Below are 72,089 nucleotides of genomic sequence, written 5' to 3' on the forward strand. Positions count from 1 at the left end.
CACACGTGGGCGAAAAACCATCAGGCCTTCGATAAAATTAACCCATACGGTGGGGCATTACAAATCATAATTCAGACTGACAAATTAACTTGTGAATCTTTGTCTGACGTTTTTCCTAAGTCCATGGGTAAGAAGGTCGTCGGAGATGGAAACACCCGGATCCGCCATAGTAAAATTAAAATCTGAGATGACCAGAGAATTCATTTCTGCAACGGGGAGTTCCCAAACGGGAGGCGGTAAGAAATAATTGGTTATTGTTGATGGAAAATGCAGCTATTATAAATCAAACCTGTATCAAACCTGTATAACATGTATGGGGGGCCGACCTCTCTTAAGAGTAGTACCCGCGCAAATTACCCCTGATTGTGTAAAGGAGATAATGACAAAAGATGTAAGCCCAAAATGTATGAAATGGAATAATGTCTACCCAGTTACAACGGCAGCAAAGGACAAGGCTAACTTTTCAACACATGTCGCGTTTAATCATTTTACCTGCTTAGTCCTCACAGGGCACGGTCCGGCACTGGGAGCGATAAATGTGACGTGGTGTGCCCACGTCCTAAAACAGACTGCACCCCTGATTCCACGTTCTGACCTATGGTGGTGGTGGGGTCAAAACAAATTATACGACTCCTGCCAAAATGACAGCAGGACTTTGTGCCTTGGTCTCACTGCTATTACCAGTGTCTGTTTTTCCATCTACAGTAGAGGAGATACAATTGGCTGCACAGAAATCCGGTATGATGGCGGGCCCCTCGCGACGGCGTCGCATGGAGAGAGGGTGATCCGACATACATTGATGCGATTGGCATCCACGAGGATGAGTATAAGTTGGCTAATCAGATCGCAGCAGGTTGAGAGTATATTTTTCTTTTAATTACTCCAAACAAAAATGTTGATTGGATAAATTACCTGCATTACAATGTCCAAAAACTTGGAAATTATACTGAACAGGGATTTGTGGCGATAAAGGAACAACTGGCAGCCACTAGTCTGACGGCGTTCCAGGATCGTGCAGCGGTTGAAATGCTTCTTGAAGGAGCAGAGGGCGTATGCAACGTTTGAAAATGTTGCACTCAACAACACGCCCCCCACTGGGTCCCACACCAGGGCCAACGATGGCCTGCAGACCCTAAACCGCAAGATGAAAAAGCATCCTGGAGTAGAATAATGTCCGCTGACAGATTTGTGGCCTCACTAATAATGATTTGGCCTAATTTGTGGCCCTTTTTGCTACGATTTTGACATTATGTGGGTGTTGTATTATTCACTGCTTAAGATCTTTGATGAGCCGACTTATAACCACTGCGATTGCCCCTACAAATTCCAAATTGCATGAATTATATCTCCTACTGATGAAACGTGCTGACACTAACAGTGAATTCCAGGAGCATGGTAATTACGAGGATGGATTGGACGAAAATGATCTTATTTTCTGCTTTTCAGACCTGCCGAACGAGTAGAGCCTAAGCGGGTAAAATTAAAACAGCCAACGGATATATCCCTGTCTTTTTTGATTTTGTCATAAAATGAATAACAAACATATAGTAAAAGGAGGGAATGTTAGAATTATTATGGAATATTCTATATGTGTTGTAAGCATTTTTCAATAAGTAATAAGGCTATAAACCAATTCATGGAACCATGGACATTCTTCCTCCACATCGTCTCCTCAAGGCCCCACAGCTCGAGGACACATTGTTTTTACACACGCTTTTCGGCAGAACACAACGGGACTGTTTTGACGGGACTCCAGCAGCAGATGGCGATAATCGCATTATTGTTTGAAAATACGGCTTTGCTTACAGTATAATACTGCTTTGTTTACCTTGAAAGCATTCCTCACACTGTTGTTTCTCTAACCAGCGAGGGTGTTATTGTGCTGATTACATAACCATGTTTTTCGAGTGTCGCGATTAAATACAATGATTCAGTTACTGCAATTCAGAATGCACTGGGGACTAAGATGGCGTCACATGGCATTTTCCTTGCAAGTTGTAGGCAGAGTTTGTTGAAAGATGTTTTTCCTTTTTTAATTAAATATTACTAATAATGATTTAAAAGGTTTGAATCATTATTCCAACACATGTGGACAGTGGTTGACAATCTATAGGTCACGTCTTGAGCCTGAAACTCCGGCCACTGGGGGACTGTTGTCTGTATATCACTGGAGGAAATCATTCATTGACTCACTCCGGCCTTACCATCCACCCATGGATGATTTTCATTGTACGTTGTTTTATGACATAGAAGATGATTTAGTCTATCAAGACCGTTTTCAGAAGGTTCTTGGAACACCCTGGCAGTTGAAAGAATCGAAAAAGTGTGATACAAAATGTCGGACACATTTCTTTGGCTCTGTCTCCTGGTCATGAGGCTCGCCAGCTCGGTCCAATGGTCACGACCAGCACCCCTTCACAGATGCGGACACCCCTCAAGCTAAGCACACCCTGTGCAAACAAAAGGAGGGGGGTTCGCCCATACAGCTTACTGCTCCCTTCATACCAAAAAGAAAGGGCAGGAAAGACTACCACAGGAGAGACAGAGAGAGAGTTGACATTTTTGGGATATATTAGTGACAAATTATGGGCCCTCTTATAAACACTGAAATTTATAATTCGGAAATGGCTAAGTGGAAGGTTAGTTTCTCTAAATTTTAATTGTGGTAAGAGTGAGCTACAAAAATGGCTCTTATATTAAATAAACACAAGCTTGGAGCAGAATAGCAATTCAACAAGTGCAATTTAGCTATTTTAGCAAAAAGAGAGTGATTTGCGATTTAGACTTAAGTATTAAGAATACTTCAGAATATTAATAATCTCAAACATGAAGATAAAAATGCAGAAAGGCATTCATCCAAATTATTAATAATATCAAACATGAAGATAACAATGCAGAAAGGCATTCATCCAAATTATTAATGATATCAAACATGAAGAAAGCAATGCAGATATGGCATGGATCCAAATTATTAGGTAAATTGTACCTGACAAGTGTAGATAAAATAATTAATTTAGGATAGGCATGATTTCCCTGAGATGGCATAGACATCATGAGATATCTTCAGTGCACGGATGATATTTCATTGTTTTGCTCATCAACAGATGGAATATGCTTTAGCGTGAGTCATAGTAATGACTATTAGAATATCACAGATTACAGCAAAAGGTGGTTAGCTGCCGCCATCCCCAGACTTGGGATGGCGCTCTCCACTAGCGAAAAATTGCAGACTACTGATGTCTGAAAATGAGTGTGAGGGTGAATGGTTGTTTGTTTGTCTTTTTGTGTTTCTAATTGGCCAACCACCAAGATATATAATCAATCAGATATCAAGGTGGAAAATGATTTAGAAATTTGAAATCAATTTTTGATGAAAATTATGGAAAATCGTTTAGTCCAATGAAATTTTTGGTGAAAATGCAGCAGCAGTACTCCAAAGGTTAAACTTGAAGTGGAGGAACAAATCTGCTATGCGAAATTTGGGAGCACTGAGTAAAAGAAAAAAAAATCAAAGACAGTGTATGATATGAAATTCCAAAGAACCATTGATGTATAGTGATAATGGCATCCAAATTGTGTTAACAGAATAATTGACGGAATTGACAAAAGGTTCCATATTTTGTTATGAAATCATTGCGCCTACATAACGAGGTCAATCGGACAACAAAATATGGAAATCCAATTTAGTGGAATGTACCAAACACCATTATTCACTACACGATTGGAACTGGATGATGAGGCTAATCTGGCTATCTGCATAAAAAAAAACTTTAAAGGAACGCATTGAATTTGGGATAGCAGAAGGAGACTGGACCAACGGCGGTCCCGGGAGCCTGGGTGCTCAACACAAGTGTTCCTGACCAACCAGCAGACATGAAAATAGCCAATCCACCTTGTGCACTGTAAGAAGGTTCTCTCAGTTGAAATGTATGAGGAGACAGGTAAGATAAACTTTTTGACGTAATCAGACGAAATGGCAAGCACTCCAATATTGATTGGAAAGATTATTGCTCGGGGAGCAATGCTGTAAGCCATAAGGAACTTTTTATATTGGTTTTATTGTCTCCATAAAAAAGTGAAAGCGTTTCAATTGAGACTAAACCTTCTTACAGATAGTTAAAGTAAACAATTGAGACTAGATCTTACAGATTTTTAAAGTAAACAATTAGAGAGAAAAGAAACTACAATGGATAGAAATGTAACTAGATTTAAATTTTATGCCTGACTATCGAAAAATATTGATAAAGAAAGTTTTACAGGAGATGATTGGTAAACTCAAAAGACAATAGAATGTTGCATTTGATAAAAATACTACTAGATTGGGATATTTTGAATTTCAAACAACTGAGTTTAATATGCAACGCAATACACATTATTGAAGAAATTGGGACTTGATTAGTATGCATTTTATAAGTAATGAGTTTTAATTGCTCTAAAGGACACAATTATGCTAAAAATATTAACCCTGACAAAAAAGGGGTGATTACAATTTAGTGGGTTCAATTCTATTCAGAATTATAAATGTGTGCATTTTGTTTCTGGAGATTAATTGATGTGAATTTAACTGTTCCAGAGAACGGGAAAGCTGTTTTCCTGAGGAGAAAGCAGCCTGGTTTGCTTTTTGTATTTTTCCTATTTTTAGTATCATTAGTTAATTTGTGTAATTACAGGAAAGAGAAATTGGCAAAATAATGCAAGGCACCAAAATGTCTTGGGTTCAAGCCCTCCCATTGGCTTTACTCTCTATTCGTCAAACCATCAACAAAACCACAAATTTTGCCCCATTTGAATTACTTACAGGCCGGCTGATGCCCGGTCCCAGTTCCTCAATCACCCCATATGAAGATGTTCCATTACCCGATCTCTCACATGTAGCATATTAGTCGACAACTGCATTCTCTTGTATCTAGTATACCCTCACAGATACAGGAGGCGGCTGCAGTTGCACGTGATCACCCACAGGAGGAACCCACGGTCTCAACCCACGTTCTTCTCAAGGTTCTATCCAGGAAGTGGTCGGAGCCCAGGTGGACAGGTGTCCTTTCAGAGTGACTGCTCGTACATCAAAGGCGGTTCAACTTGAACATAAGGGACAGAAGTGGTTTCATTATTCCCAAATTAGAGCCGTTGATCCACGTAACCCATAACCACACACTCCACCACAGGATCCTCCAAAGGCGGCCTTTGATTCTCCCGGGGACAGGTCACGTACATCTAAATATTACACATAGTTCCTGGACATAGTTCCTGGTCTGGACTGGGCTTATCCCAGTCCAAGAGAGGGAAGTGGTGTATAGGATGTTTTGGATTATTGATTATTGTTTTAATTTGTCTCTTGTTATTTTTTGAAGGACCGCTCCACGTGTATGTCATACTCCTGTTTGGCGATCTCCAATCAGACGGATGTGGCTCCAAAGACACCGCAATCTCCAACGAATGAGACACCACTAGTTTCCTAACCCTGTGTGCATGGTCCTCGGATACCGATCCATGCTGGCCAGTGGGGATGTGTAAAAAACCCAGTACTACTCAGGCGAAAACTGGCAAGGTGACTCCGTCAATTGTATCCCCTAAATCGAGTGAAGTCCGCATAATCCATGGCGAACCATCAGTGGACGATTGGTTTAGAATGACTACAGGTATAACGGCAGTATCTAACAATTGACTGTTAATGGCAAAGCTAACTGCCAGTGAAACCCAAGAGGATTGTCTCGTGTGTATGGGTGCTCGACCGAACTCCGCATTGTTTCGGCCCCAGTCGACAATGAATGTATTGTGGACCTTCTAAAAAAACACCAACCCGAAATTTAATTTTTCGAAGTACAATTCAATATTCCCACTTGCCCAAGAAGATAAAGAAAAACCAATTTTTGACAAATCAGTAGCACGCCAAAATTTTACCTGTCTCAAATTAAATAGGACTGGAAAATCATTGGGAAGCATTCCGTCTGATTGGTGTGTATTAAATATGTCTTTTCCGGTACCACACCCCTTATCCCGAGCTGACATCTGGTTATGGTGTGGAGGCGATAAGTTGTATGATAGATTACCCACAAATGTTTCTGGTGTGTGTTCTTCTGTGTCTTTGTTGCTTCAGGTTTCTGTTTCCCCAGTGGATCTCACCACGGAAATACGACTACCTTCAAACCTGAAGGATGTCTTGCATCGCAATGAGAGAGCATCACCCACCTGGATGGGTAACTCAGACCCCACCTATATTGACGCCATAGGCATCCCCCGTGGCGTTCTTAATGAGTATAAGCTTGTTGATCAGGTCTCAGCAGGGTTCGAAAGTATTCTAATTTGGGTAACCCCTAACAAAAATGTTGATCGCATTAACATTCATTACAATGTCCAGCGACTTGGCAATTACACTGTTGAGTCGTTTGAGGCGGTACATGAACAGTTAGCGGCAACATCTCTCATGGCTTTCCAAGATCGTATAGCATTAGACATGTTATTGGCTGAGAAGGGTGGGGTATGTGCAATCTTTGGTGATGGATGTTGCACTTTCATCCCTAATGACACTGCTCCAAATGGACATCTCACCAAAGCCTTAGAAGGCCTCCGAACCCTGACTAATAAGATGGCAGACCATTCAGGTGTGGGCGACTCAATCTGGGACCAATGGATGAATCATTTCGGTACCTGGAAAGGTTTGATGGGAAATGTCTTTATATCTGTTGTTGTTTTCACGACTTTACTTAGTCTTTGTGGATGTTGCATCATCCCCTTGGCTCGTACGCTGGTGGGTCGTTTGATCGATAGAGCAGTGGGACCAGGTCATAAAGGTCAGTATGCTCAGTTGCATCAAACTGATCCCTCTGCACCCCCCGCCGAGCATGTGTTCATGGATACACTAACGTAGTGTTTTTTGTTTCTTTTCTTATACTAACATAGTGCTTCTTAGTTTCGTTTCTTACTAACTTGAGTGTTGTTTGTCGGTGTGGTCTCTTTGGGAGACCAAGAGAGGGAATGAAGAATATGATATATTTTACTCATTCATTTTAGTTTAGCGGTTTCATTTTGCTATGTTACCACTGTGGGATTGGGGCTATTGTTCTTGGCTCGATTGCAATGAACAAAAGGTCTTGGTCTGAGTTTCTGCTTTGAGAAGGGGTTGCATGTTTATAGGAAGACAGATGGTGGAAGCTGAGGGGGCAGTAACGCCAAGGTGCCAAGCAGCGGAGGTGAAACTTCAAAGGAGACGCTGTGGACTCCAGCGGAGAAGGTGACCGGGGACAGACGTGGATTCACGGGACAGCAGTTTCCAGGGGGGGGACCCCTCCAGACCGTCGTGGGACAGTCCACATATCATAAGAATCAGCGAATGAATATTAATTTTTGTATAACTATAACTGGGCAAACGCGGGTGTGGACCATTGTTCTCTTTAATCCTCCACTGATGCACGGCGACGCTCAGCTGGTTTTATATTTGGGAAAGGGACCCGGAGCTCTGTAAGGATCAATATCTGGAATAAATCATCTGTGGAGTAACTCGCAAACCCTGGTCTCTTCCTTCGATGCTGAACACACACAGTTGTTAGACGGGATCAGACTGAGTTAAGGAATTAGGGATAGGTGCTAAAACTGTACGTCTAACAGTGTTTATTCGATTTAGTGCTGAAAATGTTCATTCCCGGTTGTGACGGGCATGCTTGCTTCGGAGTTGTCCAACCTTTCTCAATGATGTCCAGCTTTTTTCATTAAAAGTCCGTCTTGAAAATGGCTTTGGCAAAACCGCTATTAAATCAACACAACAATATATTTGCTTGTGCAGCCCTCTCCAGATACTGTACTGAAAGCGATGACGTATCCCTACGCCTGCGACAAGGCATTGGTGTCGCCAACTCGAAATCTTATTGGTTAAACCAACAGTTTTATCGATGCTTGTTTTATGCAGCAGAGCCTGCAGAACTGATTGTGAAGGGCCCAAGGCAGATTTCTGACCCTGGCAACAAATAATAGCTGAAATTGGATCGGATTGGATTGGATTGGATAACTTTATTCATCCCGTATTCGGGAAATTACGTTGTCACAGTAGCAAGAGGGTGAGGCTGCAGAAACATAAAAAGGCATTTTAGACATAAATAGATAGGTAATAAGTAAGTTAATAAATAAATACATGAATAAATATATAAATAAATAAGTGTGTTGCACATATACATCTACACACGTGTACATACACATACACACATACATCAGTGGCGGGCCGTCAGGGCCTTCAAGGCCTTCTCTGCTGGCCTAAGAAATATCTGAATCATATTATATTTTGTCCATCAATACATACTTATTATTCCAAATGGTCTGTTAGCTTCCTTTCATTGCTTTTCCCCCTGGTTGCACTGCTTCCAGATGTGTGTTTTCATATTGAAGCATTTAACCAATCACATTTCAGCCATTATTTGTTGCCAGATCAGATCTGCCTCAAAACCTGCACAATCAGTTCTTGCGGGCTCTGCTGCATTAAACTAGACTGTTGCTTTTAACCAATCAGATTTTGAGTTGGCAACCCCACAATGATTTTTCATAGGCGTTAGCATTTTGCTGGCTGGGACATGTCATTGCTTTCACAAACTATGATTGGCTAGTAGGCGGGCCAAAGCAGTACCGAGGCAGCCGAGATCGCAAACTCCACCCACTATGGCCGACAGAAGCAAAAACAAATAGATTCTGTTTACTCACAAAGCTATTTTCGAGACGGACTTTTTCAGGAAAAAAATGGACATCATTAAGAAAGGGCGGTCAACTCCGAAGCTAGCAAGCCTGTTACGGCCGGGAAAATGGTGTGTGGGGCACTTTCAGCGCGCTAACTTAGCTCCACAAGCAAATAGTATATTGTTGTGTTGATTTAAAGCTATTTTCAAAACGGACTATGCCGGAAATATGACAGGACAGGCTCGACTTTCATCATTAGCTTCGATGGCGATAGGAAAGAAGGAAGAAAGAAAGGAGGATGGATATTGTGTAAAAAGGATTTTTGGTGAGTAAAATTACAAATATGGCTATGTTCCTAAATAATATTTCAATTGTGGGCCAAGTTCTGATATCTGAAAAGCTCCAGTGTTTGTATTTAAGCTCCAGTGTTTGTATTTAATCACAAAATGCTGCTAGGAAGTGGATTTTACCCCAGTTTTATTTTTGGCGCATGACCATTGACGTCCATCGCTGTCTTTTCCCGGGAAAAATCACCCCCCTGGCCTGGTTGTAATGTCTCAAAAGCTCCAGTATTTGTATTCAATCAATAAATGGTGCTAGGAAGTGGATTTTACCTAATTTTATTGCATTTTTTGTCATTTCACGTATGGACGTATCGACGTTCATCGCTGTCTTTTTACCGGGGAAATGATACTCCGGGCCCGGTTCTGATGTCTAAAAAGCTCCGGTATTTGTATTTAATCAATAAATGCTGTTTTGGGCATTTTACCCCATTTTCGGGCAATATTTGCCCGTACGCCATTGACGTTCATCGCTGTCTTTTCCCAGGAAAATCACCCCCTGGCCTGGTTTTAATGTCTGAAAAGCTCCAGTATTTGTATTTAATCATGAAATGCTGCTAGGAAGTTGATTTTACCCAATTTTTGTGCATTAATTTATTGATTATTTTTTATGTGCCGCAGCTGTAGCTGCAGTAGAGGTTTTATAGCCATAAAATAGTTTTTGAGGGTTGGATTGATACGTTGAAGGCGCTACCAGAAAATGCACCGCCCGCCACTGCATTTCGGGCCATGGAGGGAACAGTGAGAGAGACCCGGAGTCCGGCGGCAGGGAGTGGGCCAATGAACTGAATCAGTTCTTTAACAGATTCAGTCATGCCCCCACTCCCCTGACCCCCCAGACCAGAAGCAAAGCTCCCCTCTCGTTCTCCTCCTCCTCCTCTTCCTCCCCCTCTTCCACCGGTCTCTGCATTACTGTCAATCAGGTGATAAAACAGCTAAAGAAGATCGAGGCAAGGAAGGCTACTGGTCTACAGCTCCAGACTACTGAGAGAGTGTGCGGATCAGCTTGGTAAAGTGATTCTGCATATTTTCAACCTCAGCCTCAGTCTACAGAAGGTCCCCACCTTGTGGAAAACTTCCTGTGTGGTCCCATTTCCTAAGACTGCGTTCCCCAGGGAACCAAACCACTTCAGGCCGGTAGCATTAACCTCTCACCTGATCAAGACATTGGAGAGAGTCATCCTCAGCCTTAGAGAGGCTTGTAATATTCAAAATGGGTAAACCTCAACCATTAGAGACAGAATGTGGGGGAAGATTTCTGGCTCTCAACGAGGTCTAACTTCTTCTAATGAGGTATCCACTCGTTACCTGTATTAATAGCATCTGTTTTAACTCATTATCGGTATAAAAGACACCTGTCCGCAACCTCAGTATCTCACACTCCAAACTCCACTATGGCCAATAAATACCAAAGAACTGTCCAAGGACACCAGAGACAAAATTGTAGACCTGCACCAGGCTGGGAAGACTGAATCTGCAATAGGTAAAACGCTTGGTGTAAAGAAATAAACTGTGGGAGCAATTATTAGAAAATGGAAGACATATAAGACCACTGATAATCTCCCTCGATTTGGGGCTCCAAGCAAGATCTCATCCCGGACGAGGGTGTCGGCGGCGGCGACTCTCCGGGCCCCATGGACGAGGGGTCGGTGTCCCCCGATCAGCCAAGGTAAGGTGGCCGACGATCTTTCTGAAATTCTGGTGTCTGTTCAGGGCAGGGCACTCGGCCATCACTTAAAGAGCCGGCCGGCGCGGACGCCCGCCGGACCGACCACTCCCACTCCTCGTCAAGTTCCGGCTCGGATGCCCACCGGACCGGCCACTCCCACTCCTAATCAAGTGCCTAGTTTATCTGTGCCGGCTGGCCCGCCGGTCATATTTTTTTCCAAGATGGCGCCGTCACGCGGCAGCCGGTGGCAATAGCTCTGTCCACTCACTTATTTGTTTTTCGTGTTTTACAGCCTTTCTATCTTTTTTATTACATTTTGATATTTCTTACTACATCCTTTTTAGACAGATGTATTAAGAAATATTAAAATATAATTAAAAAAGATAGAAGGGCTGTAAAACACGAAAAACATAAGAGTGGACAGAGCTACTTCCACTGGCTTCCGCGTGACGGCGCGATCTTGGAAAAAAAAATTAAATAAATTCCCTTGTATTCCTGTATCCTGTATTCCCTTCAAATTTTCCGAAAATGACGCACACAAATGTCTTCACAATAGGATAACGCACGGCCACTTGCCAATGAGAAGTTGTCTTGAATTAGCGTTCGCTCCGCTAACAGGATCTAACAGGCTAAGGGGGAAAAACACTGAAAAAAGCAATGCTTCGCTCAGTGCTCGCAGAGACGTTACAAAGAGGTAGTTGCGACCAGAGATATCACACGAGGAGTTGCGGGGAGAGAGCCAGTGCCCCTGATGTTCTTATGAGCAGCCAACGAGAAGTAATATATACTGCTCGTATTAACGATCGCTCCGGCATTCACACTGAGTGACGGAAAAAAACACAGAAAAAAATGTAACGCTCCACCCAGTGCTCGTAGATATCTGTTATACACGAAAGAGATGCGACAAAAAAGACAGTGGGCTACAACTATAAACAGCCTCTCATGTCTTGGCTACCTGGCTTTCTCGGACCTCGAAATTTTTCTCGTTTCTAGAGATAATTATTTGCTCAAAATGCTCGAATGTAGGTGTGAAATATAGAATGTATTACTCATGTATTCATTTATGTATATTATGTAGTCACTAGAATAGATTTTTACTGACACCTACAGGTCAAGGCCTGTCATCACTTTGTAAACAGCAACACCTCCCCTTTTGTATTCCCACCTAAAGTTTGTCTCCGCCTACCTCTATTAAAAGCTTTCCCGTCCGATGGCACGGCGTATTTGGGCGGGAGACGTTTCCATTGAATGTGGGTTCTGTTCAAGCTTTTCTACTACAGCACAACCCAAATGGGACTCTGGTGATATCTCATCTCATCTTATCTTCTCCCGCTTTATCCAAAGTCAGGTCGCGGGGGCAGCAGCTTCAGCAGGAAGGCCCAGACTTCCCTCTCCCCAGCCAATACATCCAACTCTTCCGGGAGGATCCAGAGGCGTTCCCAGGCCAGCCGGGAGACAGTCTCCCCAACGTATCGTAGACGAGCCCTGTGGCCTCCCGGTGGGACGTGCCCGAATCACTTCCCAAGGGAGGCGTCCAGGGAGCATCCTTATCAGATGCCCGAGCTAACTCATCTGACTCCTCTCGATCCGGAGGAGCAGCAGCTCTACTCCCTGCCTCTCCTGGATGACCGAGTTTCTCACCTTATCTCTAAAAGAGAATCTGGACATCCTGCGAGAAACCTCATTTGAGGCACTTGTATTTGGATCTTATTCTTTCGGTCATGACCCACAGCTCGTGACCATAGATGTGGATGGGAATGTAGATCGACCGGTAAATAGAAAGTTTCGCCTTTTGGCTCAGCTCCTTCTTCACCACGACGGACCGGTGCAGATTCCGCATCACTGCAGTACTGCACCAATCCGCCTGTCAATCTCTCATTCTATTCTTCCATCACTTGTGAACAAAGACCCCAAGATACCGTATTTTCACACCTAAAAGTCTAAATTTTTCGTCGGTGTGCCTTGTTTGTGCACTAAATTCAGTTTTTGTATGGCCCTGACCGCTTAAGTGACTGGTTTTATTTCTTGCCGGCACGCTACTTATTGCGATCAACCCAACAGACGTTCCCCCTAAAAATAGCCTCCCCGCGCATTCCAAGGATTATGGTAAATATTCCCTAGCTGCTAGCATAACATATGCTAGCGGCTCGCAAAACATAGGTACGCTAGCGGCTAGCATAACATACGCTAGCCTAGTATCCGACGGGGCGCCCTAGGTATTGACAAAAAAATGAAAATACACCCACAACTGAAACTGTGCTCTATCTGACGGTGCATTTTCTACGTGTGAAAATACGGTACTTAAACTCTTCCACCTGAGGAAGGACCTGATCCCTGACCGGCAGAGGGCATGACAACTTTTTCCGGCTGAGGACCATGGTCTTATATTTGGAGGTGATGATTCTCGAGATGCAATATTGAGGCCACCAGACCGTACCCCTCAAGGCCACGGCTCCGCCTAGATATTCTGTCCATAAAAGTGATCAACAGAATTGGTGACATAGGGCAGTTCTGGGGGAGTCCAACCCCCAGTGGAAATGGATCTGACTTAATGCCGCCTGCGAAGACCAGATTCTGACACTGGTTATGAAGGGACCGGAATCAGAATAACAGGGGTTCCAGAACCCTATACTCCGGGTGGCTTCAAGGTAATTTTGGTTCACCACCCGGAAGTCGCTCTCCATGGTCTCACCGAACTCCTCCCATTGGGTCTTTGCCTCGGAGACAACCAGAGCCGTGTGCCGCTTGGCCACCCAGTAGCTGTCAGCTGCCTCCGGAGTCCTGTGGGCCATAAGGGCCCATGGGACTCCTTTTTCAGCCTGATGGCATTCCTTAACACCGGTGTCCACCAGTGGGTTCTGGGGTTGCCGCCACGACAGCCACAGCTCTAGTCAGCTACCTCAGCAATAGAAGCGCTGAACAAGGTCCACTTGGACTCAATGTCCCTCACCTTGTCCCTGACATGAGAGAAACACTGTTGGAGGTGGTTATTGAAACTCCTACTGACAGGCGTTCCCAGCAGACCCTCACAAAATGTTTGGGTCTACCGTGCCGCACGGGCATCTGCCCCCACATTCGGAGCCAATCACCACCAGATCGTAATTGGTTTACAACTCCACTCCTCTATTTACCCAAGTGTCCAAGACATGTGGCCGCAGATCCAATGACATGACCACAAAGTCGATCATTGAACTGCGGCTGAGGGTGTCCTGGTGCCAAGTGCACATATAGACGCCCTTATGCTTTAACATGGCGTTCATTATTGTCAATCCACGGCGAGCGCAAAAATCCAACAATAGAACACCACTTTGGTTCCAATCAGGGGGCTGTTTTTCCCAATCATTTGCTTCCAGGTCTCACAGTCATTGCCCACGTAATCATTGAAGTCCCCCAGCAGAATGTGGGAGTCCCCCGAAGGAGCACTCTCCAGGCCCCTTCCAAGGACTCCAAAAAAGATGGGTGGGTATTCTGAACTACTGTTTGGTGCATGCGCACAAACAACACTCAGGTTCCATCCCCCCACCCAAAGACAGAGGGATGCTACCCTCGATTCCACCAGGGTAAACCCCAACATACATGCACCGAGCCAGGGGGCAATAAGTATATCCACACCCGCTCAGTACCTCTCTCCGTGAGCAACTCCAGAGTGGAAGAGTGTCCAACCTCCCTCTAGAGCAGTGGTACCAGAACCCAAGCTGTGCATAGAGATGAGCCCGACTACGTCGAGCCAAAATTTCTCAACCTCACGCACTAGCTCGGCTCTTTCCCCAGCCAGAGAGGTGACATTGCACGTCCCAAGAGCCAGTTTCTGCAGCCGGGGATCGGACCACCAAGGATACGTCCTTTGGCTGCCTCCCAACGGTCGATGCACCCAACCTCTTTGGCCCCTGTCACAGGTGTTGAGCACATGTGAAGGGGAATCCACGTCGTCTCTTTGGGCTCAACCCAGCCAGGCCCCATGGGTGTAGGCCCGGCCACCAGGCGCTCACAAGAATGTAATCATTTTACTTCGACAGAAATATTTACATGACAGGGAAATATCAATAATCTGACATAGATGTACAACAAAAATTATTCATCCATTCATTTTTAAAAATATTTATCCTCAAAAGGGCTGCAGGGGGTGCTGAAGGCTATCCCAGCCAACTACGGGCAACAGGTGTAAGTGTGTGAATGGTTGTCCGTCTCCTTGTGCCCTGGCTAGCCACTGATTCAGTGTCCCCTGCCTCTGGCCGGAAGTCAGCTGGGATGGGCTCCAGCACCCCCCGTGACCCTTGTGAGGATAAAGTGGTTCAGAAAATGAATGAATAATTTCAATTTAAAATCCACCACAAGGCGGCCCGGTGGCGCGAGTGGTTAGTGCGTCGGCCTCACAGCTCTGGGTTCCTGGGTTCAAGTGGAGGTCAGTCCACCTGTGTGGAGTTTGCATGTTCTCCCCGGGCCTGCGTGGGTTTCCTCCGGGTACTATGGTTTCCTCCCACATTCCAAAAAATGCATGATAGGCTGATTGCCCCTAGGTGTGAGTGTGCATGGTTGTCCGTCTGCTTGTGCGATCGGCTGGCCACCAATTCATGGTGTCCCCTGCCTTTGGCCCGGAGACAGCTGGGATATGCTGCAGCATCCCGCGCCACCCTAATGATGATAAAGCGGTTCAGAAAATGAGATGAGATGAGATGAGAAACCCACCACAGATTAGCTGATTAGATAGGCCTTTAATTGATTAATGTCGCTTCACTTTTACTAATTCATAAACAAGTCCATACAATAAAGGTTGGAATTCTTCAGATAATGCTCTTTCACAAATACTGGGCATAGTACTATATATACCTGGGGTGTCCAAACTATTCCACAAAGAATTGTTGTGGGTCTAAGTTTTTGTTTAAACTCGTAAAGAATTTGTAGAGAATTTTAAGTACCTGGGTGTTCACCTAAACAACAAACTAGACTGGTCCACAAACATAGATGCCCTGTACAAAAGGGGCCAGAGCCGCCTCTACCTACTGAGGAGTCTACAGTCCTTTGGAGTGTGCAGGACACTGCTGAGGACTTTCTACGACACTGTGGTGGCATCTACAGTGTTTTATGCAGTGCTCTGTTGGGGATGCGGGAGCACGGAGAGGGACAGGAACAGGCTGAATAAGCTGGTTGGGAGGGCCAGCTCTGTTCTGGGCTGTCCTGTGGACTCGGTGGAGGAAGTGGGAGAGCGGAGAATGCTGACCACGAGGATGTCCATCATGGACAGCACCTCCCACCCCCTGCATGAGTCTTTGGAGTCCCTCCGAAGCTCTTTTAGCAGTAGACTGCAGCACCCTCATTGCAGGAAGAAAAAGAAGAAAACTGCAATCGTCATTGGATAGCTTCTTTCGGCCAGTTTCTAGTAAATCTCTCTCTCTCTAATGTATATACACAGTACTGTATGTATATAACTATTATATATATATATATATATATATATATATATATATATATATATATATATATATATATATATATATATATATATATACTTCAGAGACACGCTTATTTATTTATATATTTATTCATGTATTTATTTATTAACTTACTTATTACCTATCTATTTATAATAATAATAATAATAATAATCGGACACAGGCCCTGTCGTCATTATCAACAACACAAGTCTAAAATGCCTTTCCTATTCCTGCATCCTCACCCTCTTGCTACTGTGACAATGAAATTTCCCGAATACGGGATGAATAAAGTTATCCAATCCAATCCATCACAGGTTATCCCATGAGGTTTCTTTTGAAACAAATAGCACCCAACTTCAATTAACTGGTTAAACTTTTTAAGGCAACAGATTGGTTGGACCAGCACCTATTGTGTCCCTTGAAAACTGGTTCGGTCACTTATGATATATAATGCACTAAAATGTAACATTTTGTAATGTAAAGTTCTTTGTTTTTGTCTAGTTTTTTTCTTTGTAATATTATTCTGGGCCACCTTGTGGTGTAGATGTTCAGTCGCTTGACTTCGGTGCGAGCAGGCTCGATTCCTGCTGGTGGCGGTGTGATTGGCAGTGCCCATGGTCGTTTGTCTCTCCGTGTGCCCTACGACTGAGTGGTGACCAGTTTAGGGCGTATCCTGTCTTTCGCCCAAAGATTGCTTGGTTAGGCTCTGGCACCCTCGCTACCTGTTCGAGGATGGGTGGTATGGAAGATGAATTATTGAATGAATATCATTACTTTTATGAATACTGGCGGCCCGGCGACTGAGTGGTTAGCACGTTGGTGGAGGACCTGAGTTTGAATCCAGGTCGGTCCACCTGTGTGGAGTTTGCATGTTCTCCTCGGGCTTGCAGGGGTTTTCTCCAGGAACTCCAGTTTCCTCTGACATTCCAAAGACATGTATGGTAGGCTAATTGGACCCTCTAAATTGCCCCTAGGTATGAGTGTAAGCATGAATGGTTTTCCGTCTCGTCATGCCCTGCGATCGGCTGGCCACCGATTCAGTATGTCTCCCGCCGTGGCCCAAAATCAGCTGGGAAAGGCTCCAGCACCCCTCATGACCCTAATGAGGATAAAGCGGTTGAGAAAATGAGATTATGAATACTATCTGTGTAAATTGTTGGTCCTCCTCGTCTGGCAATCATTGCAGCAATGACTACACTTGTCAGGAGTGGGCTGTTTGTCCCTCCTGACGTGCCGTCAGAGAGCAGCTGCAGTCAATCTGCTGATTGCTTCCTGTTTTGTTATTTAAAGAGCAATGAGTCATAGGACCATTGCCGGATCGTTTCTTCTGTACATGCATGCGCGCAGCATGCTGCCGTTTGTTTCCATGCCATTGTTGATTTATAGATCCCTGTTGATTTATTAAAGGATGACGTTTGAAGCCAACTGCGTCGATTCACTCCCGTTTCCCGCGGACGCGTCCTAATATATTCCCGATCGCGCCGCGACGACGCGGTGAGATCGTAACAGAACGATCCGGCCATAATGGACCCAGCGGGAGGCCACCCACGCTCGCGCGGACGCTCTCGTCGACGCAAGCCACCCTTTTCGAAGCCCCGCGACCACATGGATTCACTGAGATGCCCCAGAAAGTCTTTTAGGGAGTTTATAATGGACACTTGGTGTGGGCACCTCAGAGACGTTCTGGCAGCAGAGGAGTCCCGACTAGGAGGTAGTTCTGAGCCTCCATCCACCTTTAAACCCACCCTCCGCTCAACGTGTCGCACTGGGCTGCCAGCACAGCTAAGTCATAATACCAAGGCTCCGACACCCCCAGTTCATCGCCCCAGTTATTTGAATTCAGACTCTAGCGAGTTTTTTTCTCAATGGAGGGAGAATCCCCAGCCTCCCTCGGCCCGATTGGAACGCCAAATCTTTGTCGGTTGGGACTCTGACTTTTCTGAAGGTGAGGACGATCGGGAGCTAATAGATTTGTATGCTGGAGATTAGGACTCGGACCGTGATTTTCTTAGCCGATTTGGACTCCGATACGCTCCACCGGAGGACGTTGACCAATACTCCTCCGATTACTCCGACCTGGATTACCCCGACCAGCATCTGCCAGGTCCACGGGCCATCTACAAGGGACCACCACGAACACCGCCCGTCTTGTTTTTTTGGGGAGGCGCAGCAGCGAGGTCTTTCACCTTGTCGGCTGGCCATCTACGATGGGCCACCACGTGGCGGCCGGTGTGCTGTGCCGCCCTCCCGGAGGAGGCGGTGAGCGCCGCAGGGAGAAGCGGAAGGAGGGCCTGGACGCTCGAGCCCCTGACCAAGCTTCTTGCCCGACCACGCCGCTCCAAGCTTCTCGCCCGACCACGCCGCTCAAAGCTTCTCGCCCGACCACGCCACTCCAAGCTTCTCAAATACCCGTGCCCAAGCCACGCAAGTTACTCCCTTTGCCACCTGGGCCGCCAGTCGCACCCGTGCCGAGGCCACGAACCAGGCTTCTGGTGCCGGCTGGCCCGTCCAGTTCCAGTCTGCCAAGTTCCAGTCTGCCAAGTTCCAGGCTGCCAAGTTCCTGTTTGCCAAGTTCCTGTTTGCCAAGTTCCTGTTTGCCCGGTTCCTGTTTGCCCGGTTCCTGTTTGCCCGGTTCCTGTTTGCCCGGTTCCTGTTTGCCCGGTTCCTGTTTGCCCGGTTCTTGGTCGCCCGGTTCCTGTTTGCCCGGTTCCTGGTCGCCCGGTTCCTGGTCGCCCGGTTCCTGGTCGCCCGGTTCCTGGTCGCCCGGTTCCTGGTCGCCCAGTTCCGGTCTCCCAGCTCTTGCCCGCCCAGCTCTTGCCCGCCCAGTTCCGGTCTGCCCAGCTCTTGCCCGCCCAGCTCTTGCCCGCCCGGAAGCAGCGGCGATGCGCCGGGGCCCCTGGACGAGGGGGCCGGCGATGGCGAGAGCGACTCCGGCGCCTCTGGACGAGGGGGCCGGCGACGGCGAGAGCAACTCTCCGGCGCCTCTGCACGAGGGGGCCGGTGATGGTGGCGAGAGTGACCCTCCGGCGCCCCTGGACGAGGGGGCCGGCGACGGCGGCAGAGACCCTCTGACGCCCTTGGACAAGGGGGCCGGCGACGGCGGCGAGAGCGACTCTCCGACACCCCTGGACGAGGGGGCCGGTGACGGTGGCGAGAGCGACTCGCCGGCGCCCCTGGACGAGGGGGCCGGCGACGGCGAGAGCAACTCTCCGGCATCCCCGGACGAGGGGGTGGGCGGCGGCGGCAAGAGCGACTCTCCGGCCCTCCTGGCCGAGGGGGCAGGCGGCCCCACGAGCAGCCAGGGTAAGGTGCCCGACGACCGTTTTAAGGATCCTGGTGTCTGTTAAGGGCAGGGGGCTTGGCCAGCACCTTAAGAACCAGCAGGGAGGCCCGCCGGACCGGCTACTCCCATTCCTCTCCAAGGGCCGATGTGAATGCCCGCCGGATAGGCCCCTACTACGCCTCGTCACCGGCCGGCGCGGACGCCCGCCGGGCCGGCCACTCCCACGCCTCGTCACCCGCCGGTGCGGACGCCCGCCGGACCGGCCCCTCCCTCGTCTCTTCACGGGCTGGCGGGGACGCCCCCGGACGATGAGAACGGAGGTCAGCCGCCCTCCCTCCCTGCCTGATTTTTGTCTTTCGCTTTTCATGGACATTCGGCATTAGGACGTCTAGGATCCGTCCATTAGAGGGGACGTACTGTCAGGAGCGGCCTGTTTGTCCCTCCTGACGTGCCGTCAGAGAGCAGCTGCAGTCAATCTGCTGATTGCTTCCTGTTTTGTTTTTTAAAGAGCAATTAGTCATAGGACCATTGCCGGATCGTTTCTTCTGTTCATGCATGCGCGCAGCATGCTGCCGTTTGTTTCCATGCCATTGTTGATTTATAGATCCCTGTTGATTTATTAAAGGATGACGTTTGAAGCCAAATGCGTCGATTCACTCCCGTTTCCCGCGGATGGGTCCTAATATATTCCCGATCGCGCCGCGACGACGCGGCGAGATCGTAACAACACTTCACAAAGTGCTCACAAGATATCAGGCTATGCTTTTGTTTTTGCTTCTCGGTCTGCCTGAATCTTATTTTTCTGGTAGTCATAGGGAATGCGACACAAAAAATGAAGTTATCTTGCTTGCAGATTTAAATATTAACTGTCTCAATAAATCAAAATGGAGACAGTTGAAATCACTGTTAACTCAATTCAACTTTAGCCAACTAATCAAAAGTCCTTCTAGACTAACTGCTTCTTCCGAAACATGCTATATCTTCTCTTTTCCAATAAGCATGAGAGGATCCAAAAGATGTTCAATATGATTACAGTTCTATCAGACCATAACTTCATGCTATTCTCAAGAAAGCTTCCTAAAAATAGATACTCATGTGCTCAAAAAACATATCAGAGCAGATGAGAGTACCAAAAAGGGACATCTGAAATCTGACGCAGGCGTTAATAATATAATCAATTGGTACGATTATCTCTACCATAACCATACACTAATGACAGCTGCAATACTTTGATGACCATTATCCAGGACACAGTGTTTACATTCACAAGAAAAAAATAAAACAAAACCATCCAAAGAGTCACCTTCCATGGTTAAATGAAGACATACAGGCATTAATGAAAAGACGAGATCATGCTCTCAAAATATCACTTAAATAAAAAAGTATTAATTAGAGATAGACATGTACTTCTCTAAGAAACAAAGTAATATGAGAAGTTCAAACTGCAAAATCAAATGTCTTAATAAAACATAATAAGCACCTGTGTCTTTGCTTGCTACTGCTACAAACTGAATTTCTCCTCTCCTCTCCTCCTCCTCCTTCTGGATCACATTAACAGCAGTCCATACACCCTTAAGAGGCTGCAATTCGGCCTGAGAAAACATCATTTTACCGAAACGGCAGTTTGCTTCTTTCTAGAAAACATAAAAACTAAACTAAATAAAGGTGGGGGCATTTGTGCAGTCTTCATTGATCTCAAAAAGGCATTTGACACCATCAACCACCAGATACTGCAGACTAAACTGTCTAATTTTAGTTTCTCACCAAGGCCGCTAAATTGGATTGAATCATTCTTATCTGAAAAATCACAGTGTGTTAGGATACAAAACACAAAATCTACTTTGAAGAATAACAGTCTTGGACTACCGCAAGGGTCAGTGCTAGGCCCACTGCTCTTCAGTCTTTACATAAATGATCTGCCAAGCTGTTGTCCTTCAACTGTCATATGTCAAATGTATGCCGATGATGCCATTCTATCTGTCCACAGAAAGACAAAAACATGCTGCACAGTAACTCAAAGAGGCAATGAAAAGCGTGAATAACTGGCATGAAAAATCCCAACTACATTTAAACATATCTAAGACTGTCTGCATGTACTTCTCAAAAAGAGCAACAAATAACAGTCACCCCAATGTTTTTGTCCGAGGAAAAACAATCAATGTAGTCCAAAAATTCAAATACCTAGGAATCATTCTTGACGCTCAACTTACCTTTAAACGACAGATTAAAAAAAAAATCTGAATAAAATTAATTTCAATGTGTCCAATTTTAGGTTCATTAGAAACAATCTAACGCCTGAGTCACCAAATCTGTATTTTGACACAATGATCATATCACACATGACTTCCTGCCTAAAAAGTTGTTCATCCACTTGCAAAACAACACTAAAACCAATTGAAACCATTGATAAGCAAGCTCTGAACGTATTGGACCACTGTCAGATTTTTTTTTTAAAGACGCCTGAACTGGAACAATACTGTTAAATATGCAGCTGCCACCTTAGTTTGCAAAATCTTCCAACACATAGCTCATCCTCCACTGCAAGATTTTGTACAAAAAAAATTCCAACATATTAACAAGGGCTGGCTCTAGAAGTGACGGTGTAGTTCCCTTCAAAAAGAGTGCTTTCAGCCAAAGCACCCTCTCTGTCCATGGCGCACATACCTGGAACTCAATACCAATTAACATACGTAAACTCCCGTCTGGCTATTAGACGAACAAAATTGCGATCACAACGCTGTCTAAAACTCGGCTCCAATCTTACATATTTACATATGTTCATTAACATGTGGTGTCCCTTATTAAATAAATCAAACTCAAACTCATTTAACTCGTACCCTTGATTCAGTCATAATTTTTTTAGTTACAATATGGCGTAAATGCGAGATAATACGGTAATGATCTAAATTTATCATCTTCATAATCATCACATCACATTGTGAATCTGCTTGGAAATTGTTTGGATCCCAATAACTGGAACATAATCCAGCAATGGTTGAAAATACTGGAAAGTGCGTCTGAATATATCTACCCAGATTCAGACAGCTACATTTGTCATCAAAAGCAAGGACATATGGTACTGAACAAATGGTTAAAGAAATCTCCCTCTGATAATATTTAATAAATGTTATTTTGTTAAATTTATGTTAGTTGTTTCCATGTTCAAGTTGAAAATGAATGCAGAGAGCTTAGACACTATAACTCCCAATGAAATATTTGTGTTATCTGCAAGTGGCCATCAAAAATTACTTTATCTTTGTAGATGCGACATAGCAGACTGGGGAGTGTTAGTTAAACAAATTGTAGGGGCATGGGGGAAGGAGGCTTCTGGTGAGGCTTTTGTTGGCCATGAGAAACCGACAATGGATGCTCTGAATAATAGAAGGGAGGCCAAAGAGGTGGACATGTCGTGAATACAAACTACATGTCTGCATGAGATAATTAGATTTTTTTTGTCAATGCCTTGATTATCAAATTGTGAATGAGATGGATTTTTCCACATTTAACCTTGTCATGACCTTTTCTCTACTTCTTAGTTTTTTTGTATTCTGAAGTTAGTGTCAGGCGGCCTGGTGGACGAACGGTTACGGCATCAGCCTCACAGTTCTGGGGTCGAGGATTCGACCCCAGGTCGCTCCTCACAGTGTGGAGTTTGTATGTTCTCCTCGGGCTTGTGTGAGTTTGCGCCAGGTACTCCAGTTTCCTCACAGATCCTATAAACACTTAGGAGGACCTAATCAAAACTAGAATGTCTTATCTTGTACTTGCACTTAAACTCCGTAGGCTGCTAACCTCTTTTTGTTCCTACTTACTTATCTCATCTCATTTTCTGAACCGCTTCATCCTCATTAGGGTCACGGTGGGTGCTGGAGCCTATCTCAGCTGACTCCGGGCGAGAGGCGGGGGACACTCTGAATCGGTGGCCAGCCGATCGCAGGGCACAAGGAGACAGAAAGCCATGCAGACTCACTCCCATACCTGGGGGCAAATTAGAGTGTCCAATCAGCCTACCATGCATGTTTCTGGAATGTGGGAGGAAACCGGAGTACCCTGAGGAAACCCACGCAGGCCCGGGGAGAACATGCAAACTCCAGATGGACGTGACCTGGATTTGAACCCAGGACCCCAGAGCTGTGAGGCCGACACGCTAAGCACTTGTTCCACCGGGCCACCCCCTACTTATTTATGTGACCACTTATTCATGTTGACTACTTATCTATGTTGACTACTTATATATGTTGACTACTTATCTATGTTGAATACTTATCTCTGTTGACTATTTATCTACGTTGACTATTTATCTATGTTGACTGCTTATCTATGTTGACTGCTTATCTATGTTGACTGCTTATCTATGTTGACTACTTATCTATGTTGACTACTTATCTATGTTGACTACTTATCTATGTTGACTACTTATCTATGTTGACTGCTTATCTATGTTGACTACTTATCTATGTTGACTACTTATCTATGTTGACTACTTATCTATGTTGACTACTTAGCAGAGCGCGAAAGCCATCGGGTCCGTGGAAAAGAGGCTGTCAAGCGGCTCATGTCTCTCCACCAAGGGATACAAAGTGCCGCCAAATTTTCTGTGGAATTCCGGATGTTAGCAGTTGTTATGTACTCATAATATATCCTCACCAGCCTAAAACCCTTTTGACATTACTCAAACTAATCATGTATTCTGTTTGTATTATTACTCAAGTCTTGTGTGTTCACAAAAATCAGGAGTGTCAAACTGATTCTGCAGAAGGCCACAGTGGGTTCTGGTCTTTGTTCCAACCGATCAAGTGCCAACAGTTTAACCAATGAGTTGTCTTCTAAAATAAGTAGCACCTGACTTTAATCAACTGCAATTGTCCGTCTCATTCCAACAGCGCTTTGGCACAACTACACTTCATTTTAACTGTAGCTATTAATGTTTTCTTTCACTTTTCAGGGTCCCCATGAAAGACAATTCTATATCGAAATATTCCAGAAACTGATATTGTGTGCTACTTTGTTTTGGTATCCTACTGACGCTTTGGCTTGATTGAATTGAACTGCTGAATTGCTTCTCATATCATATCTGTACATTTTGCTTGATTGATTTGAAGTGCTGAACTTCTTTAGCATACCTGTACATAATTGTATACACGTTTGCTGTGCTATGCGTGTAACTGGAATTTTCTTTCTCATCTAACCCATTTTTCAAAAGAGATTTTTTTATAGCGCAACAACTGTCGTTTGGTTCTAAACAAGCTTGTCTAAATTAAGTAGCACCTGACTTTAATCAACTGATTGCTCTTGCAAAAGGTATCCTCTTGTTCAGTTGGAATGAAAACCTGCACCCACTGTGCCCCTTTGAGGACTGGTTTCACACCCCTGGCATAGATGCTTATTTGTCCTACACTTTCCACACTTATCTCAAGACCCATAATTCCTTCTCTGTTAAAACCTGGCTGTCTAAGAAGGTATTATACTATTTTTCAATTCTAGCCTGAAAGATACTGCCAGTATTTTCAAGGCTTAAGTGCTAAATTAAGTTATTTATCAGACAGGTTAACCATAGAAATATCCTTATATGGAATTCTTTTTTTAACTGAAACCCACCCACTAATATTCAAATTAACATCCACTTTTGCCTGTTGGAAAATAATTTATAAACGGGAGTCAGATTATCAGAGATTTTCTTTTCTCTTGCAGATAAAGAATGCTGGCGGGAGAACTGAACATGAAGGCCCTTAAGTGTCTGTGTGTGTGTGTGTGTGTGTGTGTGTGTGTGTGTGTGTGTGTCCATGTCTCTACAAATAAGAAACCCTCCAGAACATGAATATGAACACTAATGCAGTGAGCCACTTTAATGGTGAGGTATCGGAGGAAATGTTTGCTCGTGCCCTGAGATCTTCCCTCCAAGACGAGCTGGCCATTGACAAATAATTGACTTCTCTGAATTGGCTCGTAGATTTGGTCATTTGCATTGATAATGGATGGACAGATGGACAGACCGGTTCCTCGTTCCACCGTTGCACACTCACCCACGCTTCTCCTTTCGATGACGCATTCCTCACTCGCTCCTCGAACTGCGCTGTCTGTTGATGGGACCGAACCAATGCAGTTGGGCCGCACCAAGCTTACTGAGGAGGAACACACGCCCAGGTTTCGGGCCCAATCATGCATGTACTGTGGGCAAGGGGGCACTTTGTATGCAGTTGTCCCATCCTGCAGGAAAACTATTAGGCTCACCTGTAGAGGAGGGTAAGGTAGTAGGTAGTAAGAGGTAGTAATCCTTCGCCCCACCTCCAGCTCCCTGCTACGTTCTCCTGTAGGGGAATATCTTGCACCGTCAAAGCCCGGATTGATTCTGGGTCAGAAGAAAACCCTTATTGATGGCAAGTTCGCCGTCCATTTGTGTTTGACAACGCGCCCACTTCCTGTGCCACTGAAAATTGGCCGGAAAGGTGTTGTTTCATGTGACTCAACAGCCCAACGCCCTATCTCCTCCTGTCTGGCAAAAAATGTGAGGTCCTCGCCAATGTTCCCTCTAATTTTTCGTTGGTCTGAGCAGAAAGTCAACCTCCCTGAGCGCACTGAGTACCAGTGTGAGCGACATCATCGGTACTCGGATGATTCGCCTAAAGACGTTTCGCCGACGGACGTTTGACAGACGGGCAGGTCGCCGAACGGAGGTTTCGCCGAAACGGGATTCGCGCGCTCGCCCCGCCCCCGGATCGTGTGTGTACAATTTTTTCAACCTCGGCCCGCGGGCCATATACGGCCCGTTAGGATTTTTAATCCGGCCCGCCGCCGGTGTTGTCCAAATTATAGTAAAAATCAATGTTAGTCTACCATCAATGGCAGCCCGGGAATAAGCACTCTTGGGCGGGCAGATGTAGCAGAACCGAGCCGTAAAATGACAGCAATCGGGTCAAATCCATCCTAAAACAGCATTTAATGATGAAATACAAATACTGGAGCTCTTTGGACATTGGAACCGAGCCCAGGGAAGTGAATTCCTCGGTAAAATGTCGTGATGATATCGCGATGGAGGCAAAAAAACGTCTATATACGTCCCTTCGCCAAACGGCTCAAAATGCTCTCAAATTCGGTCAAATCCAGCCAAAAACAGCGTTTAATGATTAAATACAAATACTGGAGCTCCTTGGACATTAGAACCGAGCCCAGGGAAGTGAATTCCTCGGTAAAATGTCGCGATGATGTCGCGATGGAGGCAAAAAAACGTCTATATACGTCCATTCGCCAAACGGCTCAAAATGCTCTCAAATTCGGTCAAATCCAGCCAAAAACAGCGTTTAATGATTAAATACAAATACTGGAGCTCTTTGGACATTAGAACCGAGCCCAGGGAAGTGAATTCCTCGGTAAAATGTCGCGATGATGTCGCGATGGAGGCAAAAAAATGTCCATATACGTCCATTCGCCAAACGGCTCAAAATGCTCTCAAATTCGGTCAAATCCAGCTGAAAACAGCGTTTAATGATTAAATACAAATACTAGTATTTGTATTTAATCATTAAACGCTGTTTGAACGAACGTTCATTCGGAGACCTGTCCGTCTGTCAAACGTCCGTCGGCGAAACGTCTTTAGGCGTTTAATGATTAAATACAAATACTAGTATTTGTATTAAATCATTAAACGCTGTTTGAACGAACGTTCATTCGGAGACCTGTCCGTCTGTCAAACGTCCGTCGGCGAAACGTCTTTAGGCGAATCATCCGGTCACGACATCATCATTGCTCGCTATGGGCACACCAGTATCACACCTGCCACAAGCAGGTGCATGTCAATGTTCCCTCTAATTTTTCATGTAAAACATGCTGTAAAACACGAAAAACATAAGTGGACAGAGCTACTGCCACTGGCTGCCGCTTAAACGGCGCCATCATGAAGAAAGGGGTAAAAAAAAAAAAAAAAAAAAAAAAAATTAATAAATAAATAAAAAAATAAAAAAATAAAAAAATCCGTTTTTTTTTTTACTGCGTGCCATAGGATTGCTGCTGCGCAGAGAAGACGAGAGTAGTGTGCAATTGCGCACGCGCGCAGCTTAGAGGGAACAGTAGTCCTCGCACATCCGTCCATATACTGTACTATCCCCAAAATAACTGCCTTGTCCCATTAACTGCCTTAAATCTGCTCTAGTTCGGAAGAAGCCAGATTGGTTAGTGGTCTGTCATGACCTCGGCCAGGTCTAAAGTAATGATGTTGCCGTTTCACTTTTGTATTAAATGAAAATTGTTTGTTCATATTAATTACTATGAAAACCTATTTTAATACAAAATGTAGATTATATTTAAAGATCTATGTTTGGTAATGGACAGCCAGGTGACGAGTGGTTAGCTAGTTAGCCTCACAGTTCTGGGGTCAAGGTTTCGATTCCAGGTGGGTCCTTACTGTGTGGAATTTGCATCTTCTCCCCAGGCTTGCATTGGTTTTCTCCGGGCATTACAGTTTACTCACACATCCCCAAACCATTTGAAATTGCGATTGGTTGGCCAACAATTGAGGGTGTCCCCCGCCTTGTGCCAAAGTCAGCTGGGGTAGGCTCCAGTACCCCCTGCAACCCTTGTGAGGATAAGCAGTAGAGAAACTGAATGAATGTATCAAATGCCTTCTACCTGAAGCATACATTTTTGTGGTACACGGTCGATTGGTCGCCGGTCTCTTGGTCGCCGAGCTTTTGGTCGCCGGTCTTTTGGTCGCCTGGAAGGTTATTGATAATTACCATTTAAATCGTTGCTCAAATTCCCTAAATACAAACAGCGAATTACTATTTAGTCATACTTAATGCCCTAGTAATTATTAGGCTAAAGAAAAGCTCAAAATTTCCCGGACTTTTATTGTTTTTTTTGGAGAACTTGTTAAGACCCTGACTGACGTAGCTTCTTAAAGGGACACCGCATGTACATACAAACTCTTATACACTCACACGTCGGCTCAGTGAAACTGCTCATGGCCATTGTTGGCTTTAATTGATGCGTAGACCGTGTTGGTTTACCTTCTTTTGTCGCCGGTCTTTTGGTCGTCGGTCTTTTGGTCGTCGGTCTTTTGGTCGCCGATCTTTTGGTCGCCCGTTGTCGCGGTCCGGGCCACCAAAAGACCGCGACCAAAAGACCGGCGACCAAAAGACGGCGACCAAAAGACCGGCGACCAAGCGACCGCACACGCATTTTCGTGATAAGTGGCATTTGTGATTAATTCTATTGCCTCTATTTATGCAAAATATTTTTATCTAGTACTTGACCTCAATCATATTGGTTTTCTGAAAGATTGTTGTACGGTAATCCCTCAAATATCGCGGTTAATGTAGACCACAGATGGCCGCAATAATAAAAAAATCGCGAAGTAGGATCACCCCTATTATAAGTACCTTTTGTTTCCCCTTCAGTGCTGAGTCGTAGTAGCAAGCGGAAGACAGGGGAGTGGCATATACAGTTGTGGTCAAAAGTGTACATACACTTGTGAAGATCATAATGTCATGACTCTCTTGAGTTTCCAGTTATTTCTACAACTCAGATTTTTCTCTGATAGAGTGATTGGAACAGATACTTCTTTGTCACAAAAAACATTCATCAAGTTTGGTTCTTTTATGACTTTATTATGGGTTAACAGAAAAAGTGATCAAATCTGCTGGGTCAAAAATATACATACAGCAACACGAATTAGCAATTTTGGTGACTTAGAAAGTTGTGTCAGTGAAATGAGCTTCATAGCATGGCCTCTCAACTTCTTGTGATTATGAGTGATTACAGATGGTGACTCCTCTGAGGCCATTTAAATAGGGCTCATTGGATGCAAACGCCCACAAACGCTACAATGGGAAAGTCAAAGGAGCTCAGCATGGATCTGATAAAATGAATCCTTGACTTGAACAAGTCAGGAAAGATACTTGGAGCCATTTCAAAGCAGCTGCAGGACCCAAGAGCAACAGTGCAAACAATTCTTTGTAAGTATAAAGTGCATGGCACTGCTTTGTCACTGGCACGATCAGGAAGAAAACACAAGCTATCACCTGCTGCTGAAAGAAAATTTGTCAGGAGGGTGAAGATTCAACCGAGAATCACCAAAAAGCAGATCTGCCAAGAATTAGAAGCTGCTGGAACACAGGTGTCAGTGTCCACAGTCAAGCGTGTCTTGCATCTCCATGGACTGAGAGGAAGCCCTTGCTCCAAAAGCGGCACCTTAAGGCACGACTGAAGTTTGCTGCTGATCACATGGACAAAGATGAAACCTTCTGGAGGAAAGTTCTGTGGTCAGATGAAGCAAAAATCAAGCTGTTTGGCCACAATGCCCAGCAATATGTTTGGAGGAGAAAAGGTGAGCCCTTTTACCCCAAGTACACCATGCCTACCGTCAAGCACGGTGGTGGTAGTATTATGCTGTAGGGGTGTTTTCCTGCCAATGGAACTGTTGCTTTACAGAGAGTAAATGGGATAAAGAAGAAAGGGTATTACCTTCAAATTCTTCAAGTTAAACTAAAGTCATCAGCCCGAAGATTGGGTCTTGGGCGCAGTTGGGTGTTCCAACAGGACAATGACCCCAAACACACATCAAAAGTGGTAATGGAATGGCTAAATCAGGCTAGAATTAAGGTTTTCGAATGGCCTTCTCAAAGTCCTGATTTAAACCCCATTGAGAACTTGTGGACAATGCTGAAGAAACAAGTCCATGTCAGAAAGCCATCAAATTTAACTGAACTGCACCAATTCTATCAAGAGGAGTGGTCAAAGATTCAACCAGAAGCTTGCCAGAAGCTTGTGGATGGCTATCAAAAGCGCCTAATTTAAGTGAAAATGGCCAAGGGACATGTTACCAAATATTAGCGCTGCTGTATGTATATTTTTGACCCAGCAGATTTGATCACTTCTTTCTGTTCACCCATAATAAAGTCATAAAAGAACCAAACCTCATGAATGTTTTTTTTGTCAAAGAAGTATCTGTTCCAATCACTCTATCAGAGAAAAATCAGAGCTTTAGAAATAACTGGAAACTCAACAGAGCTATGACATTATGGTCTTCACAAGTGTATGTAAACCTTTGACCACAACTGTGTATATATATATATATATATATATATATATATATATATATATATATATATATGGGATGAATAAAGTTATCCAATCCAACATATATATATATATATATATATACATATATATATATATATATATATATATATATATATATATATATATATATATATATATATATATATACATATATATATATATATATATATATATATATATATATACATATATATATATATATATATATATATATGTTGGATTGGATAACTTTATTCATCCCATATTCGGGAAATTTCATTGTGACAGTAGCAAGGAAAGGCATAGTTATAAGTTACAGTCGCAAAGCCCGCATAACAACAAAGCAAAAGCAAAAGCAAAAAGTACAAAGCAAATCAAAGTAAATGGAAACTGGAAATGGAAACAAAAACTGGAACCACACACAGGAAGTCTTCCACAAGATGGGGAACTTCTGCAGACTGTGACCGAGGTAGAGAATATGCAGAGTCACTCTTCCACGTGACCAGATGATTCGCCTAAAGATGTTTAGCCGACGGACGTTTGACAGACGGACAGGTCGCCGAATGAACGTTCGGCCGAACGGAGGTTTCGCCGAAACAGAATTCGCGCGCTCGCCCCGCCTCCGGATCGTGTGTGTACAAGTTTTTCAACCTCGGCCCGCGGGACATATACGGCCCGTTAGGATTTTTAATCCGGCCCGCCGCCGGCATTGTCCAAATTATAGTAAAATCAATGATTCATTTCCCTTTGCCGCTCATCACTCTCAATTTATTAGTCTACCGTCAATGGCAGCCCAGGAATAAGCACTCTTGGGCGGACACATGTAGCAGAACCGAGCCGTGAAATGACAGCAATCGAGTCAAATCCATCCTAAAACAGCATTTAATGATTAAATACAAATACTGGAGCTCTTTGGACATTAGAACTGAGCCCAGGGAAGTGAATTCCTCGATAAAATGTCACGATGATGTCGCGATAAGGCAAAAAAACGTCTATATACGTCCATTCGAATTTGAAAGCATTTTGAGCTGTTTGGCGAATGGACGTATATAGACGTTTTTTTTTGCCTTATTGCGACATCATCGCGACATTTTACCGAGCAATTCAATTCCCTGGGCTCGGTTCTAATGTCCAAAGAGCTCCAGTATTTGTATTTAATCATTAAATGCTGTTTTAGGATGGATTTGACCCGATTGCTGTCATTTCACGGCTTGGTTCTGCTACATCTGCCCGCCCAAGAGTGCTTATTCCCGGGCTGACATGTCGCCCACCAAGAGTGCTTATTCCCGGGCTGCCATGCCCGCCCAAGAGTGCTTATTCCCGGGCTGCCATTGATGGTAGACTAATAAATTGAGAGTGATGACCAATGTTCCCTCTAATTTTTAGTTGGTCTGGGCAGAACGCCAACCTCCCTGAGCGCACTGAGTACCAGTGTGAGCGACATCATCGGTACTCGGATGATTCGCCTAAAGACATTTCATCGACGGACGTTTGACAGACGGGCAGGTCGCCGAATGAACGTTCGGCCGAATGAACGTTCAGCCGAACGGAGGTTTCGCCGAAACGGGATTCGCGCGCTCGCCCCGCCCCCGGATCGTGTGTGTACAAGTTTTTCAACCTCGGCCCGTGGGCCATATACGGCCCGTTAGGATTTTTAATCCGGCCCGCCGCCGGCATTGTCCAAATTATAGTAAAAATCAATGTTAATCCATCAATGGCAGCCCGGGAATAAGCACTCTTGGGCGGGCAGATGTAGCAGAACCGAGCTGTAAAATGACAGCAATCGGGTCAAATCCATCCTAGAACACCATTTAATGATTAAATACAAATACTGGAGCTCTTTGGACATTAGAACCGAGCCCAGGGAAGTGAATTCCTCGGTAAAATATCGCGATGGAGGCAAAAAAACGTCTATATGCGTCCATTCGCCAAACGGCTCAAAATGCTCTCAAATTCGGTCAAATCCAGCCGAAAACAGTGTTTAATGATTAAATACAAATACTGGAGCTCTTTGGACATTAGAACCGAGCCCAGGGAAGTGAATTCCTTGGTAAAATGTCGCGATGGAGGCAAAAAAACGTCCATATACGTCCATTCGCCAAACGGCTCAAAATGCTCTCAAATTCGGTCAAATCCAGCTGAAAACAGCATTTCATGATTAAATACAAATACTAGTATTTGTATTTAATCATTAAACTAACAAATACTAGTATTTGTATTTAATCATTAAACTAACAAATACTAGTATTTGTATTTAATCATTAGACGCTGTTTGAACGAACGTTCATTCGGCGACCTGTCCGTCTGTCAAACGTCCATCGGCAAAACGTCTTTAGGCGAATCATCCGAGTACCACTCTTCCAAGCTTATCCGCACAGTTCCTCAGTAGTCTGGAGCTGAAGACAACAGTAGCAGAGTCGGGCACCTCAACTCCGTTGCTGGTAAGTGCCGACAGCTCTTCCATCTTATCCCACGATGTAATGGTTGATCAGAAGCGTTGCCTCTTCTCCCAGGACACTTTCGTCCAGCTACGAATCCCCGGCGGGACCGAGGTGTTGCTCCTTCCGCTGCGTATTGTAACAGCTAGTCCCATGTGTGTGATAGCGTAGGCATGGCTGAATGGTTCCAAAAAAGAAGTAGCCGAAAGAAGCCAGGCTAACAGAACAAGGAAAGTTGTAAAAACATTAAAGTAAAAAGTATAAAGTACAAAGTGAAGTAAAAAGGAATGTAATAAGAAATATTAAAATTTAAGAGAGGGAGAGAGGGAGAGATGGATGGATGGATATGTGTATAATATACACAATCACTGTATATATATATATATATATATATATATATATATATATATATATATATATATATGTGTATATATGTATATTTATTTTTTTCTTTTTAAAAAAATCATTAATAGCTGAAAAAATCACGAAGAAGCGAATTCGCGATAATCGAGGGAAGACTGTACTTCCCTTTAAAAAAAAGTTTCATTTTCAGTATTTTTGATAATTGAGGCAAACAAGAGACTGGTCTGTAGTGTACAGTGTCTTGTGAAAGTAATCAACATCCTTGAACTTTTCAACTTTTCGCCCACATTTCAGGCTTCAAACATAATGATATAAAATTAAAATGTTTTGCCAAGAATCAACAACGAGTGGAACACAGTCATGATGGTGAACAAAGATTGGATTCAGGGCTCGACTTTGACCTGGCGATTCTAACACCTGATGACGCCCTCCACCGACTCCAAGACAGCTTTGAACAGAAACAGTGAGAAACTCTCCACTATAAGGACCACATTCACAGATATAGTACTGTCTACGGTCACTGTGGAAAAGACCATGCAGGTGCACCCAAACCGAAAGCTGTGGACCAGCCAGGTCTGATCATGATGCAGCCAACAGTTCCTTTGACAAGGCACTTTACAGCGCAGCTCGCGCCAACCTGAGGAGAGGCATCAAGGCTACCAAAGCGGATTACAAGGGGATGTTACGATCATGCGGCATCGTCGTGGCACGATTGGGAATGTATTAGGACGCAGGCGCGGGAAGCAGGAGGGGAACGAGGCAGTTAGATTCAAAACAACATCTTTAATAAATCAACAGGGATCTACAAATCAACAAAGGCTTGGAACCAAAACGGGAGCATGCAGGACGCATGCAGGAGTTGCAGGAACGATCCGACAATGAGCCATCCTTTGTGTGGTGATTAAATACCCACACCAGGAGGCAATCAAGGATTGTCTGCAGCTGCTCTGATCTGACGGCAAGGCAGGAGTGAAAAATGAGCCACTCCTGACAGGGGAAGATAGAAGGGCAACTCGGCAACCCCCGTACGATGTGGCAGAGCATAAGGTCCCTCAACAACTACAAGGGCTGAGTTGCGACTACTGCAGACTCAGATGTGACACTGGAAGAGGGGCTAAACACCTTTTTTGCCGGCTTCGAGTCCCAAGCCCAGCACCCATTCACAACACCTCAACCTCCAATAGCTCAGGTAAAAGTTTCACCCACTCTGGGACATGAGACGTGTGCTCCGTGCAGTCAACCCCAGGAAGGCCACAGGACCAGATGGAATACCAGGTAAGCTCTTGAGCCCGAACCCAAATCCGACCCAGCCCGAAATTCAGGCCTGAAATGTCAATCATTACCTCAGGTTTGGGTCGGGCCAGGCTTCTCTTTCGCTGAAAAAAAGTATATTAAAACTGTGTGGTCTCCCTCGCTAACTTTAAAAGAAAAAAAATGTTTATAAAAATGGATACTCAAACGATGTGTGCACACTAAACAAAGGAATACTTCTTAAGACTTCTCAAATAATTTGGAATTTTGGATAAAACAGAGAAGGCGCTGTAATGTAATTGCAATTGGAGGCAGAGCCGCAGAGCCAGAGCACGCTCTGTGCACGTCACGTGAATGCCGCAAGAAGTTAAGGATAAATTAAACACACTGGTACGGTTAAGAGTGAATTTTTGAAAAACTTCAAATTAAAACTTGCTTTGCATTCGTCAGTTATTGCCATCAATTGTTGAATATGCTAGAGAAAGTTGAGATGGCTCCTCTGAACGTAGTCAATATGGCGCTTTTCTCTCGTATGAGAGCAAAATGACTGGCACCTCGACGCTGACCAGGCATTTAAACAGTTGAAATTGTGAAAACATCTATATTATCATATAAAAGATGTAAATGTTTATAGTCTTGTTTAACTTAGATTTCATTACAAAAGACAGGCTTTAATCTGTTATCATAAATCACCACTCTTCCTCCGGACTCGGGTCGGGAGTCCCTACAAATAAATATGAAATTTCGGGTTTACTTCGGGCTCGGGCCAGCAAATCAAATTAATTGCTCGGCCCGGGCCGAACATTAAAACCCAGGGGCCCGGTCGGGTCAATTTTTTTTTGCCCGATCTTACCTCTAATTCCAGGCAAAGTACTTAAGGCATGTGCTGGGCAACTAGCATTCTCACACCAATTATCACAAAGTGCTTTGAAAAATTGGTACTGAAACACATCAAAGCCTGTCTTCCCCTCATCCACGACCCGCATCAGTTTGGCCGAATAGATCCACTGAAAATGCAATAACCACCGCCCTCCACGGTGCACTGAGCCACCTTGAGAAAAGAGGGAGATATGTCAGAATGCTCTTCATCGACTACTGTTCAGCCTTTAACATCCCTAAATTGGCCAACCATGGGCTCCCACCTTCCACCCACTCCTGGACTAAGGACTTTCTGGTCAAATGATCCCAGCAGGTGAAGCTGGGTCACCACTTCTCATCCGCCTGAACACTCAGCACGCAACCTTGCTGTGTCCACTACTCCACTCGCTCTACACACAGGAATGCAGACCCACCATTGTGAAATTTGTAGACGATACAACGGTGGTAGGGATGATCACAGGGGAAAATGAGACGTCCTATAGGGATGAAGTCCTTAGACTCAGCGAGTGGTGCACTCAACAACTTGGGACTGAACATCTCCAAAACCAGATAACTCATCCTGGACTTCCGACGGAACCTTAAGGAACAAATCCCAAATGCGGCCTTCACCGAAGTCCGACACTCGAAAGCAGCTGCCTCTGGATTCCGACGCCCGAAAGCGGGCACCGGAATTAAGCACGGGAGAGTGGAGAGCTGGCTCAGGAGTTTGGTCGTCAAATATCTAACTGCTCCTCCTCCCCTGCCGGGGCACATGCCGCCGACATCAGGCAAGCAGCATGGTTCGGCCCTCCTGCTCAGCGTCATGGCGAGGACCAGCCGGCTAGACACAACCCCCACCCGGCCCCCCCGCAGACCACCACTCAGAGGACCATGGTATATCGTAAACGCGAACCCCAATAGGGATTCGCCGACACGTTGTTCAGGGAAGCGCCTGAGGGAGTCCAAAATGGGCCAACACCAAGGCGTAGTCCGGAGGAAAAAAAAGGAATCTGAGAGCTTCCCGATGGGTTCATATTTGATGGGAGTATTCTGTCATGAACTGCCGTCGGCTGAAGATGAACCTAGGAGCTGGAAGCTGAAAACAAGAGGGAAGTGCTGGTGCACAAATAAGTTTAAAAAATAAACAGGGGAGACGCGCACCGAAGGAACAGGGAAAACATTACTCACAGACACAGGAAACACGAAGCAATACTCCCACAAAAACATACCACAAAATACCAGGGTTTAAATACACGGACAAGGGTTGATGAAAAAATACATACAACTGGGCCACACAAGAGAAGGGGAGCCAGGAAGGACACAACAGGCCAACGCATACAAATCACGCAGAGATGGCACACAAGGAATACACACCTATCCACCAACCCCAAAAACGTGACACATTCCATTCATTCATTGAAGGTGCGCCTTGTGCTCCGGTGCTCAAAAAGATGAAACAAACTTCAATTTACAAAGGACATTCATTTTAATGCATCAGAGTAAAATGCCTACTTGTCCTTTTTACATTTGATTACCTGTTTTAATTCATTAGCTGCCAATACCAGTGATAGAGATCCATATCATTTTGACTGGGAGGAAAAATTGCTGCCGACCTCTCCTGGAAAAGTGAATTTGATATCTAACTCCATCAATGGTTGTTTTCAATGCATACATTTAATTATTGGTAACATTCACTTAATGAATACTACACTGCTAGTCAATGAATTAATAAGACCATAAATTACCACCATTACATTGTGAAGTTTATCCACATCAGTCAAAGCTCTTGCAGTCAAAGATGTAATACTTCAATTTCAAGGATTTGTTTTTTTAGGCAAAGCTCAGACGTGCCCTTGTGAGTTCCACTTGTGTTTCCAAAAATTGAAATGAAGATGAGCACATGTGTAAATGTGTGTCAGGCATAGAAAATGGTTGGTGAAAACATTGAGGGAGAGGGTGAGAACTGCGTGATTCATCGTGGTCCTGGGAGTGATCACATGAAGCTTCACCTCTCCTGAATACAATAAGGTCTACACAAGCAGGTTTGGGCAAACATAAATCAGAAGTGACCCTCTGCCTCAGAGGGCCCCTTACTCCCAACACATCTTTCAGACAGAGGTGTGGGATCACCCCACTCTTAGCACACTCACACTGGGAAAACAATGGCTCTCTTTGCGCCTCATTACGGTGCACTACTGAAGGGAAAGTCTTAGCCCAAATATTTTCTCAACGTGGTACTAACTGTTGTGGGCTCAACATTGAAGAATCTGGAAGACTGTGGAAGAAATCCCCTTTTTTATTGGTAGAAAAAAAACTTAAAGGGTGCTGGGTGTATCATATCCTACATTACAAGTAACCAGGTACAAACCACTGGTAATATTCCATTCAAATCCCTATTTCCATTCCATTGACGATTATATGATGCCTGCAAGCTCCAAAGCACGTGGTTATTTTTATCCTTCTGCTATCAATGAATTTGTTGGTCACAAATATACTAATTCCAATGAATTTCAGACATTGTGTTAAACAAAAATCAAAATTAATATTATTTGCTAAAACTAAACTAATTTAATATATGTTTAAATTTATAGTCTTGTTAGGAATTGGTTTTGTTGTGATTTTTCCCCTGCGTGACCTGTCCCTGTGGTTCCCCATTAAGTTCCCTGTCATTTCCCCGCCCCTGGTGCATCTCCAGCTTGCTCCCTCTTGTGTGACCCAGGTGTTTCTAATTGTTTCATCAACCAATGTGTGTCTATTTAAACCCTGTGTGTTTGTCAATCATTGTCGGATCGTCTGCGTTTGCCATGCTCATGTCCAAGTCTCATCATGCGCCTTGTGTTTCACCTGGTAAGTTTAGTTTTGCTTGTAGTTACAGTCAGACCTTGAGGTACGAGCTTATTGCTTTCCGGGACCTAGCTCGTATGTCAATTTACTCATATATCAAATCAACGTTTCCCATAGAAATGAACTAAATATAAATTAATTCTTTCCCACCCTCTGAAAAAAAACACCAAAAAACATCCACGGCAACGCACTCGTAACCGAACAAACAAATCTACTTGGATTAATATATACAGACACACTCAAACATACGTTTAATGTAACTTTACACAAAACTGAATTCTATTTTTTTTTTTTTTTTAATTTCTTCGTTCTGCGGGTTAGCTGTTTGCCACGCCTCTACCCTCACGTTCACTATCGATGGGCTGTTTGCTGTTGTATTCCCTTCAAAATATTCCAAAAATGATGCAATAGGATAACGCACGACCACTTGCCAACGAGAAGTAGTCTTGAATGAGCGATCGCGGGAGCTAACAGGCTAAGGAAGGAAAAGCAGGAAATGCAACAGCTCAGCCTACCCACGTTTTGATTGTGGGTAATGAAGTTTTATTCTGAGAAAGGGTGGCTATCAGTGTTGTGTGCACGAGTATTCTTCATTACCTCAAAAGCCCTCTTTTTGCCCGCGCATGCGCGTTGTGCGTTTTCTGGTCCATGTGTAGGAGAAACTCGTTTGAAGAAATTGTTCAGTGCTCGTATATATCTGTTATACACGAAAGAGATGCGGCAAAAAAGACAGTGCGCTACAATGATAAACAGCCTCATGTCATGGCCACCTGGCTTTCTCGCATCTCGAATTTTTTCTCGTATCTAGAGCCAATAATTTGCTCGAAATTTTCCTCTTATCTCGAGCATCTTGTAGGTAGAGCTGCTCATATGTAGAGGTACCATTGTACAACTCAAAGTGCGCAGAGAGAGAAAGAGAGACTTGACGGATGCACTCGTAACATAACTTAAACTTTAAATTTAACTTACCGTATTTTCACACTAATAGGGCGCACTCAAAAGTCTAAATGTTTCTCTAAAATGGTCGATGCACCCAATCGGTCGGTGCGCCTTGTTTTTGCCCTAAATTCAAATTGTTGTATGACCCTGACCGCTTGAGTGACTGGTTTTATTTCTTGCCAGCACGCTAGTTATTGCGATCAACCCAGTGGACGTTCACCCTAAAAATAGCCTCCCCGTGTGTCCCAAGCGTTACGGTAAATCCATTCAGAACATCCTAGGCGAGTGGCAAGGCATTTGACTTCCGTGTGCAGCACTTTAGAACTATACAGAGGAAATGCTTGGCGTGAATGACAACAGAATGCGGGTGTGAACGCTTGGAAAATGGGCTGAAGCCATGGATCAAACACAATTTAACAGCGAGGAGGAACAGGAAGTTACGTGACGATTTGGAATGGATTGTCGATGCCTGGGCAAAAGTGCCGGCGAGCACTGTAGTTTGAGCTTTCGTCAAAGCTGGAATTACGAACACGCTGACCCGGATAATGTTATGGAACCCAGCTTCCACCACAGCTTTCGAGGCGAAATGCTTGCTTCTCCATACGTATTGGCGAGCCAGCTCAGTCACGTGTACACTACTCATGTTTTCCGATTATTTCGTGCTGAATATCGATTATCATCATATGCCATTTCTTCGCACTACACTTGCTTTGGACCCATTGTTTTTCCCGTAAATCAGCACTTAATGACGCAAAAAACACGGAAAAAATGCAACGCTCCGCCCAATGCTCAGAGAGATCTTTACACCCGGGAGATGCGGCGAGAAATGATAAGCAGTCTCTCACGTCTCGGCCACCTTGCTCTCGTATGCTCGTATCTCAAAATTTGTCTCATATCTCAAGGTAAATATTTGCTCGGAATTTCTCAAATTCCTCGTATGTCGGGGCACTTGTATGTCAAGGTATGACTGTACTTTGTTACTTTTTCCTGAGCTTGGTTATTTTAGTGAAGTTTTTGATAATAAAAAAAATTAAGTCCGCACTTTAACTTCACTGCAATTGCGTCCTTCCATGCCCGACCCCCAAACTTAACAAGTCTTTTAACTACCATATTTTCTCGCATATAAGCCACCAACGTGTATAAGCCGCACCCTTAAAATTGCCTGAAAATTGTTGAATTTTACAATTTATCGCGTATAAGACGCCCCTGATTCCCAATTTTCACCTCCATATTCATGGTTTTAATAGGGAGTACAAAGGTGTTACCTTGAAAGGAAAATCTTAAGAAAAATCATCGCAAGTGGTATTTCTGAGATACTGTATGAATCCAAAGGATCGCCTGCTGGATTGCACTTTATTTGGTTCAATAGTGATAGGTTTATTAATAGATATACTTTAATAAAAACAGAGAGACATCGTTGACATATTCCAGCGTTGAAACTTGCAAGTGAGAATCGTCCTGGCTCGTCCTCGCCACCGTGACATTCTGAAGAAACGGCATCCTCCTCTGTCCATTTAGTCGCGCATAATCAAAACACTTAAGGTAATCTGATTCAAACTATTGCATAAGCTAACCGAATAACACCATTAAGGTAAAAAAAACTGCCACAACAATTTCATATCAGGTCGGAAACCAAAAACACCTGCGTAAGAATTTGTACAAGTAAGCATACAAGGTGACCTGAGCGGATCGGAAACCAAAACAACTGCGTAAGAATTTGCACAAGTAAGCATAATAATTCCATATAAGGTAAAAACGGAGCGACAGTATTTTTAAACAATATGCGAGTATTTTCAGAAGTTGATTCGATTATAGCCATCTGCCGGAATCCAAGTCAAAGCAATTTAAGAGTCCTTCGTAGATCTTCATTGCGAACTCAGATCAACAGTCCTCACCCTGGAACATTGTGTCCTGTCCGAGTCAATAGTCCTGAAAACAATTAAATGTCCTCGAAGCCAGCTGCCTCGAGCTTGCTCGGTCCCAAATTCAAATAAAGCTCCTATACATATTAATGATTTAAAATGCACATGTAATAAAATTCACGAATAACCCCAACAAATAGCATAAGGAAGTTAAAATGCTTGTCTTTGTAAATGCGAAATATCAAATTATTCAATTTGAAAAAAGAAACAAGTCTATCTTGATGAGAACCTGATGCTTTTCAATGACAGACATAAAAATTCTCTTACCAGGAGTTCAAGATGTTGTGGCGGTCATATTGGTTTCTAATGTCAAAATATCTTGATTCTTTCGATGGTTCAATAGTTGTCACTTTCGAACTAGAAATAAAAAGAAGAAAAATCAAAGCAGAATTTTTATTTATTTCAAAAAAGAATTTACAGAAGCAGTACATCCAGGAAGTGTGTCCGGAGCGGTCTGCTTTTCACCAAATCTGTGGGTGCAATAATATCATGTGATACACATTACGCAGTTATCAAGGCTGAGATGTTAACAATCGACTGCAAGACCTTCGATCAGCCTTAACAACTATTAGGATCTGCTGACATGGTCAACACTATACACCTCTCAAGGCTACTCGGGTCTGCCCAGTCAGAGCACGTTTAACTACGGTAAGATGGCGACGCCCTGAGCGAGTAGTGACAAGCACAAATGAGTTTTTTCACGTTTTATGCATGATACAGTTTAATTTTTTCTTGAATTTCATTCATAGACGTCAAGATAAATTTTGTTTAGTGTTTTATCCATTTATCTTTTTTGTATTTTTAAATAAATGACAGTGTCGGCCGCATTGTCTCGCATTCTGGCGTGTCGTCTTGGTCAACTTGCATGCCAAGTTTAAATTATGCGCATATAAGCCATACCCTGGATTGAGTCATTATTTGTTTGAGTGACAAATACAGCCTATGTGCGAGGAAATAAATAAAATGTCCATGTAATATTATTCATTCATTCATTATTGGTAATATACACACACCTGCTTATGGCAGGTGTGATACTTCTGTGTGCACATAGAGCACTTATCCTGTTGCTCACACTGAACTGAAGACCGCAAAGTAGGATCACACCCATTATATCTACCACATTTTTTTCCAAGATGGCGCCTTCACGCGGCAGCCAGTGGCAGTAGCTATGTCGACTCTTATTTGTTTTTCATGTTTTACAGCCTTTCTATCTTTTTTTTAATTAATTTTTAATATTTCTTAATACATTCCTTTTTACTTTTACTTTGTACTTTATACTTTATACTTTTTACTTTAATGTTTTTACAACTTTCTTTGTTCTGTTAGCCTGGCTTCTTTCTGCTACTTCTTTTTTGGAACCATTCAGCCATGCCTACGCTGTTATGCACATGGGACTAGCTGTTACAATACGCAGCAGAAGGAGCAACACCTCAATGCCGCTGGAAATTCGGAGCTGGGCAAAAGTGCCGGGAGAAGAAGCAACGTTTCAGACCAACCATTCCATCATGGGATAAGATGGAAGAGCTGTCGGCACTTACCAGGCCGGAAACGGAGTCCAGGGGTTCTACTCTGCTACTGTTGTCTTCAGCTCCAGACTATTGAGGAACTGTGTGGATAAGCTTGGAAGAGTGACCCTGCATATTCTCTACCTCGATCCCAGTCTGCAGAAGTTCCCCATCTTGTGGAAGACTTCCTGTGTGTGGTTCCAGTTTTATCCAACTCTACAACGTCTTTTTCTTGAGTCTGTATCCGTTTTTGCTACTGCAAAGAAGATGGCGCCGTTCAAGTGGCAGCCGGTAGCGGTAGCTCCGTCCCCTCTTGCTCGTTTTGTGTTTTTGCTGCTTTTCTGTCTTAAGGATTTGATTTAATGATTCTTAATGATCCCATATACTTTGCTTTGGTATGTGCTTTTTCCTTTGTTGTTCTGCGGCCTTTGCGACTGTATTGTCTAACTTGTAACTATGTGTAACTATGCCTTTCCTGTATCTGCATTCTCACCCTCTTGCTACTGTGACAATGAAATTTCCCAAATACGGAATGAATAAAGTTATTCAATCCAATCTAATACATGTTTTCGCGCCTATACAGAAATACGCAAGTACAATGATCAAAAAGTGTACAGTGGTACCTCGACATACGAGTGGCCCGACATACGAGCAATTCGAGATACGAGTAAAATTTTGGGCAAATATTTATCTTGAGATACCAGACAAATTTTGATATGCGAGCAGATAGCGGACGCTAGATGCTGCTCATAAGAACATCATGGGCACTGTCTCTCTACCTCATGTAATGTCTCTGGTCGCAACTCCCTCTTTGTAATGTCTCTGTTAGCACTGGGTGGGGCATTGCATTTTTTTCAGTGTTTTTTTCCCGTAATTCATTGCGAATGGCGTATATACTACTTCTCGTTGGCAAGTGGTCATGCGTTATCCCATTGTGAGGGCATTTGTGTGCATCATTTTGGGAATATTTTGAAGGGAATACAATCTCAAACAACCCTCGATATTGACTGAAAGTCAGTGTGGAGGCGGGGCAATAAGAGCCAACCCGGGAGAAGAAAGGTATCAAAATGTCAAACAAAATTAGAATTAAGTTTAGTGTTAGGTTCGATTAAATTTATTTTTTGAGTGTGTCTGCATTGTAATTCGAGTTCATCTAAATTTGTTTATGTTATGTTACGATAGCGTTGCCGTGCAATAAGCCCCCTCCTCTCCCCCCTCTCTGTCCGTCTCTCTCTCTCTCTCCCCCCTTCGAAATCCGTATAATTTTAGTACTATTAAACACATTTTAGTAATATTAAACCACTAGTTATGTGTTACTTTGTTAATAGACGGCGAATTAGAACAAAACATTTTTTCCAATCCAATATCCTGTCTTTGGTGTTTTTTCAGAGGGTTGGAACGAATGAATTTGTTTTTAGTTCATTTCAATGGGAAACGTTCGTTTGATTTACAAGAAAATCGACATACGAGCTCAGTCCAGGAACGAATTAAGCTCGAGGTACAACTGTATATTGATTACATAAACGCTGCGGGCAAGGGCCGTCGAATCGTCGGCCGACGGGCCGGGAAATTAAACTTCCACCATAGCGTCCATCGTAACGTTGCCTGGGGCTCGCATTTCTAAAAAAAAACCACCTTAGCTGATGCTCTCTGCCGTCCAATTTCCCGGGCAAGTTTTATTTTCAAATAAGTGCTATGGTGCTACACGGGGCTCGCATTTCTGATAAAAATCCACCCTCACAGCAGCTCCCGGCCATGCAGAAAGCTCTATTTTCGGATATAAATGATAGCCACGGCCCTCTGCCCACCATTCTTTTTTCTTTAGTGCTGAGTCCTCTGTCTTCCGCCATTTTCCTTGTGGCAAACGGAAGACAGGGAAGTTGCTTCCATTTGTGAGTTTCAGCATGGATTTTCACATTCTTATGAACTTTATTTTCTCCTTTTTTCCTGAAAATAATCTCCGATGTAATGAATCCGCAAAAAATGAAGATATCTACAGTGGGGAAAATAAGTATTTAGTCAACCACCAATTGTGTAAGTTCTCCTACTTGAAAAGATTAGAGAGGCCTGGAATTATCAATATGGGTAAACCTCAACCATGAGAGACAGAATGTGGGAAGAAAAACTGAAAAAAACATTGTTTGATTTTTAAAGAATTTATTTCCAAATTTGAGTGGAAAATAAGTATTTGGTCACCTACAAACAAGCAAGATTTCTGGCTGTCAAAGAGGTGTAACTTCTAATGAGGTCTTCACTCGTTACCTGTATTAATAGCATCTGCTTTAACTCATTATCGGTATAAAAGACACCTGTCCACAACCTCAGTCTCTCAAACTCCAAACTCCACTATGGCCAAGACCAAAGAGTTGTCGAAGGACACCAGAGACAAAATTGTAGACCTGCACCTGGCTGGGAAGACTGAATCTGCAATAGTTAAAACGCTTGGTGTAAAGAAATCAAACGTTGGGAGCAAGTATTAAAAAATGGAAGACATACAAGATCACTGATAATCTCCCTCGATCTGGGGCTCCATGCAAAATCTCACCCCCGATAACAAGAGCAGTGCGCAAAAATCTCATAACCACACGGAGGGAGGGGGTGGGGGGGGTGGGGGGGGTTGACCTAGTGAAATGACCTACAGAGAGCTGGGACAACAGTAAAATAGGCTCCTATTAGTAACACAATGCGCCGAGTAGGAGCCTGGCTGGTCATCCACGGTTTCTGGTTTAGGGTATACTTGGATGGTCTTCTCCACAGTGACCGTAGCCATGCAATACTTAATGTAAGACAGTACTGTCTGTGAATGTTCCCAGGTCCTCATGGTGGAAAGTTTCCCACTGTGTCTGTTCTAAGCAGTCAGGGGTGAGTCGGGGGAGGGCATCGTCAGGCCATGTGATAATGGTTCATCTTTGTGGCTTTGATTGTCGGCTAAGGGGAGTGTAAGTTGGGGTCATGAAAAAAGAGGCGTGATCTGACTGTCTCAAGTGTCTGCATGGTATGCCTCTGTATGCTCCTTTGATGTTCGAGTAAACATGGTCCAGTTTTATCCTGTCTTGTTGGACACTTCATGTGTTAGTAAATTTTCGGCAGAACATTGTGTTCATTAGTAGGAAGAGAGCGGTACTTACTAGCGTCCAGTGGGATGCAGACAGCAGTGATGATAACAGCAGCTATCTCTCTGGGCAGAAAGAAGTGTCTGCATCTCACCGTCATGAATTCTATATTGGATTGGATAACTTTATTTATCCCGTATTCGGGAAATTTCATTGTGGCAGTAGCAAGAGGGTGATTAGACAGAACAACAAAGCAAAAGCACAAAGTACAAAGCAAATTAAAGTAAATGGGATCATTAAGAATCACCAAATCAAATCATTAAGACAGAAAAGCAGCAAGAACACAAAACGAGCGAGAGTGGACGGAGCTACCACCACCGGCTGCCACTTGAATGGCGCCATCTTGTTTGCAGTAGCAAAAACGGATACAGACTCAAGAAAAAGACGTTGTAGAGTTGGATAAAACTGGAACCACACACAGGAAGTCTTCCACAAGATGGGGAACTTCTGCAGACTGGGATCGAGGTAGAGAATATGCAGGGTCACTCTTCCAAGCTTATCCACACAGTTCCTCAATAGTCTGGAGCTGAAGACAACAGTAGCAGAGTAGAACCCCTGGACTCCGTTTCCGGCCTGGTAAGTGCCGACAGCTCTTCCATCTTATCCCATAATGTATTAAGAAATATTAAAATGTAATTAAAAAAGATAGAAGGGCTGTAAAACACGAAAAACAAATAAGAGTGGACAGAGCTACTGCCACTGGCTTCCGCATGACGGCGCCATCTTGGAATTATCTGGGGAACAGTGTCTAACGAGAACAGTGCTATTGTTACACCTTCCCTCATTCATATAAATGCAAAGCCCACCACCTCTTTTTTTTCCTGAGTCGAATTTCCAGTCTGATCTGAGTAGCATGCGTCCTGCTAGCTGCACTTTAGTGTTGTGTATTTGTGGGTGAAGCCACGTATCTGTGATTATTAGCATTGAGTATTCGCGAACGTAGCGATTACCAGCGAGCTCCAATTCCAAATCGTCCATTTTGTTTACAATGGATTTGACGTTGGAGAGAGATATGCTTGGGAGTGGAGGTTTGAGTGATTGTCTTCTGAGCTTACACAACACGCCCGCTCGACAGCCTCGCTTTTGTTTTCTTTCCCGACGCTTTCTCTTTCGCCGACCAGTCCCGATAACAAACCTAGTGTCAAGATCGCCTCCGGTATGCTATGCTAGAAATCTTATTTCGCTGGTCGTATCCTATGTTTAATAAGTGTAGTTATAGCTGAATTTATAGTCCGGTTTTGACGAACAACTCTCAACAAGACACTCAAAACACATGAAAAGAGTGCACAAGTAGAGAGAGCCTCTGACCGCTGCTTGCGCAGGCGCCACCATCTTGGTGGGAAAAAAAACTCTTGTTGATGGGATTTCAATGACACTACTATATACATATGGATACTCATAGATAAAAACTGCAACCACATTCCAGTCCAAAGAAATTGAATACATCAGGCTTGGATTCAGTGGATTTTTGTCAATCGTTTTAAAGGAGCCCTTAAAGCCTGCCTTTATTAAGATGTTTATTTCCTCTTTGAGAGAGGTACATGCTGTTGAACACAAGGGAAAACTTGTGATAAAATTACAAAAGAAAAAAATGGCTCAACATGTGTAAGATAAGAATCTTTTCATGGCACTTTGTCAGATGTGTTTTACTAAAACAAGTCAATTTTACATTTTTATCATTCCCCTGAGCATACTCTTGCCTCCAGGAGCACAAAATGTCTTCCCAATATGTCTATCTCAAAGTGCTTTTACATGGACTATGGTACTTTTTAGACCCAGTGGAAGATGCCCAGTTGGAGACATAGTTGAGCAACCTCGCAAGAGAACTTTCCATTCCATTTGACCTTTGGATTTGAAGTAGCCTCTATTGTCCCTCTCATACAGCTCATAGGGTATGACATGATCAGCATTTGAGAAAAGTTGACATGAGCACATAGGAAAGAAAGAGAACACAAATACCCCTATGTTTTATTTTCCAAAATGAGCAGTCAACCAATGCTTCTCTTGTTGGATGGATAATTGATTATGTAGTTATATAGGCAATCAATGCAATGCCTGTGAAACAAAGAGCTTTTTGAAAAAGGGAAAAAAGGCAGAAAAAAAATCCCTTGTGCAAGCTCTGCAGTCATCAAGAGCCATCACATGATACATATTGGGATATCCCAACTCGCCATTGGTGCTGGGATTAATAATAACACTGAATATTAGAATGCAGCCCGGTAGATATTAAAAGGCGGCCCTGTGGGGCGAGTGGTTAGCGCGTCTGCCTCACAGCTTTGGGGTCCTGGGTTCAAATCCAGGTGCATGTTCTGGGTGGGTTTCCTTTGGGTACTCTGGTTTCCTCCCACATTCCAAAGACATGCATGGTAGGCTGATTGGACACTCTAAATTGCCCATAGGTATGGGTGTGAGTGTGCATGGTTGTCCGTCTAATTGTGCCCTGCCATCGGCTTGCCACTGATTCAGGGTGTCCCCCGCCTCTCGCCCAGAGTCAGCTGGGATAGGCTCCAGCACCCCCCACAACCCTAATGAGGATAAAGCGGTTCAGAAAATGAGATGAAAATATTAGAATAAAAGCTCACAAATTCTCACAGTTTATTCTTTCATTTTTAATGTTGCTTATCCTCATGAGGGTTACAGAAGTGCTGGAGCCTATCCCAGGGTAATATACATGTTACACCCTGATTTGGTTGCCAGCTAATCAGAGGGCACAGTCAGAGAAACTATCATTTGCACACACACTCATACCTACTGAGTGAAATTTGAAGTGTTCGATCAGTGTACCAGACATGTCTTGGATGTAGGAGGAAACCGAAGTACCTGGAGAGAACATGCAAACTCCACACAGAGTGCTCAGACCCCGAGATTGAACCCTTGATGTCAGAACTATGAGCCGGACATGCCATTCATTCGTCCACCATGGCGCCAATTCTCGCAGTGCTTCATCTTAATACTGGGTTACACCCGTGCAAATCATTCACAACGCTTGCACAATCACATTGCCTTGTCATTGTTATAATCTTGCCTGCCTTCCGTCTTGCTGTCCTAACAGCTATAGTCATAATTTATTACTTTGTAACACTATTTATAGCTCGGTAGCATATTCAGGCAAACTACAAGTTGTTGTAAAAGTTCTTTTTCTCACAGACAACAGCAACAAAAACCCAATAAATAGGTTTATAGCGTGTTGGCCTCACAGTTCTGGTGCCGAGGGTTTGATCGCAGGTTGGTTCTTGACTCTGGGGTGTTTGCATGTTTGCCATGGGCTTGTGTGGGTTTTTTCCAGGTAGCACGGTTTACTTCCACGTTCCAAAAATTGTAGGTATGAGTCTAAGCCTGAACAAGTAAAATAAAACGGGTAAAAGAATTAAATACGGAAAAAAAATCATAAAACAGAAAAACATTAATTAGAAAAATACTACTATTTAATGCTGTTATTTTGAATTTATAATTTAACGTTTGTGTGAGCATGTGTTCATGTGCTTTGTCAGTTACATGACGTTAACTTCTTTACACTTATGCACCAGCATGAATAGAAAATATTTTTCCATGTTTATTATTCATTTTTTACATTGTTAAATCATTTTATTTTTATTTTGTATCATTTTTGTGTTTCTCATATCATCTAAATTTGTTACATTTTAATCAAGGGTTTAGTTGTTATTTTTTTAGATATGATGAATTTGAGATTTTACATATAAAAATCCAAGTTACGAAGCAAATTCTAGAACCAAATAATTATATGAGTACTGTCATCCTTCACCATTTTGGTTACTTCAGTACATTGCATTATTTTTATATTAAGTATCCAAATCAAAAATGCTCAAAAACTCACGCTGAAACTTGCAACCGGAAGACAGGGGCTGAATAAAGACGGAAGTTCTTCGGCGTTGAGTCCCACCCAATTCCACGCTATTTCAGCGTAAAAGAAGAAAGATGCACCGAATAATATAAAAGGCCGAGAAAGAATTCCTATTACCTTTTCCTGTTTTGTTCCGATTGAATTTCGCATTGCGCACATAAACTCATGGAGAAAAAATACGCCAAGACTATTCCAGCTTTATTTGGAAGTCTCCCAAGTGCCCTGGGCCATCCAAAGTATCCAATGAGCCCAACAAAAAATGAGACATAACCGAAAAAAGTGATGTTGCTAGATAGGCTAAAGGTGTAGCACACCATTGTGGCATAAATGAATCTACCGTGCATTATACCAAGAAAGAAGAAGCAAACATTCATAAAACGGCAACAATACCCTTTTCCAGGTACACAGCATTATGAGGTATTTATGCCATAGATACGGCTTTGAAGCTGGCATGACGAGAGGGTGTCAACACACTGCTCAAGAGCCACTCACCCATCCCCCAATAACTGATGAGCATCTCGTTGAAATGATGCCATCAGGGAGTGAGGAAGAAGAGGCAGCAGACAACAAAGAGTATGAGGATGAAGAACGTGGTCTTACTTTAAGAAATCTGCAGGAGATCTTCAATATGGCACAGTTTGCAACAACTGCTCCAGGAGATTGATGACAAGGTTGGAGCCATTGAATTTCGCAATCGTCTTGACAGTGTCGTCTAAAACATATTTGTACAAAAGAAGAAACAGCGCTCACAACCAATGTTCCCTCTAATTTTTTGTTTGTCTGGGCAGAAAGACAACCTCCCTGAGCACAGAGTACCAGTGTGAGCAACAACATCATTGCTCGCTATGGGCACACACCAGTATCACACCTGCCATAAGCAGGTGCATGTCTACTACACATAAATGATTTAGTAATAATAAAATGTAATGATTAATATCTATGAATGAGCGGCCCGGCGGATGAGTGGTTCGCACGTCAGCCTCACAGCTCTGGGGTCCTGGGTTCAAATCCAGGTCGGTCAACCTGTGTTGAATTTGCATATTCTCCCTGGGCCTGCGTAGGTTTTCTCTGAGTACTCCGTTTTCCTCCCACATCCCAAAAAGATCCATTGTAGGCTGATTGGACACTCTCATATTGCCCCTAGGTATGGGTCTGAGTGTGCATGGCTGTCCGTCTCCTTGTGCCTGTCAGGCCCCAGACTAGACTGGTGGCTGGTTGCGCCTGTCACCCTATCACAGGTCCAGCCCTTAATGACTCGAGTGCTGCCTGGTGTGAGTCATTAGCCTACAAGGAGCATTTAAAGCCGCCAGGAACATGACCATGCTGCTGGATCATCTAAACCAGGGGTCGGGAACCTTTTTGAAAGAGAGAGCCATAAACAATTCATATTTTCAAATATTATTCCTTGAGAGCCATAATCACAATTTAAAAGTCAAAACACATAAAAATGTGCACTTTTTTTGTCATTTTACAACTTTTAAACTACAAAAAGTCCCTTCATTATTTTGATAACATTGTTAAGCTCTTGCTAATCAATGAATGTCAATGAGTTCAATGAGTATCAATGAGAGAATGAATGCAGAAGACTAATGAAAAAAAAATCAATGTCACAATGCCGACGTGACGTTCCTATTGGTGCGTTCAAGACTCTTTTCTCTCACCACCGGTTTCCATATTTTAGCTCAGAGCCATATGCACCCATCAAAAGAGCCACATGTGGCTCCCGAGCCATAGGTTCCCTACCCCTGGTCTAAACAGTCGATCCTTCAAGTGTCAAGGAATTTGTCTCATATCTGTAGGCAAATTTTTGTTCTGAATTTTCCTCGTACCTCAAATTTTTCATATGTTGGGACACTCGTGTGTCAAGGTATTACTGTACTATTTACAAAATCTACCCTGGTTGACACGGAGGGGAACAAGAGGAAACTAACGGCAGGCAACACAGAGAGAGCACAAACACGAACACATGAACACACACATCTAATAAACACAGCATTAAGAATTCAAACAACAACATTAACAACATTAATCAACAACAAACATTAAAGTTTTATGATTTCTTTGGAATGTAATTTTATTAGTTGCTACTGGTTCTTACCTGCTTGGATTTAACTTCGTCTTCTGAAGGTGTTCACGGACATTTTGAAAAAAAATATCCAAAGATGATTGCCTTTGATGACTTTTAATACTCTTTCTATAAGGCAACAAAGCAACGTTCACGCCTGCTTCCCTGCGATTGGGTCCTAATTCCTCGCTTCCTCACCTCGACGTCTTGCCAAAGACGTAACAATATTGCCTTCCAATTTCATGCCACCTTCATATTTTTTCTTTTTTCTACACATTCAATTTTTCTTCTATCAATATTAGGGCGTGCTTCTTTTCAATCGCGCTCAACATTTTCTTGGGAGGCATGATGATTTTAAAAAAGCTGCTTTCTCCACACTCGAAAAACTCGACAAAAACAGTCCGAACTCCATGATGACAAACAGCAGTCAAAAGTACAGTAGAGAATCTTGAATCATAGATAGTGGTTGTTATGAGACAGCCAATCAGAGCCCAGTGGAATGAAACAAGATTGTAATGTGAGAATCAATGCATCTGCCATAATTTCAGATTAAATAACGGATACAGGAAATGCATTTAATTTGGGGGGGATTTCATAAATTGGATCTTTTTCATATCTCGGGGCACTCATTTGCTTTCGTAACCTGATAATTATGTACCTAGAGACATTCGTAAGTAAAAGTATGACTGTAGTTGTTTTGAGTTTTGACTTAAACTAATGGATTCATTTTCCAGTATCTATTGAGATAAAAATATATATATTCTCTTCCCAGGGGTTTTTGAATATATTTATTCATTTTTCATACCGCTTAACAACCATTCATGCTCACACTGATAGCCATGGGGAGAATGTAGGAGGAAAGAGAAGTAGCCCCAGAAAACCCACACAAGCCCAGGGAGAACATGAAAACTCCTCACAGTGAGGACCAACCTGGGATAAAACCCTTGACCCCAGAACTGTGCGGCTGACACGCTAACTACTGCTTCACAGGGCCGCCATAAATTATGCTTTTCATGTGAAAATCAAACTAATCTAGCTTCTTGGATCAGATGTATTATTAACAACTTTACGTGAGGAATGTCCAAAATTCTGTGAAGTTTTTGCCCAGAAAACGAATAGTGTTAAAATAAAGAATAAATAAAATATGATTGGCTTTTTGATTGTTTGAATGAGAACATTTTTCCGCAATTTTAAACCCTGGTCCAATTTTGAAGCTGCCTTTTAAGTACATATTTTTCAACATTCGAATTTTGTGGAGTTGTTACCAATACCGTCTTTGAGAAAATTATTTTCACTTGTGGAGAACCTATTCTCTTTTTCCAAAGCCACAAAACACATGCTAAAAGTTTGACTTTGTGTGACTGATAAGACATCCTGCCTGCTCTCAACTTGCTGACAATCTCACAATACGTTTTGCGTCCATGTGTAACAGTATAAACACATCACACCCTTCTTACTGATTCCATCCTGACTCACCTCTTTAGCTCATTGTGACAGTCTAGAGAGGTATTGATCCCACTTGTTCTGGATCACTTGTGGCGAGAAATCCCTGTTCTGGTCAAGGAAGGGATCTCCCTTATCACCCGAGAAAGCAAATAACATGTCCCCCCTCAAGTTTTGGGACTGGGTGTTACGTCCACGGGGAGACATCGAGGCGAGGTACGAGGAATTAGGACCCAATCGCGGGGAAGCTGGCGAGGACGAGGGAAATAGTGCTCATAACAAAACTTTAATACTTAGGCGGGATCTTAGAAAATAACAAAGACTTGGGAATCTAAACACAAAACCAAACCGGACTAGGGAAACCACGGGGAATCGAGGAATGAGGTAACGTGGATACATGGCAAGGGAATTAAGGCAGGCGATCCGACAATGACATTATAATCAGTGGGGTTTAAATAGATACAACAGGAACTAATTTTGAATCACGCGCAGCTGCGCGAGTCCAACGGCAAGGCAGGAGGGACAAACAAGAGTGGGGAAAAGGCAAAGGGAAAAACAATAACAAGCTACTCCTAACACTGGGGTTGTTTATAAACCTGTCCCGGCTGTAGGTGTCCTATTTCCTCACCAGCTCATATCAAGGTTTGAAGCATTCCAGAGTGCTCTTAAATCGGCTCTCTTAATAGCGGAGCAGTAAGGCCGAAGATCGTCAGAGGTTTACGGGTGGCCTATAAATACACTGCTGTGCTTCGAAGGAATTCAAGCCCATCTCCCCTCACAGCAACAGTTTTCACTCAGTCAGTCCTCGCAGATGAGAGAAGACCACATAAACCTTGTTTCCCCCGACACCATGTATGCATTCATATCTTGTGTTATCTTGAGCCAAGTTACATTCTTCAGCTTGACTCCAGTCTATTAGTGGAGCGCACATCTCTGGCTTTTTCACAACAAAGATGTCGTTGCAGTTTAACTTGTGCTCTGGTGTGTTTTTATCACATTATATTGCAGTCTATAAAAATATCATTTGACTGATAAGATTTTTAAACAGCATGTGTTCATTCATCACAAAACGCTTTAATATATTGTGGTGTATTTTTTTTTCATTCATTCATTTTCTGAACCGCTTTATCCTCACAAGGGTTGCGGGAGGTGCTGGAGCCTATCCCAGCTGACTTTGGGCCAGAGGCGGGGGACACCCTGAATCTGTGGAAAGCCAATCGCAGGGCACAAGGAGACAGACAATCAATCACACTTAAACCTAGGGGCAATTTAGAGTGTCCAACCAGCCTACTGTGCATGATTTTGGAATGTGAGAGGAAACCTTATTACCCGGAGAAAACCCATGTAGGCCTGGGGAGAACATGCGTACTCCACACAGGTGGACTGACCTGGACCCCAGAAGTGTGAGGCCGACACCTATTGTATAGTATTTCTTGCTCATAACAATCATATTTATCATACAGAGTTGAAAGTTCTTTTTTTGATTTTTCTTTTCTTGTTTTACCCGACCACTTGCAAATGAGTGGGAAAAATGTTGCATTTATTGCTTTTTGATGTTGATGGATGGGTAGATACACTGCACAGCAGATTTCCCACAAGAATATGTGTAGGAGTGGGAATTGTACCAAGGAAGAAGCTCTACAGTTTTGGTTTAAAAAAAAACAAGATACTCTGTGGTTATAAGAACTACTGTTAGCATCTTGTCTGCCCATCCCATTATCATTTTGCATGAAGCAGTAAGAACAGATTATAAATGTCAAATAATCTTAAGTAAAAAAAATGTTTCAATACGTCTCATAGCTTTCATCCATGTTACAGCCTTCAATCTGTGTCACAGCCTTCATCAGTGTCACAGCCCTGCTGCATCTTTGTCATAGAGAATTTTTATGTCCTTTGTCATAGAGAATTTCTATGTCCTTTGTCATAGAGAATTTGTATGTCCTTTGTCATAGAGAATTTGTATGTCCTTTGTCATAGAGAATTTGTATGTCCTTTGTCATAGAGAATTTGGATGTCCTTTGTTATAGAGAATTTGTATGTCACGCAATCTTGCCCTAATTAAACAGTTAATGCAGAAGGACAGTCGTTGGAGATTGGAGAACGGAAACAGTCGAAGATTGACCGGAGTCGTACGCAGAGTAACTCTGTCTGTTCTTCCTCAGTGCTCTCCTTCTGCAGAAGCTTCAAAATCTCACTCATCTGTCTTGGAGTGCTTACTTGTGTTCGACCTTGTGAATGTTCATCGTGGACCGGACAATAAATTAAATAAAAACCCTCCACAATTTTTACTTTTTTGGGGGTGATCTTTTTTTGAGAAACATTGGAATATTTAATTCCAAATTAAAGTTAGCAAATTATAGGTTTTACTCATTTATTCATTGTGTGTTTTGCTTATCCTCATAAGCGTCACACGGTTATTGCTTCAAATAAAATATTTTTGTTTCTGGCCACATTGTAGTGAAGGCTTCATGCAAATCCATGTAAATACAGTTGTAACTGCATTTTCAGAACTAATCGACTGAGTCACTGTATCTCCTGCAATTTCTTCTTCCTCTTTACAAATGATTAAAAGTCTCTCCATCTTGCCGTTCAGTACAGAGAAACCGAGGAGTCGTTGCTTTTAATGCTTCTTTCTGCTTCAATATCGGAGTTATGATAGCGTGTTTATGGGTTGCATTGTAACATCAGTCAAGATGTCAGTTTCTTATTTATTTAACAACTGTTTTTTTCCGATGGATAACAGGGCCTGCTTATTAATTCCATTCACGCCAATAATTTTAAATAGAAAACAAAGTTGGTTTAACCACACTCGAAAAACTACAATAAAGCACAGTGATGACGAACGGCGGTCTAAGGAGAATTGTTGTTGTGAGACAGCCAATGGGAAACAAGTGGAGATTGTCAAGCAGAATGCAATACTACAATTTCAAAATAAAATAATGGATAATGTATTAGCATTTTGGGGGATTTCGTAACTTGGATCTTGTTTTCATATATTGGAACATCTCATCTCATTTTCTGAATCGCTTTATCCTCATTAGGGTCGCGGGGGGTGCTGGAGCCTATCCCAGCTGACTCCAGGCCAGAGGCGGGGTACACCCCGAAACGGTGGCCCGCTGATCGCAGGACACAAGGAGACGGACAACCATTTACACACACCCATACCTAGGGGCAATTTAGAGTGTCCACTCAGCCTACCATGCAACTTTTTGGAATGTGGGAGGAAACTGCAGTACCCAGAGGAAACCCGCACATGCCTGGGGAGAACATGCAAACTCCACAGAGATGGACGTGTCCTGGATTTGAACCCAGAGCTGTGAGGCCGACGCGCTAACCACTCGGGCCACCGTGTTGCCCATATTGGAACATTCATTCATTTATTCATCTTCCATACTGCGTATCCTCACAAAGGTTGCAGGGGTTGCTGGAGGTTATCCTTGCAGATTTTGGCAAAAGGCAGGCTATGCACCCTAGACTGGTCGCCAGTTGGCCATAGGTCTCACAGAGAGACAACTATTTGCACGTACAATCATCCCAACAACAAGCAGGAATCATTAACACATGGCCTGACAACACCCTCCCCCAACTCCAAGACTGCTTTGAAAAGACAGTGGAAAACTCTCCACCATGACGACCTGGGCACATTCAGAGACACAGTACTGTCTTACATGAAGTACTGCATGGTTACGGTAACTGTGGAGAAGACCATTCAGGTGTACCCAAACCCGAAACCGTGAATGACCCGCCAGGTCCGATTACTCCTGTGATGCAGACTTCAGATCCGGCGACAGGGCACTCACCGTGAACTTGGGTCACCACCTCTCATCCGGCCGAATGCTCAGCATCAGCTCGCCCCAAGACTGTATGCTGAGTGCACTCACTACTCTACTCGGTCTACACACACGACTGCAGACCCACGCACCATGAGAACATAATTGTGAAATTTGCGGATGATACAACGGTGGTTGGGATGATCACAGAGGCGAATGAGATGGCCTACAGAGACAAGGTCCTTATATTCAGCGAGGGGTGCACTCTCAACAACTTGGCGCTGAACGTCTCCAAAAGCAGAGAACTCATTCTGGACTTCCAACGTAACAAGGCCCCTCTGTCCCCCTGTATATCAATAGCGAATGTCTGGAGCGAGTGAAGACTTTCAAATTCCTGGGGGTGCATATCTCTGCTGATCTCACTTGGACTGCAAACAGCACCGCACTCATCAAGAAGGTGCAGCAGAGGCTACTTTTCCTGAGGGTATTCAGGAAGGAGCAACTAAACATCAACCTGCAGAGGGGGATCAACACAGCCCAAAAGATCATCAACTGCCCCCTACCTCACTGTCCACCATCTACGAATCCCCATGCCTAGTGAGGGCAAAGAGCATCATAAAAGACAATACACATCCCGGCTTCCACCTCTTCAACCTGCTGCCCTATGGAATGTGCTACAGGACCGTAACACCCAAGACAAACAGACTCAAAGGCAGTTTTTTTCCAAGAGCCGTCACCATACTCAACTCGAGTTCTGCACTTAAGAGGACCTAGTGACCTCTACACCACGAGGCAGGTTTATTTATTTATTATTTATTTATTATTTATTTTTCTGTTTGTTTGTTGTTATTTGTGCGCTTCATGTTGAAGCTGTAAATCTCATTATATACTTACATAATCACAATAAAAGCATTCAATTCAATTCTGGCCAATGAGTCTTGAGTTGTACATTTGTGACTTAGATCAATAAAGTTCCCCTTTTCTCTGTAATTGTTTGTATTTTCTGCCTGATATAGCCACAGAAAGTGTATTTTCACATGATGTATGAAATGTTATGTATTTTAACAATTTCTGAGGTTTTCAGGTAACATTTTATGGAGATTGACCTTTTCTCAGTCATAATGTCCATCAAAACATATCACATCCCTGTTTTCTTTACCTCTTTACCCATGTTACCACAAATTGGATGTGACCATTTCAAATGTGGTCAGGGTCCACGTTTAAGACAGCAGCTGGGGTCAGTGGCACAGGTTTACAAGTTATGGTTTCCATGACAAATGGCAAAGTTCAAACTAAATCGACATGTCTTCTATATATAATCCTTATAAAGCGTGATTTATGGGTGTGTGAGTGTGTGTGTATGTTAAGATTCTCTCGCTACATTTGTCCAAACCTTGCAACATAGAGAGTTGATATTTTTATGGTGGCCAGAAACGGCTGTCGGATCCTAATAGTTGAGTGATTGAATTTCTTCACCTTCTCTAAGTGTGTAAACTCAAGTTTTATTTGTTTCAGCTGAAAGCAGAGTTGATGTATGAATCGTTGTTTATACATGATGTGTCCTAAATGCACCGCGTGACTGATTGGTCCGCCAACGAGTTTCTAGGTGCTCCCCAGAACACTTTTTTTTCTGACATGATGGGAATTATAAAACATTCACCCATTCATAAATCACGTTTTATCCTTTCTCTAATCCTTATAAAGCGTGATGTACGGATGGAAGTGTGTGTGTGTGCACCTGGAAACTCGTTAGCGGAAATTCTCCCCAAAATGACGTGGAAAGGCATCTTTGGTCAGCGCATCCCGCACCATCATGTCTCGCCGTGTCTTTCCGTCACAACAGTGAAAAAGTGTTTCAGGGAGCAGGAATAGATAAAGCGTGATTTATGGATGGGTGGATCTTTTATGTTAACATTCTCACGCTACTTTTGTCCAAACCCTGCATCGTAGAGAGTTGACATTATGGTGGCCAGAAATGGCTGTCGAATCCTAATAGACGAGTGATTGAATTTCTTTACCTTCTCTAAGTGTGTAAACTCAAATCTTGAGCATTTGCAATTATTATTGATGAGTAGGCCTGGCCAGAAATATATTAGCTTGCTCCTCTCTGGTGGTGGTTTTAAGCAATACACTGTGACGATTCCAAAATCCATACTTTCTTCAGTGCACACTGGAGTGCTTCCGCTTAGTAATTTCCGCTTGAAGATAGTTGCATGAACTACGCAACAGCACCGCTATTGTGTGAGTATTTATTTTCGTCATATTTTCACATTGGTTTACAATGTTTTACCAAAAATAACACCCAAACATTGCTTAAATAGGTAAAATTTGTCAGCCTTTCTTTTGAAATTGCCCATAAGTTTTCCTTACTTTTTCCTGTAAGGCATACTCTTGCTTCGATATATATTATACATTCCTTTTTTGCATTTTTACATACGTTTGCACCGTCATTTTCACCAATTATGCCAAAAAGAGGAGTTCTCATTTTGTATCGAGTTGGGAAAGACGTAAACAATTGAAGCGCATACTTCTGCATTCCAAAGTGGTGGCAAGGCTTCCACCTCGGCGGGAGCTCATGATTCTGCATCTATATCATGGTTACATAGCCCATGCTCAGATGCCTATTACTGAGAGTGTGGACTTAGCAGAGGCAATATCAGCTTTGGCACCTGCATGCATGTAACTGAAATTTTCTCTGGTGGGTTATTAGGTATCGATTAAACCACGAGTATTTTATGTAGTGGTGGCCAAGTGTGTGTGAACATTCCAAAAATGGCATGTGGAACACATTTGGGAAGAAACTAGTATTTACTTTCAGATTACAAAATGACTTTAAACTATTGCTGAGGCAATACCTTGCGAAGTGTGCGATTCTGATACCAGGATTGTGGTTGTGAGCACAGCGATATCGGTATGCGGTACTGAGCCTGCGATATTGGTATGCATTACTGAGTCTGCGATATCGCATAATACCTGCGAATCAGTATGCAGTACTGGGTTTGTAATACCCATATCTGGATTGTGGGTTGCGATGCCTGCGATATCGCTATGGGGTACTGGATGTCCATTCTTGTCACCACTGGAGCTGGCTACTAACCAGTCAAAACAGCCTCCAAAAGACACGGCACCTTACACCGATAACTTTGTCCTTGATTATGATGGCAAGACGAATGTAGTAATTGCAGACAAATGCTCATAAATTGATAATAGCAATATTTGATTAGTAAGAGTACTCGTCATAAAAACAGTACAGTTATACCTCGAATATCGCGTTGATAATGTAGACCAGACAGAGGTGGGCTGTCAGGGCCTTCAAGGCCTTCTCTGCTGGCCTAAGAAATATCTGAATCATATATTATATTTTGTCCATCAATACTTATTAAATAATTCCAAATTGTCTGTTAGCTTCCTTTCATTGCTTTTCCCCCTGGTTGCACTGCTTCCAGATGTGTGTTTTCATATTGCAGCATTTAACCAATCACATTTCAGCCATTATTTGTTGCCAGGGTCAGAAATCTGCCACAAAGCCTTCACAATCAGTTCTGTGGTTTCTGCAATAAAAGAAAAAAATTAAATGTTTATTTTAAATTAACAATAATAATAATCAGACATAGGCCCTGTCGTCATCATCAACAACAAAAGCCTAATTGTCATCACACCCAGAAACTGCGTATGACAACAAGATACTGTTATTGTCAAAATAACCCTTCCCCATGTACTGTCCTTATTGTTTTCACTTTGAATTGAATTGGATTTAATGCCTTCATTGTCATTTACGAGTATAATGAGATTTAAAGCTTCACCATGAAGTACACAAATGAATGATCAATAAAAAGTAATAAATAAATAGTAAGTAGTCAACAAAAATAAGTAGTTAGTTATAAAAAGTGACTAAAGTGGTTAGCAGCCAATGGAGTTTTCGTGCAAGTACAAGATAAGACAACACACAGTCCCTTCTGCGGTAATATGAAAAGATGTTTGGGTGGTGATCTGCCTCCTTACTAGCTGACTGAAGTAAGGTAAGTGGAAGACAGTGAGAGGTAAGCGAGAGGTAAGCGACCTGTATCCACAACAGCAGAATGCCAAATTACAAGTCCGTAACTTGCACTTATTTAGGTCTTTTGCCGAGTAAACGCAGCTTATGGAGAAGCACCACCAATTTCGTCACACGCAGTTTCTGGGTGTGATGACAAGTAGGCTTTTTTTTGTGTTGTTGATAATGACGACATGGCCTATGTCCGATTATTATTATTATTATTATTATTATTATTATTATTATTAGTGTTGATAAGGTCCTCCTAGGTGCAGAACTTGAGTTGAGTATGGTGATGGCTCTTGTTGAGTGCATTAAATGAACTTCTCTACGTCCAAAAGTTTTTTGTTCAAATACTGTATGTTTTAATGTGAAATTATTAAATTACAGTATAGCATAATATATTATGGCAAATTCCCACATCACCATATAAAATGGAAATAATTCCTGCAGTGCAGTGTGTATGGTTCAAAAATTGCAAAAAAAATTGAATGTAGTTATTTCTGACTGAATACACTTCAAAGCTGGGACTTGTTTCAAGGCGTAAGCAATAATTCACGACCGAGGCTTACTTTCAAAAAGAGCAATTTGTCATTCAAGAGTCTTCGTGAAAATTGTTTTTTTTTGCAGTCCTGTAAGTAAAGTGCAAAATGGTTTCCAGTTTCCTGGGACAAAAAGGTAAATGAAAGACTACAAATAGTAATAATTGCTCTTTCTTTACAAAACCAGCTGGGTTTCATGGTCATTTCAGTTTTTTTATTGCGATGCACCGGTTCTCATTGTTCAGTCGTTACAAAGCGATGAGGGAGACACTATTCTAAAGTGTTGTCGCAGATTATTTCAAATGTCTCTTTGTTTTACGCGACTGATTTCCTGCACATCCCCATCTTTCATGATTACTAATTATTGAGGAAGGATTTGTGTCTTCTCTTTCGGACCAATTGGAGGACTTTAGACGTCCCATCCCCCTATTCAGCTTTGCTTGTCCATGCCACTTTGACTCCTAAAATCTCTTTTTTGGAACATATATTATATTGGCCCGAATATAAGACGACCCCCTCTTTTTCAAGAATCAAGTTTTTGTGCCGAAATGGATAAAACGAGATCGGTTTTACAAAAAACGTGATCGGTTTTACAAAAAACGAGATCGGTTTTACAAAAAACGAGATCGGTTTTACAAAAAGCGAGATCGGTTTTACAAAAAGCGAGATCGGTTTTACAAAAAGCGAGATCGGTTTTACAAAAAACGAGATCGGTTTTACAAAAAACGAGATCGGTTTTACAAAAAACGAGATCGGTTTTACAAAAAACGAGATCGGTTTTACAAAAAACGAGATCAGTTTTACAAAAAACGAGATCGTTTTTACAAAAAACGTACATAAAAAAATCCTCTCCAAAAGTTGTTATATGGCGTACACAATTTGAAATGAAAAAACCTATAAACTTCGGCGAAAAGCGTATAAATTGACACGTATGAAATAAAGACGAACACCAAATTCTCTTTTCTTACAGAAAATAATGACAATACATCTGAAACAAATTATAAAAATATATTTGAGAGAAAAAGCTTGTTATTTTGCCTCATTCAAATCTTTTACATCTTAATATCTGAACATTTAAATATGTAAACTAAACTTTACATTTATAGAAGGATTTGAAACTGATTGTCATTTGCAAGGATTGGAAAAGCATGTGGACCTCTAACATTAGGACGGAAAGCATGTGGGCTTTTCACTTTGAGGTGGCATAAGATGTTTTTAATGATTTTCAAATATAATCAGAGCTTCCAAAAAAAGGAAATTCACTCCTCAGTGATCGAAAATGACCATAGACTTGAAATGATAAAATCGCTCCCTTCTCAGAAAATGTCTTTCATCAGAGCTTTGCAGCCTTTGGGGCACGTCCACCGGGTCGAGGTGGGTGGCTGCTCGTTAAAATGCAAAATAAAACTAGAGTGAAAGCGAAGGGCAGAGGAGAACTCTTGTTTGCGATTTGCTTGGAAAGCTCACAAAACTAACATTCTATAGAGAGCTTTCTATAGTTGCCAAGATTTTTCTGTGTGCAAGTCATGGGGTTAATGCGATCCTCAAGGAACCTGGGTTCCACTAGGTGGCTCTGTCTAGTGAAGTGGTCCTTGTTGACACTGCTTGTGTGGGTTTGTGTGCAAGTGTGTCGGTGCAACTCCTGCTGTGGAAACATTTTAAAAATCAATCAGCACATTTCTCAAACAAAAAAGTAAGATGGCCTTACTAACGAGGTCTATCTTTCAGCAATGTATCTATTTTGTTTTAGTGGAATATAAATATATATATATATATATATATATATATATATATATATATTTATATTCCATATATATATACATACATACATCAGTGGCAGTCCGTGCATTTTCTCATAGCGCCTTCAACGGGTAAAATCCACTTCCTAGCAGCATTTAATGATTAAATACAAATACTGGAGCTTTTCAGACATTGCAACCGGACCGGGGGTTGATTTATATATATATATATCAGTGGCGGGCCGTCAGGGCCTTCAAGGCCTTCTCTGCTGGCCTAAGAAATATCTGAATAATTATATTTTGTCCATCAATACTTATTATTCCAAATGGTCTGTTAGCTTCCTTTCATTGCTTTTCCCCCTGGTTGCACTGCTTCCAGATGTGTGTTTTCATATTGAAGCATTTAACCAATCACATTTCAGCCATTATTTGTTGCCAGATCAGATCTGCCTCAAAGCCTTCAAAATCAGTTCTGCGGGGTGTGCTGCATTAAACAAGACTGTTGCTTTTAACCAATCAGATTTCGAGTTGGCAACCCCACAATGATTTTTCATAGGCGTTAGCATTTTGCTGGCTGGGATAAGTCATTGCTTTCACCAACTATGATTGGCTAGTAGGCGGGCCAAAGCAGTACCCGAGGCAGCGAGAGATCGCAAACTCCACCCACAATGGCCGACAGAAGCAAAAACAAATGGATACTGTTGCAGATTTGTTCACAAAGCTATTTTCCGGACGGACTTTTCCAGAAAAAAATGGACATCATTAAGAAAGGGCGGTCAACTCCGAAGCTAGCAAGCCTGTTACAGCCGGGAAAAGGGTGTGTCCGCCACTTTCAGTGTGCTAACTTGGCTACACAAGCAAATAGTATATTGTTGTGTTGATTTAAAGCCATTTTCAAAACGGACTATGCCGGAAAAATGACAGGACAGGCTCGACTTTCATCATTAGCTTCGATGGCGATAGAAAAGAAGGAAGAAAGAAAGGAGGATGGATATTGTGTACAGTTAAAAAGAATTTTTGGTGAGTATTATATGGCTATATTCCTAAATAATATTTCAATTGTGGGCCCGGTTCTGATATCTGAAAAGCTCTGGTGTTTGTATTTAAGCTCCAGTGTTTGTATTTAATCACTAAATGCTGCTAGGATGTGGATTTTACACCAGTTTAATTTTTGCCGTTTCGCCATTGACGTCCATCGCTGTCTTTTCCCGAGGAAATCACCCCCCTGGCCTGGTTGTAATGTCTCAAAAGCTCCAGTATTTGTATTCAGTCAATAAATGCTGCTAGGAAGTTGATTTTACCTAATTTTAGTGCATTTTTTGTCATTTGACGTATGGACGTATCGACGTTCATCGCTGTCTTTTTACCGGGGAAATGATACTCCGGGCCCGGTTCTGATGTCTAAAAAGCTCCAGTATTTGTATTTAATCAATAAATGCTGTTTGCGGCTGGATTTTACCCCATTTCTGGGCAATGTTTGCCCGTACGCCATTGACGTTCATCGCTGTCTTTTCCCGGGAAAATCGCCCCCCTGGCCAGGTTTTAATGTGTGAATAGCTCCAGTATTTGTATTTAATCATGAAATGCTGCTAGGAAGTGGATTTTACCCCATTTTTGTGCATTTATTTATTGATTATTTTTTATGTGTCGCAGCTCTAGCTGCAGTAGAAGTTTTATAGCCATAAAATAATTTTTGAGGGTTGGATTGATACGTTGAAGGCGCTACGAGAAAATGCACCGACCGCCACTGATATATATTTATATCAGTGGCGGTCCATGCATTTTCTGGTAGCGCCTTCAACGTATCAATCCAACCCTCAAAAACTAGTTCTGCGGGCTCTGCTGCATTAAACAAGCGTCGATAAGACTGTTGTTTTAACCAATTAGAATTCGATTTGGTGACACCAAGGCCATTTAGCAGGCATAGGGATACGTCATCGCTTTCACCAACTATGATTGGCTAGTAGGCGGACCAAAGCCAAAGTGAGCCAGCCAGAGATCGCAAACTCCACCCACAATGGCCGACGGAGGAAAACAAATGGATTTGGTTCCAGATTTTCTCACAAAGCTATTTTCCAGACGAACTTTTCCAGAAAAAAATGGACATCATTAAGAAAGGGCGGTCAACTCCGAAGCTAGCAAGCCTGTTACAGCCGTGAAAAGGGTGTGTCCGCCACTTTCAGTTCGCTAACTACGAGAGAGCTACCATTTGGAGCGAGCTGCACAAGCATATATATTGTTGTGTTGATTTAAAGCCATTTTCAAGACGGACTATTGGTGAATATTATATGGCTATATTCCTGAATAATATTTCAATTGTGGGCCCGGTTCTGATATCTGAAAAGCTCCATTGTTTGTATTTAATCACTAAATGCTGCTAGGAAGTGGATTTTACCCCATTTTAGTGCATTTTTTGAGGTTTTGCGCATGGACGTATCGACGTTCATCGCTGTCTTTTTATCGGGGAAATGATACTCCGGGCCCAGTTCTGATGTCTAAAAAGCTCCAGTATTTGAATTTAATCAATGAATGCTGTTTTCGGCTGGATTTTACCCCATTTTCGGGCAATGTTTGCCCGTACGCCATTGACGTTCATCGCTGTCTTTTCCCGGGAAAATCACCCCCCTGGCCTGGTTTTAATGTCTGAAAAGCTCCAGTAATTGTATTTAATCATTCAATTCTGCTGCTAGGAAGTGGATTTTACCCCATTTTTGTGCATTGATTTATTGATTATTTTTTATGTGTCGCAGCTGTAGCTGCAGTAGAGGTTTTATAGCCATAAAATAGTTTTTGAGGGTTGGATTGATTCGTTGAAGGCGCTACGAGAAAATGCACGAATCGCCATTGGCCCTATATATGAAACATGATCTCACCTACAACGGGCCCCAGATTCCATCAACAATTCACATAGAGCTAATATACAAAAGCATGATGCTGGCGAATGTTTCATATATGTTTTTATGATTTCAAACGTTTGACATTTGTCTCAACAAAATGGATAAAGCAACAAAAATATGCCCGTAACACAAACAAACTTTGGCAGCACAATCCCGTCAACTATTTCTTTTTAAAAAATAAAAGGGCATGTGTTTAAGTGGTGTCTTCAGTCAGCACCACTGACTCCTGTGTTGAGCCCGAGGGATCCTTTTGTTTGCCGCTGTAAGGTCGATGCAGTGACCTTTGCCAGCCCTTACGAGGTCATTGTTTCACGCCTTTAAGTGCCTCCTGATTGCGGACACAATTCAGTGCTGATAATGTCTTCCAGATTCTCCTGCCCTTGTCACAGACATACGGCAGCACCTCGGTACATTTTTACATTACACATTTCAAGACAACACAAGTGCAACACTTGAGCAACTGATAACGCTAATTTTCAAGAGACGAAAGAGAATCAGTGGGATGCGAAACCCTTGTATTAGTGACAGATATGTTTTACAACAACACACACAGGTCCACTGCACCCCAGGTATTAGCATCCCACACCAATAAAACCCCCTGCTTTTCAAACGTTGAACACCCCCACACCTCTGCACTATGGTTACTTGAGCTGTTAACAGATGGGTGAGCCCTTGAGCCCACACTGTGAGTATTGATTTAGTTGTAGTTAGGAAAACAAACAAGGTGTCTCCCCTTCCTGTCTTCTGACCAACTACCACCAATTGGTTGCATAGTAGATTTTTTTTACTGCCAAACACATTTTGCAACAAACTGCAGGAATAATATTTTTGATTAGAAAACAAACTCAAATAAAATTTTAGCAGATAATTCACACAATGGTTTTCTTTATGGGGCATTATGGTGCAAGACTAACATTTTTTTTAACTACGAGAGGCTGATGAATGCCAAGGGCATTGAAATATAAGCATTCAATGCCAGTCCTCATAGTTTAAATTACTAATTGGACGTCAATTTTTGTGGTATAATTATAACTAAGACCTGGCATCCACATATATGCATATATGCAGACATCACATTTTGGTTGATTAGGTCACATTTGTATTCCAAATGTTGTGACTTAATTGACCCAAAATGTGATTTCTATGTATGTGGAAATAACATTGTAATGGAGATTCACTAGCTCTAGAAAGGCTTGAATAAAAAAAAAACAGGCCACAGCACGGCGATCTATTGTGAGCTCATCCGCCTCACAGTTTTGAGGTCGAGAGTTCAATCCCTTGTGGGTTCCAACCTTCCTGTGTGGAGTTTTTATGTTCTCCTTGTACATGCGTGGGTTTTCTCTGGGTACTCCAGTTTCCTCTCACATCCCCAATTTGCGAAACATCAAATGAAATCAAACATCCCCCAAAATGTGAATACATATACAGTTGTGGTCAAAAGTTTACATACACTTGTGAAGAACATAATGTCATGGCTCTCTTGAGTTTCCAGTTATTTCTACAACTCTGATTTTTCTCTGATAGAGTGATTGGAACAGATACTTCTTTTTCACAAAAAAAAATCATGAAGTTTGGTTCTTTTATGACTTTATTATGGGTCAACAGAAAAAGTGATCAAATCTGCTGGGTCAAAAATATACATACAGCAACACAAATTAGCAATTTTGGTGACTTAGAAAGTTGTGTCAATGAAATGAGCTTCATAGCATTGCCTCTTAACTTATTGTGAGTGACTATGAGTGACTTCATCTTGTGCCTTCTCTGAGGCCATTTAAATAGGGCTCATTAGATGCAAACGCCCACAAACGCTACAATGGGAAAGTCAAAGGAGCTCAGCATGGATCTGAAAAAGCGAATCCTTGACTTGAACAAGTCAGGAAAGTCACTTGGAGCCATTTCAAAGCAGGTGCAGGTCCCAAGAGCAACAGTGCAAACAATTGTTTGTAAGTATAAAGTGCAAGGCACTGTATTGTCACTGCCACGATCAGGAAGAAAACGCAAGCTATCACCTGCTGCTGAGAGAAAATTGGTCAGGAGGGTGAAGATTCAACCGAGAATCACCAAAAAGCAGATCTGCCAAGTATTAGAAGCTGCTGGAACACAGATGTCAGTGTCCACAGTCAAGCGTGTTTTGCATCTCCTTGGCCTGAGAGGCTGCCGTGTAAGAAGGAACCCTGTGCTCCAAAAGCGGCACCTTAAGGCTCTACTGAAGTTTGCTGCTGATCACATTGACAAAGATAAGACCTTCTGGAGGAAAGTTCTGTGGTCAGACAAAACAAAAATTGAGCTGTTGCAGAACCGTCTCGCCTGGTGGTCGGAAGATAAACAGCTTCTCAGCCACTGGCAAGCCGGTTTTCGAAAGGGAAGAAACACGACGGACCAGGCCCTGCGACTGTCGCAGTTCATCTCTGATGGCTTCCAGTCGACTCAACGACAACGCACGCTTGCAACATTCTTTGACTTCAGCAAGGCATTTGACCAGGTATGGAGAACAGGTCTCTTACAAAAAATGGCAGACCTGGGGGTCCCCTACCGCTTCATTAGATGGATCGCCAACTGGCTCACAAATCGCACAGCCAGGGTCAGGATCAATAATACCGTCGGCAGGAGCAGAACCTTCAAAGAAGGGCTCCCCCAAGGCTCGGTCCTGTCACCCCTCTTATTCATCATCTACATTAATGACCTCCTCGATAAGTTCAACGATTCCACCCTGGTCAGCGGCTATGCAGACGATCTGGCTCTTGCTTGTCGGGGTAGGAACAAAGAGGAGGTGGAAAGCAGACTTCAAGCGGAGGTTGAAAAAGTCTGGAGGTGGAGTTCCGAGGCACACCTAAACCTTAACACCACTAAGTGTGAGGCGTCATTTTTCAGCCTGGACTCAGCTGAGGCCAAATGGCAACCAAAGATCTTAATAAATGGCGCCACCCTCAAGCATAACCCCACTTTCCTTGGCGTATCTTTTGACCGACAACTCACGTTTGCAGAGCAAGCGAAAAAAGTCCGCCAAACCATGTCCAAAAGAACGAACCTCCTCCGCAAACTCAGTGGCACATCTTGGGGTTGGCAACCAAACGACCTTAGAACGGTGTATATTGCCACCCAGAGAAGTCTCGCTTGGCACCCGCAGCAGCTCCTACCACTCTAAAAAAGTGGCACTGACCGAGGCACTCTCCTGGCTGAGGGAAACAGCAGACTGGCAGACATCAATTATCCTCAGTGACTGCAAATCGCTGGTCCAAGCTATGGGAAGCCCCCATACGCAAGACCCCGCCATTCGGAGACTTCAGGGTGACATCGCCCTTTTCCCTCTGCCTAAGCGACTACAGCTACTGTGGATCCTGGGCCACTGCAACATATGCGGAAACGACCTGGCTGATGCCCTAGCTAAACTTGGCTCGTTAGATGACCAAACCCATACCCCCCGGACGCAGCCACAAGGCGTGCCATCATCCAACGTGAAGATCGCTCACCCCCCTCTCCCACCCCCGCCTTTTGCAGACCTACACTACTAAAGTCACAGAGGAAGAACTTGCCCTATCGAAAGGAGACCGCACAGACCTTATTCGTTTCCGCAGTGGACACCACCCCCTGCTCCGCCGTTGGCTCCACCTTGTGGGGAAATCCGACTCGGATCGCTGCCGCCTGTGCGACGAGGAAACAGAGTCGTCTGAACACTTATGGCTCCGCTGTCCGGCCTTAATGACCGAACGCTACCATCGCGGCTTGGGCAACTCCCTGGATGAACTTATCCGTGTTCCAGTGGCAGCTCTAGCGCTGCTGAGGGTAATCCTCAGGCGCCTGAGGTGAAAAAGAAGAAGAAGAAGAAGAAGAAGATGCAGCGCACACAATAAAATCCAATCTGAATTGTAAAAAAATAAACAAATTGCAATTTTTTCTCTGCCATTTTCTAAAACAACTCAGAGTGTGGCAGCCTGTCACAGACAAACGACAAGAAACGGTAATTACGGATAAAATTATGTCCAGCCAATCTGATGTTCTGAACATCAATCCAATAGAAATACTGAAATTTATGACAATTATAACTCTGTTATGTAAGTCGTGAGAAACAAGGTATAATAATGCAATAGAATTTTATAGTATCACTGATTTTCAGATACTGTCTGTCATGCTAGAAATAGAGCACCAATGGCTATTGTGGGCTTGCTTAGTACTGCTGTTGCAGCTATTTTGTCAAAGCTTTGGAATCTTTTTGAAGCCCTTCATCAAAATTATGCACAACAAATGAAAAATAAATTAATTGAGAAATATAATTACTGGAGCTTGAATGGAATGTAAATTTTGGTTTGCATTGTTCATTGCACTAAGATACATTTTTTGTTGAATTCCATCTGATGGCTTGCTGCCCATACTTGCGATCGGCTTCTGCACCCACTCCGTTCCATGTGAGGATAGGCAGTAGAGAAAATGAATCAATTAAATTAAAAAATCTGACAGATTTTGTTAACTAATTGTTGGGTTTGGATTCCAAATTAATATCAGTTATTTTTTCTATCACATCAAGTTTTGAATTATCGGATCCCTGTTTTCTTAAAATAAAAGAAAGAAAGAAAAATACTCTGGGCTACAGAATATAAGTTTTATATTACTGGGCTGTATCTGGGAAGCATCTTGTACAGATTCCTGTTGACTCTATGTAGAGAGGGAGAAGGTATGGGAGAAGAGGAGGAGGAGGCAGAAAGACAAGTGAAACCTTGTCATGTTTTCACAGATGGCTAATAAATCGGCGAAACTGGGAAAAGGCTGGGAATAATACAACTGGTTAGGTCAATCATGAAAAGATGAGCAAACAGAGGTTTAATGAGTAGCACATTTGTGGGAGTGAGAAATTGCACCATTCATGAGAAAATCGTTATTTTTTTTGATCAAATATTACAAAATAAATACATAAACTAACAGAAAAATAAAACCCAAATGAGCACAAAGGCACAATGAACAATATTTTGGGGGGTAGAAAAAGGTCATAATTCTTCTTCAAATTGAGCTATTTGACAGGCTATATCTTTGTATTGCACATTAGAAGTTCTGCATTGTCTCTTTTTGGAACACATGTATGCCACATAATTTCTCATCTCATTTTCTGAACCGCTTTATCCTCATTAGGGTCGTGGGGGGGTGCTGAAGCCAATCCTAGCTGTTGCCGGGGCAGAGGCAGGGGAAACCCTGAATCGGTGGCCAGCCGATCGCTGGACACAAGGAGACGGACAACCATGCACACTCATAATCATACCTAGGGGTGATTTAGTGTCCATTCAGCCTACCATTTATGTTTTTGGAATGTGGGAGGAAACAAGAGTACCCGGAGGAAAGACCAGTTTCTGCAACAAGGTTTCCCCAATCTGTTTTATGACTGTTATGTACCACACATATTCTCTATAAAATCCATATGTATCCTTTGAAATGGATATGTAGCTTTTGTAGCTTGACATAAGGGGGAATCGCCCGTGTTTTGGCCCTATATCTGCATATAGATTGAATCTATAACCACCCCCTCTTTGAGGCATGAAATCCCCCATGACTCAAAATGGCAGCCCTCCTAGATCAGTCTTTTGTGTTTGTTTAGTCCCCCAGGTTCCCAAATTTCCCATTGCAGAAATCAAAAAAATTCATTTGGCGAAATCCTTCTCTTTTTGTTTCTGTCCTAATCTGCCACCGCCGTCCTCGAAAGGCTTATCAGCGATTTCAGAAATCTTCCACCTTGATATTAGAATATTGATATATCTTGGTGGCTAGCCAATTAAAACACAAAAGACAGACACTCATCCACGCTCGCACTCATAATCAAGGAATTTAGAGTGCTCCCCCAATCATCCATAATTTTGGTTTGTTGGAGTAAAACTGGAGTACCCAGAGAAAACCTACGAATTCTTGAGGACACCAGGAATACTCCACACTCCGGAAGGTCTGGATCCACCCCGCATTAGTAGATCCTCGAACCGCAAGGTTGATGCCTGAAGAAACTAGGTAATTAATGTATTAGATTCACGTGCCACATATCAAAAAATAGAAATTTGTTCAATTGCCACCGCCCCTTACCCCAGTCAGTCAG

General features: G+C 43.0%; 2 long non-coding RNA genes across 3 annotated transcripts; one reads left to right on the forward strand and one right to left on the reverse strand.

The window, feature by feature from the left end:
• The first annotated feature begins 2,112 nt into the window (after window positions 1-2,112).
• Window positions 2,113-7,505, forward strand: LOC144078072 (uncharacterized). Its single transcript, XR_013301162.1, has 2 exons — window positions 2,113-5,548; window positions 6,098-7,505. It is a non-coding gene; the product is annotated as an uncharacterized LOC144078072 (long non-coding RNA).
• On the reverse strand, window positions 4,629-52,024 carry LOC144078071 (uncharacterized). Of its 2 annotated transcripts, XR_013301161.1 has the most exons (4): window positions 51,632-52,024; window positions 50,134-50,245; window positions 41,321-41,410; window positions 4,629-5,078 (listed from the first exon to the last, which is right to left on the reverse strand). It is a non-coding gene; the product is annotated as an uncharacterized LOC144078071 (long non-coding RNA). The 2 variants fall into 2 exon arrangements; XR_013301160.1 differs by lacking the exon at window positions 4,629-5,078 and having other exon boundaries at window positions 40,498-41,410.
• Between the last annotated feature and the right edge of the window lie 20,065 nt (window positions 52,025-72,089).

This window comes from Stigmatopora argus, chromosome 7, assembly GCF_051989625.1.
Source record: "Stigmatopora argus isolate UIUO_Sarg chromosome 7, RoL_Sarg_1.0, whole genome shotgun sequence".
NCBI classification, from domain to species: Eukaryota; Metazoa; Chordata; class Actinopteri; order Syngnathiformes; family Syngnathidae; genus Stigmatopora; species Stigmatopora argus.